Genomic DNA, 72,089 nt, shown 5'->3' on the forward strand with positions numbered 1-72,089 from the left:
ATCCATGTGGGTCTTTTAAATCGTCAATCATGGGTCTCCCATCGGTGGGGTTCCGATGTTCTCTGAGGTCTTCAATCTCACTCATTTGTGTCCGGGCTTGCAGGGCCTTTGCTTGGATCATTTTAGCGCCTTGATCAGCGTGCTGTAGCCTGTGAAGTATCAATTCACTTTCAGTGGACCCCGCTTCACCACTCCCCTTCCTCAACTTTTTTAATAGTTGTTTTCGTAGTCCTTTTTGGGGGGGTGGTGTTACTGTGGGTGCCATCAGATCCAGCATATTATTCCTTGGAGTAGTGGTCCATGCACTCCTTTTTGCCTTTGCGTCCAGGGTTCGGCATTTCCATTTAACCTGTCCTATCGTCTTGCCGAGCTCCGCCGCTATACATTTAGCCCTTTCCTCTTTAGCTTTTCCCTTGTATAGAGCTCTTAATCTTAGGAGTTCTTCTAGCTCCTTATCGCTCCATATCCGGCCTTCCGCCTTTGTCTTCTCCCGTTCTGGGGCTTGGGCCTTCTCTCTGTTCCATTCCACTAAGTGTTTATGTCTCCGGTGTTGTGAGACTCCGACTCGCGTTGCAAATGTGTTTCCACATGTTCCACATGAGAACGCTTGATTTGCCCCTTCGATCCTGTGCACCTTAGCCCCCTCACATCTGGGGACATGACATGCGATCGAGTGATATTTGTCGCCTGCATCCTCGACACCCAAATTTCAACAACACTTTATTATGCAAGGCCTTATAGTGTTTCACCATCCTACCTATGGTGTATGGCCCTGCTTTACATGCTTCGCACCAGTATTGGCTTCCCGGTAGCCACAGAAGGAGGGGCCCTGAAGGGACTCTTGCTCTACCTTCCCCGACATTGTCTTCCACCATGTTTGTCGCTTGGATGTCAGCAGTTGTCCTAGATTCTGCTCTGGGTGTCTTGGAAGCTATTCCTCTTAGCCTCCTATCCCTGTGTGTGGACCCCCATATCCCCCTCCAACTCCGGAGGAGGAGTAGCCTATGTGTTGGGGGGGTCCTCACGCTCTTCACCCCTCTCTGAAGGGGGGCAGAAGGCTTAGATTTGGATCCACGTCCGTGGGTGGATGGTTGTTCTTCTATGGGTCTTCGGCGAGTCGCCACCTTTCCGTGGGAAACCTTTGCTTTCGTCCTGGCACACCAGTTTCCAGGGTGGCCAGTTCCGGGGAATTCACTACCGCACCCAGGCTCTCCGGTCAGCCGGGTGGGGGTCGCTTTTGAGTCAGAGCGACCTAACTGGTGGGGTCGGGTAGTCGAAACCATCTTCCTCCCCCAGACTTAACGGGGGCTCCATCTTAGCGGGTTCCGACATTTGCAACAAAACTTTACTCATGGGGGTCTCCATATCCTGAACCTACAGACCCTTCTCCACCGGATTGCAACCTGTCCTTAACCAGGGGTTTAGGACTAGCCCGTTCCCTGTGATCAGACAATGCACACCTCGATTTACTAGATCCATAATCGGATCATCAACCAGGCCCTTGATTCTCTAACCGATTTGTCGATTTTCGATACCGGCAGACAACAGCCGAGTCCCGGAGGAGGCCAAAGACGTCCTTTGTTTCAAACACTTCCTTAGCTGATAGGGGCCTTATAACGTTCACCAACCTGTCTTTGGTGTATAGTTCAGCTTTTGCCTTTCCCACCAGAATGAATTCCTGGTACCCATCAACATTTTAGCCCGAAGAAACTCCCGCTCTACCTCCTCTCTCCTTGTTGGTGTTGGTGGTGTGAGGAGCCTCTGTGGAGGTGGGCGGAACTAGTGTTGAAGTGTCTTCTCAAATTGTCCTCCTTTGAGACAGCGATTGACTCGTTACACAGCAAGCATATTTGTTTTCTATTATCGTTTGTAGTAATCTCAGTAAATAGATATTTCTCTGTCCATTCCTTACTGAACTGGCGATTTTCGTTGTCAATCTTCCTCTTTTTCAGAGTAGACAGCGACATTTTCAACTAATACGAGGTCTGTCTTCTAGCTAGTTCACGTAGCGTAGGGAATCTTTATTTATTTATTAATAAAGCCTCTTACTGTATATATAATAATGAGGTTTCTGAAATGAGTCTCGTCAACATTTGTATTGATGCGTATAAGGGCAACACCCACAAGAAACTGGTGTCAAGAATTATACAGAAGAGTATACAGTCCACCAAGAATCACTCCACCTTATTTAGGGATAAGTGGGAGAAGGAAGCAAACATAGTCCTAACTGAGGAAGAATGGTTGAACATATGTAAAATACAATCCACCACCTCTAGCTCTGGACAATGGAGAGAATTTTCATGGAAGAACATTATTAGGTTTTTTATTACCCCAAGAAGAAAATACTTACAGAATGGTACACTGGGAATTGCTGGAGAGAGTGCAACAATTAAATGGCTCATTTCTATCACATTTTTGGGGAATGCAGGGGTGCAAACTGGTGATGGCCCAAAAAGGTGACAAAATTATTTTCACTGAAAACGACGGAAATTATCATTGCGTGGCGCCCAGGCACCTTCCTATGATGCATGCTATAATTTTTCTATACAAGCTCTATTCAAGGGACACATATAAAGCCTGTCAGTGTTATTCAGACCTATGAAGCAGCGGTAACAATAATGAAAACGCATCTATTAGAATTAGAAGAAAGATGTATTTATTTTGGTCTGATTTGTGTATAATTTGTTATTATACTGTACAATTCTATAGAATAGAATATAATAAGAATATTATTGACATTATTGTCCTTGTACAGTTGCCTATACATATGTATATAGTTCATTTGCCATGTTTTGTATATATTTAGTAGATTTGTATGTAGTCCATGTTTTGTATATATACATGTTTTGTATGTATTGTACATTTGTATATAGTTCATTTGTTCTTTAAATAATAACTCACAAGACCACACCTCAACTGAATTAGTTGCTCATGTCTGAGCAACCGGCCCTTAAAGTGATAGCCCTTGTTTTGGTTGAAAGTCCTTCTGAGTTGTTAAATTTAAATTAAATTAAAATTAATTAATTAAAAATTAGTTGTCATTTCTAGTAGTCATGATGACAGTTTTTTCCTTTTTAAAAAACATTTCTTGCAGATATTCCACCAGACCACACAGCTCTAGGGTATGGAGGACTGCTGTGCAGCTTGAGGAGGACACTGCACGCCACTTGTTACCAGCAGTCGGATGTTTTTAAAACCTACAGTCACACTTACTGTTTCAACCCCCTTGATTCCTCCCTTCTTGAAGTAGAGGAGGAAGAGGAGGAGAATGACAGCTCCCCAGACATGAGTGATGATGAATGTGAGGTGTTGGATTAGCTCCTTGAAATAAAGACAAAGTCAGCATCGGCAACCTGTTCATGTGTTTTTTTTCTCTGTGAGGTTCTTATGGGGGAAACCCTTGCGAACGCAGGGTGTCATGGCACCAGGTCTTCCCCTGTAGAATTCTCTGCCTAAACGTTTTAAATGAAGGCTCCAGGCCTTTATCACTAACTGGCTTCATTTGTCAATAATACTGCAATCTACCAACACCTGAAAGGACGACTGTACAGTACTATAGAGAAAAGAACAAAAGCAGATATTGCAAACTATTATATGCAATTTATTTAATGTGCACTATGCAAAAATAATCAAATACACAAAATAACACATTTGTACTGCATACATAAAAACTGTGTTTTTCCCCAAAACAGCATAAGATAGTGTAAAGGTGAGACTGGGTCCAGAGCACTGGGAGATATGTATGTCATGCAATATCTCATTCTCAGCAGCAGCTACAGAAGTTTATATTGTATGAAAACCAGACTTAAATAAAAAACTGGATTATTCCCCCCCCAAAAAAAGAAGTAGTAATTGAATAGCAAGGTGATTGACCAGGGGTACAGAAGAGCACCGGACGACCCCTGATGGAGGTGAAACGTGAGCAAAAAAAACGGGGGCATATCCTACGACTAGTCAAGATGAGATCAAATAGCCTTAGTATTAGGGTAAATGGGGAATGCTCTGTACCTGTAGACAGGTGATGTCATCACCAGACATCTAGTGTAGAAGTTGGTGGAGGCACGGATACCTGGGAGCATGGGCAAGGAGGATACAGGTCATACAGAAAAACAACAGATGATAGCCTACTTCAAGATTGTAACCTAGTACCATTTTTGTTGTTGCTAGCCAGTTAGCTACCTTGTCACTGATAATAAACATATAATGTCAAATACTGGACGTTTCTCATTCATTTAATGAAAATAATCGCAAGGGGAAATCATGGTTGATCTGGAAAGGCATCATTCGCAATGCTTTATGGGATGGGTAGTTCCTTCTTTCTTAAGATAATTATGTACACAGTCTTGTTACAAATGGTAAGACTTAAATCTCTTAACACTAGACTTGTTGTATTGTTCTGCTGTATTAAGATATTCACTCTGATAATAATCTCTCAGGGATCACCTTGTTTTGTGATTGTCACCTGGTCGCTTGTTTTTCGAGGAGATCGGGGGAGGGGAAGACTTCTATGTGAGGTCAGAGAGTGGCAGTGAGAGCGACTGAGTACTTCAACCAGAACCCCCATCAGTCTGCCCTGAAATATCGCCTTGGAACCCTCAGAGGACTGTGTTTCCCCCAACCTTTATCCAGCTCTCTCTTTACTGTTCAGCTTGCCAAACTCCTTTAGCCTTGGAGGCCAACGACGCAAGAGATCCTAAATAGTTTAAGTCTGGTTCAGATATACAGTAAAAGACTAACTGGACATTTTCAGAATGTTAAAACACTCTTCTTCTCCTCACATATCATAAAGAGAGAGGAATACAGACACATTTTTAAGACTTAAGCATTTGAATTGGTTAAGACCCAAGACCCAATAGAATGATGAATAAAACATTGATTTTGGCAAGCCTAAGGATTTGGCTGTGTCTGATTTGCCTTGACTTTCATTGTCACCTCTTTGGTCCTCATGTTGACAGACACCAGTAGCAGACTCCAAAGGCAAATGCAAAGTCTAGAATCACTTGTGACTTACCAGAAACACCTTTCAAGCCAATTGTACTTTCGGTGCCCGAGGGTTAGGTATAAATAAACTGTATAGAAAAGGTCTTGTCATTTCTAAATGTTGACATGGTCTGGTGAAAAGGGACGCATGTCGGCAATTCTCAAGTCGCGCAAATGAGAAAATCTTTTCTCTTTTTGCATATTACGAAACTTGAGGAGCAAGTAACAAACAACAGTTTTAGGATCACTAAATACTTATAATTTGTGAATTGGATTCACTGTATCTGCTGGAGGCTACTGGGTAAGTGATAGCCTACATGTCTTGTAAACAACAAATGTAAGTTTTAGGACGTGTTCCAAAGCAAGGACTGTGTGATCATATTTCTTATCACTGATGCCACGTGTTTGACAGAATGATCAGAGTTATGAGCAAGATTAGTGTTATGAGCTAATTACATCTCAAGTAAGCAAGATCAATCTGTTTAAAACTTGATGGAATATAAACATACATTTTAGCTCAAAACTTGGGTGTATTATACTTTCTTGTTCCATGGTACAGCTTTCACTCTGTAGAACTTGGTGCCCAGAGGAAATTTGAAGCGGTTTTGAGCCTAGAACACAACACCAGCCCTGTTAACTATGAGCTGAATCACACATACAACACAATCATTTCAACAATCAACTCTTGTACTATAAACATGAAGTTGCCATATTTTGAACTCTATTATCGATAGATCTTGACCAATAGTGATTATTTTACATTTATCAATGACACATCTATCTTAAAAAGGGCCACTTCACCACTTTTTAACCTCATTAATGATCCTCTCCAACACCGCAGATATGTCTAGCCATCTGAAAACAGACCACTTTTGCTAGTCAATATGGTGATTGAGGATTGCCAGCCCTTCACCATTGTGGAGGACAAAGGGTTCAGAAAGCTTGTTAAAGCTTTCAACATGTTCTCCCCACAAGGCAGGTGTGTATGTGAGCACATGAAGCATTTTTCCCCATATATGCCATTCCAAGAGTGTTCCCTTCTTTCCTTTAGGCTTTGAAAGCTATGGTGGAGGACAGATATCAGGAGTCCAAGGAGAAAGCCAAAGCCATTGTGTTGAAGGCATCTGCAGTTAGCTTGACAGCAGATATGTGGACCTCCATCAAACCTGTAGCAATTTGTGTAGCCCCTCCCCCCTCGTTTCCTATATATGGGTGTCTTCTTGTCATTCGGTTAATTCCTCTGAAGGCACGTTGTGACGAAACTGTTAGGAGCTCTATTGTATTGTTTTAACCTTTTGACAACTTTTTACATTCCAATTTTAAGGTCTGAGTTGACCTAAATCCACATGCTGTGATTGTTTTTAAATCAATTTTGGTTCTTCAGATCTCCAGCTTCAATATTAGTCTGGTATCTCTCAACACTTCTTCGGCGTATGCCCGGTGTACCACCCACCCAACGGGATGCATGGTCTGTCTGTCGGTATTAGATGACGAGACGATGACGTGGCTTCTGGAGGGGTGTCCAGAAATATAGCCCGGGTGAGCCCCTCAACCAGGTCTCGGGGTGGTAAAAGGGTAGCCCCTCGGCCCCGAGCCTGGTGGAGTGGAGAGGAAAACAACTACCCATACGACGAAGAACACTGATGCATATCTTGCTGTGACCTGCCATTTTATAGATGCAAGCACCTCTTTGCACTATGTTGTTTTAGGGGTGCTGCATTTCCCTGATGCACATACTGCTGAGAATTTGGCCAACGTCAAAGCAGCACTTATGGCCCATTGGGGTATTACCAACAAAGTGACTTGCGGATGGCGCAGCAAATATGGGTGCTTGTGCCAGGGAGTTGCACTTGTCACACAAATTGTGTGGCGCACTGTGGGGAGCATGGCACGTTCGACCTGCAGGGGGAGCCACAGGACGGTTGGTGAAGGGGATGGGGGCGTAATTGGCACCGGCTGATGCCAATTAGGTCCTCATCAAAGCGCCCTCTTAACGTGTTGCTTTGTTTCCCCTGGGAGGTCAGTAGGTGGAGGATAGAGAGAGCGAAGGAGAACGGAAAGGAGAACGAGAACGGGCGAGAGAGAGTCTGGGAGAGAGAGTGGCGAAAAGCACTGCGAACCAGCCGCGACCGAAAGGGTCGGGCGAGAGAAGCAAGTGCGCGGAGAAGAACTCCCCTGAGCGAGGCTTCCGAATGTGCTACTGTGACCCGTGCGCTCCTAGTCAAGGGATTACGGTAGTTGTAACCAGGGAGTAGCTAAAAGGACTGTAGAATTTAGGAAGGGCTGGTTATCTAACTAACTCTGAGCTAAATAGGCAGTGTAGGAGGATAGAGGTAGGGGGCGCCAGCAAACCTTTAGACTAGCATTACCATCGTTAGCATTAGCATTGGAATTAGCATTAGCATTAGCATTGGAATTAGCATTAGCCTTAGCATACAAACAACTAAACACACGGTAACGGTATCCCATATGAACAAACACATTTATTTACACAACTGATGTATACATCCCAAATACACTCCCTCCCCGCCGGCCACACACACACTCACTCACTCATAGTATCTGGCCTGAACAGGCTTAGAGTCCCGGACTGTGGTGCGCGTTGAGGCCTGGTTGGATGGCATGTGCGTCGAGGAAGGTAGCAGACAAAAGGGGGGGGGTGACGTAGCAACGCGAAGGGAAAGGGGCTTCTTCGTGGTCCACGACGAGGTGAAGGGCTCAGGTCCGGTGGTCCACGTCGGTCGCAATCCACTCGTGGAGGCGACGAATCTGTCCAGCTTGATCTTGTCCGTCAGGTCCAACGTTCGCAGCCGGCTGCTGGCAAGGCTGGCTAACGGGAACACAGCTAAACGGGCTATCACAGTTGTAAACTCGATAATCACTAAACGGGTCTTCAGCTTCAGCACGGTGTGCGTGTTACTGACTCCGCCATCTTAGATCGACTTCGTGTTCTCTCTGCTTATTCTCACTCTCGTTGCTCTCATCACTCGGATTCTCATCACACACTGACTCACAGAGCACTTCCGTCCCTATATATACACCACCGAACCTAGCATCCGGGTCACGGACACACCCCGGATATACCACGTCATTAAACATATACATAAACATTACAATAACAATACATACACCTTCATAAACGTACAGGAATAGTATAGAAAATAATAAAGTAAATAACAGGGGCAAAATAGGGCTGGTTTGGGGAAACTAAACTGGCTCTAAACTGTGGGCCTTCACAACAGCCGCCCCATGAAACCCTCGGTTTCAGTTAACTAGGGAAGGCACACTGGCTAGGCTGCTCTAGCAGCGTGAGGTAGGAGGTGATAGTGTCCTTCGTAATTTGAGGGAGCTCAATCAGGCGTGCCACAGGTCGGGTGTAAGTGCGACCACCAACGTCCACGATGGCCGTCCGCACCCTTCCATCCGGACCCGGCAGGACCTTGGTCACTCTGCCTGTCTGCCAGGCGGCGCGTGGAAGGGACTGGTCGATCACCAGTACCACGGCACCTTCGGACAAGTTGTCTCTCTCCCTCAGCAGAGTCTTCTGCTTCTCCTCCTTCTCCAGGGCGCGGATGTGCTCCTCGAAGCAGATCAGAGCGTCTTCCTTGTCCATGTTCTGCAGCTCCTCGTACTCAGCGAAGGTGGGGTTGTCCAGCAGGTACTGCTGGGCCTCGGACCAGGTGGTGCGGTAGGTGACGTTGGCCATGTTGTCCAGAATGTTCTTCAGCGCCTCCCAGTTCCTCTTCCTGAGCTGCTTGGCTTGTTCCTTCTCCTTCTTAGCCTTGTAGGCCTTAAACGCTTGCTTCTTCTCACTCAGCTTGGGCAGGGCGCTGTAGCGTGGGTCGTTGATGATCATTCTCATGGCTTGCTCCCATGACGCGTTGGATGAAACACCATTCTCCTTCAGAAGCTCTTTGAAGGCCTGCTTGGCCTCCTCTTTTGGGTTCCACTTGTACGTTTTCTTCGCCAACTCCGGCCTTTCCTCCTTGGGGGCGTCCACAATACTGGCTGAGACTTCCATGGCTGACGTGTACTCGACGGAGTTGACGGGTGCGTCAATGCTGACCTCGGCCACGTGAGGGTGCATGGCCACCTGCAGGTGTTCCTCGGCAACAGCTGTTGCCGCCATGGCCTCCATGTCCATCATGGTCGCCATGGTAGCAGCAGGATCAACCTGAAGAGTGGGGACGGGGGCGGTGCCAGGAGCTGCAGCTTCTACCGTCCCATTCTCCTCCGCTTTGATCATCGCTTCAAGATCTTCCAGCTCTTTGGGCTTGGTCCACCGGGACTCCTTAGTCTGGGAGTTGTAGTAGTAAGGCTTTCCCGTGTCAGACTTGTACTCCTTCCACGGGCACTTAGACAACATTTGCTCAGCAGGAGATTTCAGGTCGTCTGGTTTCTCCCCTGAGGACTGTTTAGTCTCTGTGTTATAGAAGTAGGTCTTCCCATCCAGAGACTTATGCTCTGTCCACAGAGACTTCTTCTTTGGTTGGTCATCCTGTGGTGAACCATTTGTGGTACTAACTGTTCCAGGTGCACTGGCAGCAATAGATTCCACTCCAGGCGGTCCGGTTGGTTGGTTTGCTTCTTCGGTTCGGACATGGAGGGATGACGTAGCTCTCCCGTCTCTATCTCTCCCCTCGGTAGCGCCTTGGAGGGCCCACCCAAGCGCAGTCTTAACAGCCATCGGGCAGCCTCGTGGTCCTCTCAGCGGAGGACGGAGCGACACGATCAGTTCAGCGTTGTCCGAGCCGATGAGAAGGGTTGGCTCCGCTCCTTCTATCGGATGTAGGTCTACTCGCCGTAGGTGGGAATATCTTGCGCGTAATCTCTCCAGGGGGTAGTCGTAGCGGGAGAGCGCTAGCTGGTCTGCGGTGAAGACATTCCGAAGCCGATATCTGTCCGACGGCCGCCCCGCCGGGGAGATAGAGAAGTTGATTCTCGCCCCGGTGACCTCTTTAAGGTCGCGACGTATCGTGCGCAGAGTCAGCTTCTCCGCAGTCCCTTGGAGCCCCAACTGGCGCACTGCCCCCTGGAGAAGGATGGTCCGTTCCGACCCGTCGTCTAGAACGGCGTACGTGTCGCACACAGCGTTGTTGTGGTGAAGTCGGACCTTCACCACCTTCAGTAGGACCTTGGAGCCGCTGCTCCGGGCTGGGTCTAGGTAGTAGACAGGTGTTGCCTCTTCCGGTGCGCTACCGGACCTAGGGCTTCTGGTGCCCTCCGTGGACCTGGCGAGGGAGACCTCGTGTAAGATGTTGAGGTGGACCTCCTCACAGCGGTTGCACTTTCTCCTCAAGGTGCAGTTCTTAGCCAGATGGTCGCGCCCACAGTTCCAGCACCTCTTGTTCTCCTCGAGCCACCTCTGCTTGGCCTCGGTACTCAGGTTGTTGAAGTCACTGCACTCATTGAACCAGTGCTCGCTGGTGCAGTACGGACATGGCGGTGGACCTCTCCGTCCCTTTTGATGGGGTTGAGAGGAATCCTTTCCCTCAGGTCGGGCTTTCCTCTCTCTCCGAGGCTCCTCCTCCGTGTGCAGCACTCCTACTGGGCGTCCTCTGTTCGAGCTCGGCCCGTCCCAGCGGTCTCCCTTCTCCCTCTCCTTCTTCGGCTCAGCGTAACCCATGGCGTCTACGTTGGTGTCATGCACTTCCTCCAGTAGGAACTCCGCGAAGGCAGCCATGCTCAGACCCAACTTCCCGGGGTTACAAACGCGCTGCTGTCGCCGGAACCTCTCCTGCCGGAAGCGTGGGATCTTGCGGAGCAGCCGCTCTACGTTGGAGGTGCTGTTGATCTCGCTGGCGCCAGCTGGGCCCTGCGTCTTCAGCATTCCAACCAAGGTGTGCACGCGGAGCGCGAAGTCATCCAGCGCCCGGTCATCCTTGATGGGGGCCTGCTGTTCGAGGGCTTGCAGTTCAGCAAGGGCGTGGTTCCAGGGACGACCGTAGCGGGCATCCAAGTCGGCGAGCGCTCTGGTGTAAGGTGTCGGTGCGGAGGCATGGGCCAGAACCATGTTGTGGGCTCTGGGGTTCCTCACATGCTGAAGGAGAATCGCATATTTGTAGGACTCTGAGCAGGAGTCGTCCAAGAGCGTGTCTAGGCAGATGCGTAGTTCCACATACTGGCTCCTGTCCTCGTCCTTGAAGAAGGGGAACTTGGGTCCCTCCACCTGGGGAAACATCCTGTAGTGGATGATCGGGGCTGGAGTGACGGTCTGGGTGTCCGGCCTGCATGCATTTTGGTGCACTGGAGGACCTAGGGGTGTGCTACGCTCTTGGGGGATGGCTCCCCTCCCGGGCAGCGACGCTGGCTCCCTCTGGGCCGCGTAGCGGTCGGGTCCCTGGTCCTCTTCCTTCCAGGTGGTCAGCTGGGCCTGTAGTTGGACAGTCATGGCGGGGGTCATGGAGCCATCGGCGGGGGGTTCAGGAGATGGCACTCGAGAGGGCCGTGCGGAGGATGCTCTGGAGCTACGGGCCAACGGAGCTCTGCTGATGCACACGTCGCGCATGGTCTGCAGCATTTCCTCCATCTTCTCCGCGTGCAGTTGCTCTCTCTCCATCTTCTCCGCGTACAGTTGCTCTCTCGCCATCTGCCTCTCCGCCGCGCGTTCCGCCCCCTCCATCTGGAGGCGCTCGCGCTCGAACTGGATGCGTTCCCTCTCTAACGCCTCCTGGCGCTGTCTCTCCGCCGCACGTTCCGCTCCGTTCATCTGGAGGCGTTCGCGTTCTAGCGCCTCCTGGCGCTGCCTCTCCGCCGCGCGTTCCGCTCCGTCCATCTGGAGGCGTTCGCGTTCTAGCGCCTCCTGGCGCTGGAGGCGTTCACGCTCGAACTGGAGGCGTTCCCGCTCGAACGCCATCTCGGCCTGTTGGCGCATATATTCTGACAGCGCGGCACTACTCCCTCTGGAGTGTATGCTATCCGCCCCAGAGGCAGAACTGCCCACGGAAACCCTGGACCGGGAGGAAGCCACTGAACGGCAGGAGCTAGGTCTCGAGCGCGCCGTACTGGGAGGCAGATCGTTAAGGCTGAGGCCCTCCCTCTTCCGCCCGCAGGCGCTGTCGGACCGGGCCTCTCCTTCCTGCTCTTCCGTTTCTACGGCAAAACCCTGCTGTTCTGCCATCTCATCCTCAGGCTGGTGCTCGTTGATGGCTGTCTCGGTGCTAGCCACCCGCGCGCCGGCGGACACCTCGGCCTCTCCGACCACTGTATCCCGTGGAGTGCGCTCCTCACTACCACTCAGTGAGCTTTCGAGCTCAAGCTCATACTCCTGTAACCTCGGAGGCAACCGCGGGACTCTCTGTGGTCGTGGCTCTGGCTCAGGGGGCGGAGAAGGGGGGGTAACTGTCTGGTCTGGTTGGCTGCGCTCAGCCATGCTATCACTACACTACCTATCCGGCTCGAAGGACCAATTGTAACCAGGGAGTAGCTAAAAGGACTGTAGAATTTAGGAAGGGCTGGTTATCTAACTAACTCTGAGCTAAATAGGCAGTGTAGGAGGATAGAGGTAGGGGGCGCCAGCAAACCTTTAGACTAGCATTACCATCGTTAGCATTAGCATTGGAATTAGCATTAGCATTAGCATTGGAATTAGCATTAGCCTTAGCATACAAACAACTAAACACACGGTAACGGTATCCCATATGAACAAACACATTTATTTACACAACTGATGTATACATCCCAAATACACTCCCTCCCCGCCGGCCACACACACACTCACTCACTCATAGTATCTGGCCTGAACAGGCTTAGAGTCCCGGACTGTGGTGCGCGTTGAGGCCTGGTTGGATGGCATGTGCGTCGAGGAAGGTAGCAGACAAAAGGGGGGGGGTGACGTAGCAACGCGAAGGGAAAGGGGCTTCTTCGTGGTCCACGACGAGGTGAAGGGCTCAGGTCCGGTGGTCCACGTCGGTCGCAATCCACTCGTGGAGGCGACGAATCTGTCCAGCTTGATCTTGTCCGTCAGGTCCAACGTTCGCAGCCGGCTGCTGGCAAGGCTGGCTAACGGGAACACAGCTAAACGGGCTATCACAGTTGTAAACTCGATAATCACTAAACGGGTCTTCAGCTTCAGCACGGTGTGCGTGTTACTGACTCCGCCATCTTAGATCGACTTCGTGTTCTCTCTGCTTATTCTCACTCTCGTTGCTCTCATCACTCGGATTCTCATCACACACTGACTCACAGAGCACTTCCGTCCCTATATATACACCACCGAACCTAGCATCCGGGTCACGGACACACCCCGGATATACCACGTCATTAAACATATACATAAACATTACAATAACAATACATACACCTTCATAAACGTACAGGAATAGTATAGAAAATAATAAAGTAAATAACAGGGGCAAAATAGGGCTGGTTTGGGGAAACTAAACTGGCTCTAAACTGTGGGCCTTCACAACAGTAGTGATGGCGAGATGAAGCCGACGCTTCGGAGCGTGTATCGAGTAACAGAGGCAGATTTTTGTGAAGCGCGTACCGAGGCGTGTGTTGATGACGTACGATTCGGGAAGTGGCTCGGATTTGGCTCCTCCTCCTCCTCCTCGTCATCACAACCCCCCATATCAGAAGTTTCGCAGCTTGTGACTCAAGGTAATGTATACTGGATACATTCTAATTGTCTTATTGTATATATTCACTGACACTGACAGCCTGTTTGTCTGTTTTAGGTAACAAACTGTGGCGTCGTTTAGACACCACAGTCCTGCAGGCGAGGACCCAAAATGTAACTGCAGACGCAACAGTGGAGGTCCATACCGACCTGGCTGAACCAAACATCGAAAGGATGCAGAACCCCCTACAGTATTGGGAAGAACACAAACATGTGTATCCTAATTTGTATAAACTTGCCGTTAATTATCTATGTACCCCAGCTTCATCTGTGCCCTGTGAAAGGATATTTTCAAAAGCAGGTGAAATCGTCTAAAAAAAAAAGAAACCGCCTGAAGCCCAGCACTGTGGAGAAATTGTTATTTTTAAATAAAAATGAATAAATGAATAAAATGTTGTTGTTCCTAGTAACACAAGCACATTTATTCAATTCAAAGCTTCACACACCAAATCCACGGTGTCATTATCACTATGCCTGCTATACATTTATTGTCCACTTGATGGCGCAGTAGAGCAAATGAAGCAACACGAAGCTTCGGTCCAAGTGTGACGCAATTTGATGGAAAGCTTCAACAGTTCAAGAAGCTTCATCTCGCCATCACTAGATTACGGTAAACAGGAGGCCGGGGGTTAAAAGGAGGAAGTGCAGCGCCAGTTTTAGAATTTTCAGAAATTCCAGAGCCACTTCTCTCCTAGACCAGAGTTGTTAATTGAACCCATTTCGTTGGTTTACGCACAGAAGATTGACCTGCAATTGTTACTCTCTTATTATGGTTTTGTACTACTTTTGAAACTGACCTCAGTGTGGTTTATAAAAAGCATGTGTGACAATGTGAACAGTCCAGGTTTATAAACTGTGTTCCAGGTGAGGATCTACACCAACACACAGGATGAGGACGAACAGCTGGAGGACATCTACTCTCGTTACAGACAGCTCATCACCTCAGAGCTCAACTACTCTGCCATATTAGTCCAGTCAATCTAACTCAAAAAAAGGCCCAACCCAGGAGAAATTGCCGTCCAGGAGGCCGGCGTCCATCTCATGTTTGAACTCGTTGGAGATGCAGAAGGTCTGGGAGAGGAGGAAGAGGAAGTCATCATCATCAGCCTCCATCGACAAGCTAAGGCCAGAACCCTGAGGACACGCAGCTGAGATCTAGAACTCTGAGGACACGCAGCTGAGATCTAGAACCCTGAGGACACGCAGCTGAGATCTAGAACCCTGAGGACACGCAGCTGAGATCTAGAACCCTGAGGACATTCCAGAACCCTGAGGACACGGGAGGAGAGGAGGCAGAGGTACAGGAAGTCCAGGATAACACAGAGAAGAACAAGAACAAGAAGAAGAAGAGAAGAGATGTAAAGTGTGTTATACTATAATATTATAATTATAATCCACTTTTATTCTGTTATAATCCACTTTTAGTCTGTTATAATCCATGTGTGAATTGATCTTATCAACAAAATAAATCTGTATAAAATAATAAGTCTGTAGCACTTTTACATTTGAGTTGGGGTTCTGAAGTGAACGTCTCTTGTGTGAATGTTTTGAGAACATTTCAAGGACTCCTTCTTCATTCTCCACACAATCTACAGTCTACATTATAATCTCAATACACATTACAGCTGCAGTCCCGTGTCAGGGTCTATGGAGTCATCTCTAAGTAAAGAATGATCTATTGTGCCCCGCGGTGGTGTAGCGGTCGAAGCACTGGCCACTAGTGCAAGTTGCCCACCGGGGACTGGGATCGTATCCCAGCTCGCCAGATCCGGATATGGCTGGGGCACACACGGGGAGCGACATATTGGGCGGCCGCTCCCGAGGGCGGTATAGGAGTAGTTCCGGACAAGGATCCGTCGCGCAACACCGCCCCCGTCTGGTGCTGGAGTAACGGTACTGGGCTCGAGGAGCCAGTCAGAATGGTCTATTATTTGATATTATTAGAGATATGTATTAATCTATGAATCAAATTAACTCGGGGTGGTGTGTAGCCTGTCGGTCTGTTCTTGTTGCCGTTTGTGTATGGATATGTCCGCACAGTCACACACACAGTGTCATTCTGAACAATTGGGCGGCGCGCTGTAGCTGATAGCTGTCCAGGCCAACCATACGGCCTATCCATGCTGTAGTAGGGTTAGGGTTAACTAACGGTCTATGCTGTAGGCTATATGCAGCCTTAAAATAAATGTACCGCAACATCCGTTTGAGTTAACCTCCGTTGCGAAAGGGCCCCCGCCGGCACCTTGCGGGTGGGCCTCGGGATTTTGCGGTACGCCACTGATCTCGCCATCACTACTCAATCCTCAATCAAGGGTGGAGGGAGGATAAAAGCCTGGGAGAGACACTCAGTTGGTGCCAGTGGGCCAGACAACAACTTTATAGTTGTTTTGTGTTGGTTTCTTTTGTTAGTTACAGCTGTACTTTGTGTTTATTAATCTTAGGTTCATAGTCGTTTAGTCTTAGTTGTATTTGATTGGTTACTTAGATTAGATTGCCACAAGGCCTGTTAATTTACTTTATTCTTTATTATTAATAGTGTAGATTCATTCAATCTCCTTTTTTATAGAATAGTTTTCAGTTAAGAGTTTCACAGAAAACCTGTTTGTGTTACCTTTGTACAATAAATCTTGTTTATTTTATTTCCCTTCTCCTCTGATTCTTGTCCCCCCGGTTTTATTTAATTGTTACACCCTGTATCCACTAGAACACATATGGGGTTGATAGGTTAATAGTGTGGCACTAATACTAGCCACTCACTCACAGTTCACGCCAAGAGAACATCACCAACAGTCCATTTAGTAAGGGCATTTTACCAGATATTTGACCAATCTGCGAAGTAAATCGTTACCAAGAAATTTCTTCACCAATGTGTTTCTAAAGGTGTGTAATAACATGTCCTAAAAGGTTGAAATTCAACTCCTGTGGGAAACCTCATAAAAAAACTGCTCAAAGTTGGGTACCGATAACCGATTTTCGAAAATTCGAAAATGCTTAAATTGGACTTGAGTAACTTTTGAGGGGTCAAACTAGGCATTTTTCATGATTCTGAGTTGATTGCAAGCATGTATTTGTCACCAAGAGCACATCCTGGATGGGGGGTGTTTTGACAAGGCAATCCGTGCCCACCTCCTCATTGATGCAGCCATCTATCAGCACATCATGAAACATGCCTTCACTGAGGAGGAGCTTGGTGAAATGAGGACCTTAATGGAGAAGGTGGCTGATGGTAAGATGGGAGCCCGACACACAGATCCAGTAGTGGCACTGTTTGAACATAGGTTTGAAGAAAACTTCAAAAGACTCGCTGAAGGAGGAAGAACGCCTACACTCTGGGTGCAGTACCACCACATGGTAGATGTGATCAAGACCTTCATCCAAAGTGAGCGGCTTGCAGACCACAAGGGGCACCTGTCCTGCATTGCTACCAGGATGCTGGACATCTTTGCAGCTGCGGGCCATCATCAATATGCCAAAGGTGCACGGCTGTACTGTCAACTTATGAAGGAACTTGAAACGTTGCCTGCTTACAAAGAGACCATAGAAAGTTTCACTGCCCATGGAAACCATGTTGTCCGTTACTCCAGCCATGATTGGTCTGGCACCTGGTGTGACATCTGTATTGAGCAGACATTAATGAAGGCAGCCAAATCAGAAGGTGGACTGAGCAGAGGGAGGATGAGAAACAGTGATTCTGGCCACAAGTGCTGGGTGCTCACCCTCAGTCACTTCTCCAATGTCAACCAGTGCATGGAGGAAGATGTCAAGGAACATGCTCCACCCCACAGAGACCTTGCCAAAACACAGATGAAGCGAGATGCTGAAGCAGTTGAACTTGCCCTCCAATGGTTTGAGGAGAACAACCCATTCGACCATGATCGAGACAAGGAGATGTTTGTATCTTTCTCTACAGGATTCACAAGCACAGGAGATGACCCAGTCAATGCTGAGAGAGCAGCTGAAGTAGGGAGAGAGATGCAGATTAAGCTGGATGGACAGTCAGTGACATCGACCATGGAGGTGAAGTCAAAGGTACAAGCCCTGTCATCACTCAGAAAGATTCCCAAGATCAACGAGAAGAAGATTCACCTTGACTCACTCAAGTTGTTCAACCGACTGATCATTTTTGCCCAACGGGATATGACAGTTGAGACAAGCTTGGAGTATGAGCTGACTCCCGTCCCATTGTCCCTTTTCAGTAACAAAGATCAGAAAATGAACAAGGCGAACAAGGCAGGCTTTTCCAAGACTAGCCTGAAGGAGTTAACTGATCCACTTGAACTCACTAACCAACCCTGCTCCACTTTGGTGGTTGATGGCGGATGGCTTCTCTACATGGTGAGTGACGTGGGAACAAGGTCCGACTCGGCAGGAGATTGGCAACAGTTACCTAAGCTACGTGCAGTGTCTTGGCCGTAACTCTCAAAGGATCATTGTGGTCTTTGATGGCTATAACAGATCGCCAAAAGATCATGACCACATCCGACGTACCAAGAAGTCATGCTGTGACCTCCAGATTCGACCGGATATGATACACTGGACACCAAGAGCGAAGTTCTTGGACAACACTCATAACAAGAGTGAGCTCATTCACCTCCTCTCTTCAACATTCAGAAAAATTCACATCACCGTGGAGCAGAGTGACAATGATGCTGACACTTCGATTGTGAGAGAGGCATTGGCTGCTGCTACAGATGGCTTTGTTGAGGTCAGTAACATTTGTGTAGGTATTTTACTTGCATTAGCTATGACTACTTTAAAAGAAGAGTTTTTACTATTTTTATATATTTTCACATAGTTGAACATGCATTGCATATCTTCTTCTATTTTCAGTTGCGGGCAGAAGACGCAGACGTGCTGGCAATGCTGGTGCACCATAGCTCAAGCACCAACCACCCACTCTTCTTAACCACATCGAAGGGCTCTTATGATGTCAAGAGGATCCGAGAAGCTCTCTCAGATAGAAAGAGACGCTACCTGTTCTTTTGTCACGCCTTCACTGGGTGTGATACGGTTTCTGCTATCGCTGGCCATGGGAAAACAACTCTGTTTGACAGGTAATAATAATAATATTATATCATAATGAAATATTTGTATATTGAAATATCTGAAACAAACCTTGAAGTGCATTCTTTTACAGGTTTTGTGCAGGGGACATCGACGAACATATGGACATCTTCCTTGACATACACGCTACCAAGGATGCAGTGATTCAGGCTGGTACTAGGATCTTCCAGTACATTCACCATGGGCCAGGTACTACTCTGGGTGCAATTCGATGCAACATGTTCTCGGGAAAGGCAGCGGCTGGGCTGATCAAACCAGAAACTCTACCTCCAACAGAGGGTGCAGCTGCACAGCATTCTCTCCGTGCCTACCTACAGACCCGGGACTGGATCCTTCTACAGAGCATGTCTCTGGACCCCAGTGACTATGGATGGACATTAGGTGTTCATGGTTATGAGCCAGTTCCAACCTTAGACCCCATGGCTCCCGACGAGCTACTCCAGTTCACAAGCTGCAATTGTAATGGAGATTGCAGCAACCGGCGATGCAGCTGCAAGAAAAATGCTGTCAAGTGCATCTCAGCATGTGGAGTTTGTAAAGGCATTACATGCAAGAATGGTATTCATGATGTTGTTGAAGAAGACTCAGACATTGACTCCTGAAGCATTTGACCTATGGTGGATCAGTATTTGCTCTGAGTATTATGCAGCTAATTTAAATAAATGTATATGTAAATGGTAAGGGGCGTGGCAGTTTCTCTACCAGGAAGTGGTCTTGGTGACAATTAAATGCTTGCAATCAACTCAGAATCATGAACAATGCCTAGTTTGACCCCTCAAAAGCTACTCAAGTCCAATTTAAGCATTTTCGAATTTTCGAAAATCGGTTATCGGTACCCCAACTTTGAGCAGTTTTTTTATGAGGTTTCCCACAGGAGTTGAATTTCAACCTTTTAGTACATGTTATTACACACCTTTAGAAACACATTGGTGAAGAAAATTTTTGGTAACGATTTACTTCGCAGATTTTCATATGTTTCCCTTACTAATTCACATCAACACACGTAATCCTTTCCCCCCCTCTCCTCTCACTCTCTCACCTAAACCCAGTTTTTTTAAAAGGGTACAACAGCCAATCCCATGACTAGTTCGCTCATCAGCTAACCCACTTCAGCTGTGTCTAATCAACATGCCTGCGAACTTCCCATCCTATTATTAGGTCCCGTTTGGTCTCGTGACATTTAGATCAAAAGTTAGATCAGGTTTAAATATGTGTACTACAAACCGACCCAGATATTCTTGTTTCGAGTGAATCATGGCTCAAAAGAATCAGTATATCTTGTTTGTTCTCCATCTGCTGGAAAGGATTCTGTTGAAGCACTTGGGGATCTACTTGCCCAATATACAGGCGATGAGCTTATTATAACTGGTGATTTTAACTTAAATTAGTTTAATTCAATCTCAGATGTTCGTGGGAACCTAAACCGAACCTCAATTGTTAGTTGAGACCCACTAGGCCTGATTTCAAGGACAGCTCAAAGTGTTGATTGATTGATCTGATTTTCATCAATAAAGTTGACAAAATTGTAGCCAGTGGAGTATTTGAATTAGGTTTATTTCGTATTTGAATTAGGTAGGTATCAGAAGCATTCGCTTAGAAAATAACAAATCTCATGTGGCCTTGAGAAGAAATCTCAAACATTTTAATGAGCCATCTTTCTTGGCAGGTTTTACTCAGAAGTAGAATTGATGTCATGTTACTATAAGTTCAATGATGCTCAACTGGCATTGGACTTCTTCACTGAATCAACTCAGTTGTTGTAGGAGTCTCTAGGTACAGAGGAACGGCTGTAAATATGTTTTTAATTGGCGTACAGCACGGCTCAGCAACGTCACTGACGTGCTGAGCGAGTCTTTTCTAAATAATAAAGAATAAAGAACAAGTACAGCTCTCTCTGTCTCTCTCCAACACCTCAGCAGGTTTTCCCATCTCCTTCACTGTCCCGGGGGAACAAACACACACAGGTTAAATAGACCAGCAGGATAACGAGTCTGATCACTGACACCTGTCCGTAATCAGCCCGTCATCACTGACACCTGTCCGTAATCAGCCCGTCATCACTGACACCTGTCCGCAATCAGCCCGTCATCCATCCCCCACCGACAGTCTGGCTCCCTCTGCAATTTTCCCTTTTTCCGTTCGGTTTATATAGGTAATGTATCAATGTGCACACACACACTTGGTCGCCATTCATCGAACTGCTTTATTGGTCACGTTGTACATTCAACATGCAGTAGCTGGTATAGCGCCCCTACAGGCCACTATCGGTACATCTCCCTTTTTCTAAGGATTAAGATGAAGTTGATCTCAGAGAATAACAGTTCACAGATATTACAAGTCTATATCTATAGCTTAGCATACGTACTAGAATTCTCAAGATGTACTCTCCAGCTTGTACAAATAAACAATGTAACGGTACTCTAAACAGTACAATTATTACACTTCTCTTAACTCTTTCCTTTTCTTTTTTTTTCCATTGAAAACAAACTGTAATGGAACCATACAGCATCAATTCACAAATAACCTGAGTCCAGAAACAAACAGTAATGACCCTGAGAACAGAACTCCAAGTCCGCAATAAAAAATTAAATAAAAATAATAAACCCACCCTTTCTGTGCGTGTTATTAGCACTCCTCTACAAGTCTCCTAGGTTTGACAATGGACCTACTCAGCCTTTGAACCCGCTCCACCCCAGGGGAGGGTGACTCGACAGGAGGGCTGTCCGTGTCTGATTGAGTATGCCCCCCTTCTATTTGCTCTCCCGGAGTCTCCCTGTCATTGCCATTCTCTGCAGGCTGTGGTTCTGGGCGTGGAATCTTCAACAGGTGTCTCCGGTTCCTGCGGATTGTATTGCCATTCTCGGTAAGTACCTTGTATGATCTTGGAGCAGTCTCTTTAAGGACCTGTGCGACCGGTCCCCATCTTCCTTCGCATCTGACTCTCACTAGGTCCTCTCGTTCAAGAGGTCCCAAGGGCCGTGCTCTTTTGTCATAGGCACGTTTGGACCGGTCCTCTCTCTGTGTGGACCGGTGCTCTCTCTGTGTGCGGTGGTCAGCGCGCTGGAGCAGGTGCTCTGCTGACGGCAGCTTTATCTTGAGCCTCCTGTTCATCAGCAACTCTGCTGGTGAGCGGCCACCTTCCAGCGGTGATGCTCTGTAGTTGAGGACTGCCAGGTACGGGTCCTCACCCGCTTCCGCTGCTTTCCTTAGCAGTCGTTTCACGATTTGCACTCCCTTTTCCGCTAGACCATTTGACTGCGGGTACAGTGGGCTTGAGGTTACATGCTTGAATCCATACTGTTTTCCGAACTCTGCAAACTCCTGGCAGCTAAACTGCGGCCCATTATCACTTACTAAAGTCACTGGAATACCGTGCCTTGCGAAAATAGACTTAGAATGAGCGATCACTTGCTTTGCTGTGGTATCAGACAACAGCGCATACTCTGGATAGTTTGAATGGTAGTCCACTATGATTAAATAGTCTCTCCCTTTCAGCTGAAATAAGTCTGCACCTACTTTTTCCCATGGCTCGGTTGGTTTGCTATGAGGCAGATATATATCTATGCTGTTGGCAAATCCCACATCGCTGTACTACAGTCTCAATATCTCTGTTCATGTATGGCCAAAACAGTACCTCACGAGCCCGCCTCTTGCTTTTCTCTATTCCCAAATGGCCCTCATGTGCTAACTTAGCCATCTCTGGTCTCATGGAGCCGGGAACTACTATTTTGTTACCTTTAAGGAGTACCCCGTCGATCACTGTCAGTTCATCTCTAGTGTGACGATACGGACTTGGCAGTATCCTGGCCTCATCTCCTGGTGAGAGGATGGCCGCTATGACCTCCTGCAACTCTCTGTCGCTTGCTGTTTCCTGTGCGAACTGGGCCCATTTCTCATTTGATGCAGGCAGCTGGGCCTTCACACAGTCCACATGGATTTGCACCTCCTGCTCGGTGCTGCTCGGGCCCGTGTCACTCAAACTCGCTCTGCTGAGAGCGTCTGCCACTATTAAGTACTTTCCTGGAGCATGAACTCGAGCGTCATGTGGTACTTCTGTAGCCGTAACATGAGACGCTGGATGCGTGGCGGTGCATCTCCAAGTGGCTTTCTGGAAATGGCAATAAGCGGCTTGTGATCAGTCTCTAGTATTATTTCCCTGCCGTAGATATATTCATGGACTTTTCACATCCGAAAACCGCGCCTAATGTCTCTTTCTCAATATGCGCATAGTTGCGCTCTGCAGATGACATCGTTCGGGATGCGTAAGCGACGGGAAACCATTCTGTGCCGTGTCGTTGGAGCAGCACCGCTCCGAGACCCTCTTTGGATGCATCAGTAGAGACTTTGACCGGTTTGTCAACATCATAGTACTTTAACACCGGCTCTCTGATCAGGTTGGCCTTTAACACCTCCCACTCATTTGCATGTTCGTGTTCCCACTGCCATTCGTTTTGCTTTTCCAGTAGACTACGGAGGGCCTTTGAGCTTGCAGACAGATTTGGTATGAACTTCCCATGTAGTTGACTAACCCTAATGCTCTTTGCAGGTCTGTTTTATCTTTTGGCGCTGGCATCTCTACTATTGCCCTTATTTTCTCTGGATCAGGCTGTATCCCTTCCGCGGACAACTTGTCACCTAGGTAAGTAACCTCTGTCACCCCAAACTCACATTTCGACTTGTTCAGTTTAAGCCCTGCTTTACGTGCTTGTTCTAGCACCCCGCGTAGCCTCTCGTCGTGTTCTTCTTTTGTTGTGCCCCAGACCACTATGTCATCAATAAACACACCCACACCCTCCATACCATCAAACAGCTGCTGCACTGTTTTGTGGAACACCTCTGGAGCTGAGCATATCCCAAACGGTAAGCGGAGAAAGCAATGCCTTCCAAATGGTGTGTTAAAGGTACACAGTTTGGAGCTGTCTTCGTCTAGAACGATCTGATAGAACCCTGATGATGCGTCTAACTTAGAAAAGAAACGCGCGCCTGCCATAGCATTAGTTATGTCTGAGTTAGTTGGTAGTTTGTAGTGTTCTCTTTTGATCCACTTATTCAGGTCTTTTGGGTCTATACAGAGCCTCAAGTCACCATTCTTTTTCTCAACTATCACCAGAGAACTGACCCACTCAGTCGGTTCCTCTACTTTCCTCACTATGCCCTTCTCTATAAGGGCTTGTAGTTCTGCTTTCAGCCTAGCTTTAAGGGTCACCGGCACCTTCCTTGCCGGGTGGATGACAGGTTCCGCATTTGCTTTTAACTGGATTCTGTACTGCCCAGGTAGGCATCCTATACCACCGAATACGTCTCTATATTGCTTCCTTATTTTTTCTGTGTCAGCTACAGTCTCATGCTGTTCCTCAGCTGCACCACTAGGTGTCACTACAGACCTGTCAATTACATGCACTCTTTTGATGAGGCCCAATCTCTCACAGGATTTCAGACCTAATATGGGCTGTCTATCACCCTCAACCAACACAAACATAGCATTAACAGAGTGCCCTTTCCTTGACAGTGTGACCCTACATACCCCTTTTGTAGGAATCGGTTCATCATTGTACGTTCTCAGATTAACCTTTTTCACATGCACTTTTGGCTTCTTGTACAGTTTATTAAAGTCTTTCATGTATGTTCATCTGAGCCCCCGTGTCCAATTTCAGATGAATTGTCGTTCCATTGATTTCCAGATTGGCTATCCACTCCTCCTTATTGTCCTCGTTCTCCACAGTTCCCACGAACCACTTCTCGTCATCCTCGTCTGTGTCGGTCGTGTCGCTGCCTTGTTGCACCACCTGTACTTTCTTTGACAGGCAGCATCGGGCGTAGTGATTCTTCCTACCGCATTTGCGACAGTCCACACCGTAAGCCGGGCAGTTATTCGCTGCATGTCTGCCCCCGCATCTGTCACAGTCTGTGTCCTTTGTGGGCCTGGGCTCTCTCTTAATCAACGACTTGATTAGCTCCTATGAACTAGATTTCTTATTTATCACTGAGACCTGGTTAGATAAAGATAACAAGACACCAATTCTTATTGAGTCAGCACCCCCCAATTTTAGAACCTTAGATGTCGTTAGATCCCACAAAAAAGGTGGTGGAATCGCCTCTTTCTTCCGAGACAGTTTTAACTGCAAACAGAAATCCTTTGGGGAATTTTTATCATTTGAATATCTTTCAGTTGTTTTTAAATGTTCCACTCGAATTCTTTTTATAATTTTATACAGACCACCCCAATACTCTACTAGCTTCTTTAATGAACTTACAGAGCTTCTCTCAGAATGTTACTGTTGCTGGGCTGAAGTAAAAGTCTGCACACCCACGTGGTTCGACAGGATACCGTTTCCTGTTCACCAATTTTGACTTGTTAGAGTCTCCGTAGAAACCCAAGCACATGCCAAACATACTGCAATATCCTTCCGCGGCTAGGCAATAGTAGTTAAGATATGAGTTGCCTGATCAAAGATTGCGATTTTAAACACAATAATACTTTACATTTAATATATTAGCAATTAGTTATGCTGTTATGTTGAGAATATACTGCTGAATACATCGAGTTGTGTTGCTTACTCACTGAAAATAGTCCGTGCCAGTATAAAGGCTCGTGTCTGCGTCATCATCGGTCTTTTCATTCCAGCCTCGTGCCTGACGGGCTGATTACGGACAGGTGTCAGTGATCAGACTCGTTATCCTGCTGGTCTATTTAACCTGTGTTTGTTTGTTCCCCCGGGAGAGTGAAGGAGACGGGGAAACCTGCTGAGGTGTTGGAGAGAGACAGAGAGAGCTGTACTTGTTCTTTATTCTTTAGAAAAGACTGGCTCAACACGTCAGTGACGTTGCTGAGCCGTGCTGTACGCCAATTAAAAACATATTTACAGCCGTTCCTCTGTACCTAGAGACTCCTACAACAACTGAGTTGATTCAGTGAAGAAGTCCAATGCCAGTTGAGCATCATTGAACTTATAGTAACATGACATCAATTCTACTTCTGAGTAAAACCTGCCAAGGAAGATGGCTCATTAAAATGTTTGAGATTTCTTCTCAAGGCCACATGAGATTTGTTATTTTCTAAGCGAATGCTTCTGATACCTACCTAATTCAAATACGAAATAAACCTAATTCAAATACTCCACTGGCTACAATTTTGTCAACTTTATTGATGAAAATCAGATCAATCAATCAACACTTTGAGCTGTCCTTGAAATCAGGCCTAGTGGGTCTCAACTAACAATTGAGGTTCGGTTTAGGTTCCCACGAACATCTGAGATTGAATTAAACTAATTTAAGTTAAAATCACCAGTTATAATAAGCTCATCGCCTGTATATTGGGCAAGTACATCCCCAAGTGCTTCAACAGAATCCTTTCCAGCAGATGGAGAACAAACAAAATAGCCTGATAAGGCAATATCAGTGTCAGATATACTGATTCTTTTGAGCCATGATTCACTCGAAACAAGAATATCTGGGTCGGTTTGTAGTACACATATTTAAACCTGATCTAACTTTTGATATAAATGTCACGAGATGAAACGGGACCTAATAATAGGATGGGAAGTGCGCAGGCATGTTGATTAGACACAGCTGAAGTGGGTTAGCTGATGAGCGAACTAGTCATGGGATTGGCTGTTGTACCCTTTAAAAAAAAAACTGGGTTTAGGTGAGAGAGTGAGAGGAGAGACAGGGGGAAAGGATTACGTGTGTTGATGTGAATGGACTGTTGGTGATGTTCTCTTGGCGTGAACTGTGAGTGAGTGGCTAGTATTAGTGCCACACTATTAACCAGTGTTACGACCCCATATGTGTTCTAGTGGATACGGGGTGTAACAATTAAATAAAACCGGGGGGACAAGAATCAGAGGAGAAGGGAAATAAAATAAACAAGATTTATTGTACAAAGGTAACACAAACAGGTTTTCTGTGAAACTCTTAACTGAAAACTACTCTATAAAAAAGGAGATTGAATGAATCTACACTATTAATAATAAAGAATAAAGTAAATTAAGACTTTACTCCAGGCCTATTCTGGTGTGGTCATTTGGTTAACCACAACATTCTCCAATGGGTCACTGTCAGAATTGGAATTTGACAGAGAAAGATTAGACAAACAAATTACAAACATAAGGCGTTATATTGTGCTTTATTCTCGACTAGGAGGGAGACCAGAGTCACAGTGGTCCATAGAAACAAGGACAGGGTCAAAGTGCGCCCTGGTGGATGTAGTAGCAGCTACAGGCAGGGCCCTTGCCGATCACACAGGTGGCCACGTTCCCCGCCTGGTCCACAGCCACCAGCTCTACCACCTGCAAACAGCAGGAGGAACTGTAGAGCGCCAGGGTCACATTCTCAATCTAAACTGATACTACACACAGCATACGACACACAGCATACGACACACTGCATACGACACACTGCACACTCCACACAGGGGAGAGGGAACATCATTTACACAGGGTCACTGAAGAGCCGTAAAAAAGTCTAAACCCTGGGTAGAGGGCCTCAGTGAATGTGGAGTGGACTGTGTGCAGGAGGGTCAGTGTGTCTGAGGAGACATTGTAGAAAGACAGAGTGCCGGCCGGCCAGTCCAGATACACTCCTACTCTGTGGGAGCCAGAGGAGGGGACAGGTATGTCAGTACTCATACTATTGTGCCAGAGAGTGTACTTTTCAACAGAACAGTACAGACACCAGGACTTGTCATTGAGTCCGAACCCACAGTCTTTACTCCATCCCCTCCTTCTGCTGATTCCTTTATATGTCACTCCTATATTAGCTACTTCCCCACTCCACTCCACCTCCCAGTAACAGCGCCCAGTCAGGCCCTCTCTACCCAGCACCTGTGGACAGTCCTCAAATCTCCCAAATATCTCTGGGTGATCAGGGTTAGACTCCTCCTCCCACAAGCTACACATCACCCTTCTGTTGTCCTTAGACAGAGAGAGGTTTCTGTGTGCTGTGTTTGGGTCCAGTGTGAGCTCACAGGCATCTGATTGAGAGGGCAAAAATAATAAGCAAATCAATACAAACAATGTGATCTTGTCATGATGACATTCTTTTTTTTCTTCATTTTTTTTTTTTTTTTTTTTTACAAAATATGTAATAATTTAAATGTTTAAATGTTTAAAATGTTTACAAAGGATACAACTAATTCACATGTACTAATATTTTAGCTTTACATATGAATACAATTCTGGTGCTTTGTTTGAACTCTGCTGTACCCTGATCTTGAGTAATATCACAGTCCTATTCTCTACAGCATTGGTGACTTACATTTGATCAACCCTGGTTGGAGCCTGCATTCTCCACCATGGTCCACACTATATCAACCATAGAAGAACACACAGTGGTTGGGTGACACACTCACAATCATGTGAAAAATAGATACTGTGCATTAATCCCATCGTCCAGCCACATATTCAGCCTTTACCTGAGTGTCTGTAGTTTACAGAGTGGATCTTTCTGGACAGCAGAGAGCAGCGCCAGTCCTGAGTCTCTTGGGTGATTGTAGCTGAGGTCCAGCTCTCTCAGGTGGGAGGGGTTAGACCTCAGAGCTGAAGCCAGAGAAGCACAGCCTTCCTCTGGGACTCCACAGCCTGACAACCTGGGGAAATAGTTTCACTCCATCTGATATCAAGAATCTGATTATTCCTCTCTAATGTACTGCTTTAAATCCTCTTAATTCAGCAGTTGAAAAGGCTAGACACTATTATTATATATGGAAAGAACATTCAAACTAGTGCCCTTGATACTCAAGCTTCTACACACCAAAATACCTCACCTCAGTGTCTGTAGTTTGCAGTGTGGACTCCCCAGGCCAGCAGAGAGCAGCTTCACCCCCCCTTCACATAGATCATTATTACTGAGGTCCAGCTCTCTCAGGTGGGAGGAGTCTGAGCTGAGAGCTGAGGCCAACGCTTCACAGCATCTCTCTGAGAGGTCACATCCATTCAGCCTGAATGAGGAATACAAATAAATGAATAAAGACAAAGTCTGTATGTTTTAGTTAGTGTGCTGTTTTGCTAGCCATTTGTTAGTGCAACATTGTCACAACAGAATTTCCATGATCTGATCTAAGGCCAGCCACACACACACACACACACACACACACACACACACCATATCTGAGATAGGTAAGACGTTATCCTTCATCGCTTTAAAAAAATAAAAATACTACTCATATTCTGAACTTATTTATTTATATTTTTGGAGAGGAAGTAGTCCTAGGTTACGGGTGCATGCATGGGATGCCGTTTCAAGGTCAAAACAAATAAAGGCTTCCTAAAGGTTGTGCATGCATGGGATGCCAGTCTGGGAGCTGACAGAAGAAAAATGTCAAAACAAAGTGGTCGACCTAGTGTAGTCACAGCAAAGAGTATAGGAATTGATTGGAAGATCATGTAAATGTTCTGTCTCCATCATTGAGCTTTGCAGGGCAAGTATCATTGATAAAGTAACAGACACTTAGAAAGTATGTGTCTGGCAACAAGAATAGTCTAAGACCTCACCTCAGTGTCTCTAGTTTACAGTGTGGACTCCCCAGTCCAGCAGAGAGCAGCTTCACCCCCCCTTCACATAGATCATTATTACAGAGGTCCAGCTCTCTCAGGTGGGAGGAGTCTGAGCTGAGAGCTGAGGCCAACGCTTCACAGCATCTCTCTGAGAGGTCACATCCATTCAGCCTGAATGAGGAATACAAATAAATACATCAATAATGACAAGCAGCCTAGCAAGAATTCATGAGTGAGTTATAGTTGCTCTCAACAGGGGGGCAAGCAACCATGGATAGGTTTGTATGTTTTAGTGTGTTGTATTTACTAGCCATTTGTTAGTGCAGCATTGTCACAAAAGAATTGCCATGATCTGATCTAAGGCCACACACACACACACATACACACACACACACACACACACACACACACACACACACACTTGGAATGACTGAATGTCTGGCAACAAGAATAGTCCCAAGACCTCACCTCAGTGTCTCTAGTTTACAGTGTGGACTCCCCAGTCCAGCAGAGAGCAGCTTCACCCCTCCATCACGTAGATCATTATTACTGAGGTCCAGCTCTCTCAGGTGGGAGGAGTCTGAGCTGAGAGCAGAGGCCAACGCTTCACAGCATCTCTCTGAGAGGTCACATCCACTAAGCCTGAAGGAGGAATAAATACAAGCATTAGGTCATTTTGACTCAGAGAATCATTTTCAGTTGCACGTCTCCGCACCTAATTAGCATATACAAAAATAAGTAGTGGATTTCCCCAAAGCCATTTTCAGTAAACCTTTTCTCGCTCTTTATTGGAAGTTGAGATACACATTTAGCATGGTTAGAAAGCTGAGAGTCTCAACGGTCTACAGTATGCAATCAATTAATTAACATTACTTTTGACCATGTGCTCAATAATGATATTTCTTTCCATTTAATCCTTAAATCATAATAAGTGATCACATACTCCATTTATCGCCCAAGTATCTATATTAGTAGTAGTATTGTGTATCTACCGGTACTTACAGTGCTGTCTTAGAGGCTTTGACCACTGGCAACAGTCTCAGAAGACCCTCCTCTGATCTGGAGTATTTCTTCAGGTCAAACACATCCAGCTCCCCTTCTGAAGTCAGCAACACAAAGACCAGAGCTGACCAGTGTGCAGGTGAGAGTTGGACTTCTGTGAGACTTCCTGAGCTCAGGTAGCTTTGGATCTCCTCCACTAGAGAATGATCATTCAGCTCATTCAGACAGTGGAACAGATTGATGCACCTCTCTGGACAGGGATTCTCCCTGATCTTCTTCTTGATGTACTTGACTGTTTCCTCATTGGTCTGTGAGCTGCTTCCTGTCTGTTTCAGAAGGCCTCGTAAGAGATTCTGATTGGACTCCAGTGAGAGGCCCAGGAGGAAACGGAGGAAGAGGTCCAGGTGACCATTCACACTCTGTAAGGCCATGTCTACTGCAATCTTGTGTAAGCCAACTAGAGGTTTGCGTTTGCGTTTGCGTTGCGAACGTTCCCTGGATGAGGATTTCTGTTTGACCAGTGGATTCTTATTGCTGTTGTTGAATGTGAGGAACACAAATAAAGCAGCTAGAAACTCCTGGATGCTCAGATGCACAAAGCTGAACACTTTGTGCAGCCCACTCTCCTCTCTGAAGATCTGAGTGCACACTCCTGAGTACACCAAGGCTTCTCTGACATCAATGCCACACTCTCTCAGGTCTTCCTCATAGAAGATCAGATTGCCCTTTTCCAGCTGTTTGAAGGCCAGTCTTCCCAGTTTTCGAATTAGCTCATCCCAATGTGGATCTCTGTCATGGTCTCCAGGGTACTTCACATTCCTCTGTTTGGTCTGAAAAACCAGGAAGTGTGTGTACATCTGTGTCAGAGTGTTGGGCATCTCTCCTTTCTCTGCTTCACCCAACAGTCTCTCGAGAACACCGGCTGAGAGCCAACAGAACACTGGCATGTGGCACATGATGTAGAGGCTCCTTGATGACTTCATGTGTGTGTTGATTCTTCTGGCCAGGTTCTCATCACTGATTCTCTTCTTGAAGTACTCCTCCTTCTGTGGGTTGTTGAACCCTCGTACCTCTGTCACCTGGTCAACACACTCGGGAGGGATCAGATTGGCTGCTGCTGGTCGGGAGGTTATCCAGAGGAGAGCAGAGGGAAGCAGATTCCCCTTGATGAGGTTTGTCAGCAGCACGTCCACTGAGTGTGGCTCTGTGACATCACAACATGTCTCGTTGTTCTGGAAGTCTAGAGGAAGTCGACACTCATCCAGACCATCAAGGATGAACAGAACTTTGTACTTGTCAAAGTTGGAGATTCCTGATTCTTTTATTTCAATGAATAAATGATCAAGAAGTCCTTTCAAACTGTGTTTCTCCTCTTTCATTAAATTCAGCTCCCTGAAAGGGAGTGGAAATATGAACTGGACATCCTGATTGGCTTTTCCTTCAGCCCAGTCCGTAATGAACTTCTGAGTAGCGACTGTTTTTCCAATGCCAGCGACTCCCCTTGTCAGCCTAGTTCTGATTGATTTGTCTTGTCCAGGTAAAGGCTTCAAGATGTCGATGCATTTGATTGGTGTCTCCTGTGTTGCTGGTCTCCTGGATGCTGTCTCAATCTGTCTGATCTCATGTTCATTATTGACCTCTCCACTTCCACCCTCTGTGATGTGGACCTCTGTGTAGACCTTATCGAGAAGTATTGGGTTGCCTTGCTTAGCTATTCCCTCAAACACACGCTGGAACTTTTTCTTCAGGGCGGACTTGAGTTCATGTCGGGACACCACAACACGCTCATCTGAATGACGAAACAATTAGCTAAATATTAGGGGCTTACTTTACATTAAGTCGATCCAATACCTTTAGTTACTGTAAGTTCATGTTATATTACTACGTTGTTACATAATAATGAATTAAATAGTATGTAGTGTAGTTGAATGATATATTACTACACATAGGAAAGAACAGTCTTTATTCCACTTGTGTTATAGGAAATTATCCAACCCTGGTTACTATGCAATTATATATAGAGGCAATTACAATATAGTGGCAACTTAATATAAAGAGTGACCAAATAGGGATACTCATAGTAATTACATTAGTGATGTTTACATGTCCAATCATATTTTTGCCCAACACTAACACTTTTGTCATCTCTTACTTTTTTCCAATGCGTCAGCGAGCTTTTTCTGGTTCATGTTCTTTAAGACGTTCAGTGTGATCTTCAGAGCCCCCTCTCTGGCACTGCTCTCCTGCTTCTCTTCTTCATCATTCACCTCTTCCTCTTCCTCTCCCTGACTTTCAAAGCACTCTGCATAATCTTGAGAAATAAGCCTCTTGAATCTCTTCAGCTCATTTCTTACTAAAGTGATGACATTGTCTTCAAGCAACTGAAACAAACAAATAAATAGACGTTATTAAGACTGTTTATTGTGTTAAGGCACACACTAGAAGGAATACATTCACACATTTAGTTTGAAAGTATGTTTTCATGAGATTCAAATTATACTGACTGAAGTCAATTGAAATTGTGTTTTTTAGGCCATGGTAACTAAGTTATTAAAGTTAAACATGGCTCCTATCTTGGATGAATATTACAACATATTTTAAAAAACGGAGACCTTTTTGGACGCTTTCCCCTGAAAATGGTTAGTCAATCTATAATTGGTACATACATTTTTTTACTTTTATATTTTATAATAATATAGAAAATTATAATTAAAGAATATATCCTATACATGCTTCAGCGGTCTTACCCTAATAGAATCCAACTATAAGCTTGTTTTTCACCATTGTAAACTATGCAATTGTAAAACAACACTGTATAGCTTCAAAACATGATCAAAACAATACATTTGTTAATAATCTCCTGGATGGTCAGTCATTGATTCTATAGATTTGTCTATGAAATTGATGGTGGTAACATTTCCCCATCCCTCAGCTGTTTCCCAACAAAGTGACATGGAGTCCGCTTTGTTGTTGTTTGAATTACATATCGCACCTTTAATGCAGTAAGAATGTAGGTGTCAATCAAAGGTGTTGTCCATTTCATACTAGCAAATTAGCTCAAGCTCACCCTGAATATGGAGGCCAGGTCACTTTGACTCTGGACAGACTGACCACTGGGAATCTCTGACTCTGGTCTCTCCACCTGTTCACTGGGGATTCTGGAACAAGCAATAAGCAGATGTCTTAATCCAGAGAAGTGTGAATGAATCACAGTTCCTCCAATATAAAAATACTCCAAAGTTCATACCCTTGTTCACTGTTAAAGACTCCATCCCTAAATGTTAGAGGTGGTCTCATAGACCAGTCACTCTTCATGGACACGCAGCTGGGTACAGATGAGGCTAGTTTCTCCTGCGGGATTGGGCTTTCCTGTCTTGATTCAAACACATGATCACATGACAATGGAATTGTAAAATGGGATCTTTTAGGGGTGAATTCAAAAAGTCTCAAAATATGCATAAATTTAAAAAGATGTCTTAATCCAGAGAAGTGTGAATGAATCACAGTTCCTCCAATATACAAATACTCCAAAGTTCATACCCTTGTTCACTGTTAAAGACTAGAGGTGGTCTCATAGACCCGTCACTCCTCATGGACACACAGCTGGGTACAGGTGAGGCTGGTCTCTCTTGCTGGACCCTGTCAAAAACAAAGACACAAACATTCTCACAAGCTTAACAGTAGATAGTGGACATCACATGTTCATGAGTCTGTATCTGTGTCTCATCAGGACATTGACTACAAGGAATAAATATCAAACTAACCTTTGACCAGAATGAGGTGGTCTTTCTCCAAATTCTATTGGACATCGCCTAGAGTGGTCAGTCTTCATGGACACGCAGCTGGGTACAGCTGAGGCTAGTTTCTCCTGCGGGATTGGGCTTTCATGTCTTGATTCAAACACATGATCACATGACAATGGAATTGTAAAATGGGATCTTTTAGGGGTGAATTCAAAAAGTCTCAAAATATGCATAAAAAAACAAACAATCTTTATTCTCACCTCTTAAATCTATTTTCCACACAAGGGTTCATTTTAGAGGCGGTGGTCCCCTCCTCTCTCTCCCCAGAGAGACTTGTTTTAGAGGCGGTGGTCCCCTCCTCTCTCTCCCCAGAGAGACTCATTTTAGAGGCGGTGGTCCCCTCCTCTCTCTCCCCAGAGAGACTCATTTTAGAGGCGGTGGTCCCCTCCTCTCTCTCCCCAGAGAGACTCATTTTAGAGGCAGCAGGTCACGCCTACAGATAACAGAGACCAGTACTTCAACCACAGATCAACCACAGATCGGTGCATCACTGCCTGGCATGGCAACTGCACTGCCCTCAATAGCAGAGCGCTACAGAGGGTGGTGCGGACAGCCAAGCGCATCACTGGATGTGAGCTTCCCTCCATCCAGGATACATACGGCAAACGGTGTGTCAGCAAAGCCTGGAGGACCATCAAAGATCAACCACAGCCTGTTTGAACCGATGCCGTCTAAACGGCGAGGCCTCTTCCAGAGCCTCAGGGCCAAAACTCAGAGGCTAACCAACAGCTACTTCCCCCTGGTGATCAGGCTCATGAACAAGCCCACTGTAGACAATTGATTATCATCCCCAAGCACACCCCATGTATACAGACTACGGAAACCTTAAGCTCACAGCCACTTTACTACTGAATTATCTATTATCACTACTACTGTATCCTGTCTTACCTGTACTATTGTCACCTTGATCTTGTATTATGCCTATTCTTTTTTGTCAATTATGTCCTGTATTACTGTGACTTTTTAAATGTTTTATCTTGAATTATGCCTATTGCCTTATGTATTGTACTGCAATGCAACGTCAGGAACCGAAGCCTAAGAATCTGACTCTCACACTTGTGTAATGTGACGTAATAAACAATAAACTTGAAAGTTGAGATCTCATCTCAACGGTAACTACGAGGAAGGTCAATTCAAATGTACTGGACCATCACTGTCATATGATACATCATAGTCCCCTTCCTGGTTAATTATCAACAAGAACCATTTTATACAGTTAGACAACTTTTACTGCTCAGCATCATAGCTCACACTACACAGCACAACACAACACAAGTACACATTTCCAGCAGAGCACACTCTTCCTGGGTAATTATCAACAGGAACCATAAACAGTCATATGACATTTAAAGCTCAGTATCAACACAACACTCCCAGTGAACATTTCCATCAGAGTTCAATCTTTTTTCATTACATTTTTTTAAATTAACATTTTCACTTTAGGACCAAGAAATCACAAATGTCTTTACAAAAAGGGAACATACTTAACACAATAGAACGCAAATCAGAAACACACAACCAATGAGGTCATGGGTTCAAATTAAATAAAAAAAGAATGTGTCTAATTTAATATACATTGTTACATATTGTACATACAATAGTCATGAGGAATCAGATACAGAGTTCAATCTTGTTAATTAAGTATGTATGAAGTATCAACAAGAGAGTTTACTTACATTCCTCTTCAGCTCATCCCTTTGCTGTGACACAGGAGAGTGTCTCTCCTCCCTGATTCCCAGTCACCCCTTAGATACTTGACTCCTTAGTCTCCAAGACCAGCCATCGTCTCCAGAGTAAAGAGAAAACAGAGCTTTGCTGCCTAACTGATCATTCTGGTAGTTTAAGATTGGTCGACTGTACTTCTCCACTCCGTCTGTCAGTCAGGAGGACCAAAGACAGTCTGATGACTGCTGTCTGACTGGGAGGTTGGTCTGAGACTGAAACTCTGTTCTGGTTGTCACGGGAGACAGATCAGGTGAGTTACCTGTTAAGGTGTGACCATGGGAGGGGTGGGGCAAAATACTTCTTATCCAATGAAATTATATTGTGTCTGAATAATTCTGAGGAGGTGTCAGGTTGAAGAAGGCAGTATAGCTTTATTCTCTTATGTGATCAAGATGTAGCCACACCCACCTCCACTACTTCCTCATTTTAGAGGCGGTGGTCCCCTCCTCTCTCTCCCCAGACTCAGAGAGACTCATTTTAGAGGCAGCAGGTTACGCCTACAGTTAACAGAGACCAGTACTTCAACCACAGATCAACCACAGATCGGTGCATCACAGGGTGGTGCGGACAGCCAAGCGTATCACTGGATGTGAGCTTCCCTCCATCTCCAGGATACATACGGCAAAAGGTGTGTCAGCAAAGCCTGGAGGACCATCAAAGATCAACCACAGCCTGTTTGAACCGATGCCGTCTAAACGGCGAGGCCTCTTCCAGAGCCTCAGGGCCAAAACTCAGAGGCTAACCAACAGCTACTTCCCCCTGGTGATCAGGCTCATGAACAAGCCCACTGTAGACAATTGATTATCCTCTTGTATTATGCCTATTCTTTTTTGTCACTTATGTCCTGTATTACTGTCACTTTTTAAAAAAAATCTTGAATTATGCCTATTGCCTTATGTATTGTACTGCAATGCAACGTCAGGATCCAAAGCCTAAGAATCTGACTCTCACACTTGTGTAATGTGACGTAATAAACAATAAACTTGAAACTTGAGATTTCATCTCAACGGTAACTACGAGGAAGGTCAATTCAAATGTACTGGACCATCACTGTCATAGGATACATCATAGTCCCCTTCCTGGTTAATTATCAACAAGAACCATTTTATACAGTTAGACAACTTTTACTGCTCAGTATCATAGCTCACACGACACAGCACAACACAACACAAGTACACATTTCCAGCAGAGCACACTCTTCCTGGGTAATTATCAACAGGAACCATAAACAGTCATATGACATTTAAAGCTCAGTATCAACACAACACTCCCAGTGAACATTTCCATCAGAGTTCAATCTTTTTTCATTACATTTTTTTTTATTAACATTTTCACTTTAGGACCAAGAAATCACAAATGTCTTTACAAAAAGGGAACATACTTGTTACATATTGTACATACAATAGTCATGAGGAATCAGATACAGAGTTCAATCTTGTTAATTAAGTATGTATGAAGTATCAACAAGAGAGTTTACTTACATTCCTCTTCAGCTCATCCCTTAGCTGTGACACAGGAGAGTGTCTCTCCTCCCTGATTCCCAGTCACCCCTTAGATACTTGACTCCTTAGTCTCCAAGACCAGCCATCGTCTCCAGAGTAAAGAGAAAACAGAGCTTTGCTGCCTAACTGATCATTCTGGTAGTTTAAGATTGGTCGACTGTACTTCTCCACTCCGTCTGTCAGTCAGGAGGACCAAAGACAGTCTGATGACTGCTGTCTGACTGGGAGGTTGGTCTGAGACTGAAACTCTGTTCTGGTTGTCACGGGAGACAGATCAGGTGAGTTACCTGTTAAGGTGTGACCATGGGAGGGGTGGGGCAAAATACTTCTTATCCAATGAAATTATATTGTGTCTGAATAATTCTGAGGAGGTGTCAGGTTGAAGAAGGCAGTATAGCTTTATTCTCTTATGTGATCAAGATGTAGCCACACCCACCTCCACTACTTCCTCATTTTAGAGGCGGTGGTCCCCTCCTCTCTCTCCCCAGACCCAGAGAGACTCATTTTAGAGGCAGCAGGTTACGCCTACAGTTAACAGAGACCAGTACTTCAACCACAGATCAACCACAGATCGGTGCATCACAGGGTGGTGCGGACAGCCAAGCGTATCACTGGATGTGAGCTTCCCTCCATCTCCAGGATACATATGGCAAAAGGTGTGTCAGCAAAGCCTGGAGGACCATCAAAGATCAACCACAGCCTGTTTGAACCGATGCCGTCCAAACGGCGAGGCCTCTTCCAGAGCCTCAGGGCCAAAACTCAGAGGCTAACCAACAGCTACTTCCCCCAGGCCATCAGGCTCATGAACAAGCCCACTGTAGACAATTGATTATCATCTTGTATTATGCCTATTCTTTTTTGTCACTTATGTCCTGTATTACTGTCACTTTTTTTAAAAAAATCTTGAATTATGCCTATTGCCTTATGTATTGTACTGCAATGCAACGTCAGGATCCAAAGCCTAAGAATCTGACTCTCACACTTGTGTAATGTGACGTAATAAACAATAAACTTGAAACTTGAGATTTCATCTCAACGGTAACTACGAGGAAGGTCAATTCAAATGTACTGGACCATCACTGTCATATGATACATCATAGTCCCCTTCCTGGTTAATTATCAACAAGAACCATTTTATACAGTTAGACAACTTTTACTGCTCAGCATCATAGCTCACACTACACAGCACAACACAACACAAGTACACATTTCCAGCAGAGCACACTCTTCCTGGGTAATTATCAACAGGAACCATAAACAGTCATATGACATTTAAAGCTCAGTATCAACACAACACTCCCAGTGAACATTTCCATCAGAGTTCAATCTTTTTTCATTACATTTTTTTTTATTAACATTTTCACTTTAGGACCAAGAAATCACAAATGTCTTTACAAAAAGGGAACATACTTAACACAATAGAACGCAAATCAGAAACACACAACCAATGAGGTCATGGGTTCAAATTAAATAAAAAAAGAATGTGTCTAATTTAATATACATTGTTACATATTGTACATACAATAGTCATGAGGAATCAGATACAGAGTTCAATCTTGTTAATTAAGTATGTATGAAGTATCAACAAGAGAGTTTACTTACATTCCTCTTCAGCTCATCCCTTAGCTGTGACACAGGAGAGTGTCTCTCCTCCCTGATTCCCAGTCACCCCTTAGATACTTGACTCCTTAGTCTCCAAGACCAGCCATCGTCTCCAGAGTAAAGAGAAAACAGAGCTTTGCTGCCTAACTGATCATTCTGGTAGTTTAAGATTGGTCGACTGTACTTCTCCACTCCGTCTGTCAGTCAGGAGGACCAAAGACAGTCTGATGACTGCTGTCTGACTGGGAGGTTGGTCTGAGACTGAAACTCTGTTCTGGTTGTCACGGGAGACAGATCAGGTGAGTTACCTGTTAAGGTGTGACCATGGGAGGGGTGGGGCAAAATACTTCTTATCCAATGAAATTATATTGTGTCTGAATAATTCTGAGGAGGTGTCAGGTTGAAGAAGGCAGTATAGCTTTATTCTCTTATGTGATCAAGATGTAGCCACACCCACCTCCACTACTTCCTCATTTTAGAGGCGGTGGTCCCCTCCTCTCTCTCCCCAGACCCAGAGAGACTCATTTTAGAGGCAGCAGGTTACGCCTACAGTTAACAGAGACCAGTACTTCAACCACAGATCAACCACAGATCGGTGCATCACAGGGTGGTGCGGACAGCCAAGCGTATCACTGGATGTGAGCTTCCCTCCATCTCCAGGATACATACGGCAAAAGGTGTGTCAGCAAAGCCTGGAGGACCATCAAAGATCAACCACAGCCTGTTTGAACCGATGCCGTCCAAACGGCGAGGCCTCTTCCAGAGCCTCAGGGCCAAAACTCAGAGGCTAACCAACAGCTACTTCCCCCTGGTGATCAGGCTCATGAACAAGCCCACTGTAGACAATTGATTATCATCTTGTATTATGCCTATTCTTTTTTGTCACTTATGTCCTGTATTACTGTCACTTTTTAAAAAAAATCTTGAATTATGCCTATTGCCTTATGTATTGTACTGCAATGCAACGTCAGGATCCGAAGCCTAAGAATCTGACTCTCACACTTGTGTAATGTGACGTAATAAACAATAAACTTGAAACTTGAGATTTCATCTCAACGGTAACTACGAGGAAGGTCAATTCAAATGTACTGGACCATCACTGTCATAGGATACATCATAGTCCCCTTCCTGGTTAATTATCAACAAGAACCATTTTATACAGTTAGACAACTTTTACTGCTCAGTATCATAGCTCACACTACACAGCACAACACAACACAAGTACACATTTCCAGCAGAGCACACTCTTCCTGGGTAATTATCAACAGGAACCATAAACAGTCATATGACATTTAAAGCTCAGTATCAACACAACACTCCCAGTGAACATTTCCATCAGAGTTCAATCTTTTTTCATTTTACATTTTTATTATTAACATTTTCACTTTAGGACCAAGAACTCACAAATTTCTTCACAAAAAGGGAACATACTTAACACAATAGAACTCAAATCAGAAACACACAACCAATGAGGTCATGGGTTCATCAAATTAAATAAAAAAAAGAATGTGTCTAATTGAATATACATTGTTACATATTGTACATACAATAGTCATGAGGAATCAGATACAGAGTTCAATCTTGTTAAGTATGTATGAAGTATCAACAAGAGAGTTTACTCACATTTCTCTTCAGCTCATCCCTTAGCTGTGACACAGGAGAGTGTCTCTCCTCCCTGATTCCCAGTCACCCCTTAGATACTTGACTCCTTAATTGTGCCCAAAGTGTCAATATTTTGTGTGACCACCATTGTTATCCAGCACTGCTTTAACCCACCTGGGCATGGAATTCACCAGAGCTGCACAGGTTGCTTCTGGAATCTTCTTCCACTCCTCCATGACGACATCACGGAGCCCACGGATGTTGGACACCTTGCACTCCTCCACCTTCCTCTTGAGGATGCCCCACATGTGCTCAATTGGGTTTAGGTCTGGAGACATACTTGGCCAGTCCATCACCTTAACCTTCAGCTTCTTCAGCAAGGCCGTTGTCATCTTGGAGGTGTGTTTAGGGTCATTATCATGTTGGAAAACTGCCCTACAGCCCAGTTTCCGAAGAGAGGGGATCATGCTCTGCTGCAGGATGTCACAGTATATATTGGAATTCATGTGTCCCTCAATGAAATGCAGCTCCCCAGTGCCGGCAGCACTCATGCAGCCCCAGACCATGATGCTGCCACCACCATGCTTGACTGTAGGCAAAACACATTTGTCTTGGTACTCCTCACCAGGGTGCCGCCACACACGCCGGACACCATCTGACCCAAACAGGTTTATTTTGGTCTCATCAGACCACAGGACATGGTTCCAGTAACTCATGTTCTTGGATTCATTGTCTTCAGCAAACTGTTTGCGGGCTTTTTTATGCATCGGTTTCAGAAGAGGCTTCTGTCTGGGGCGACGGCCATACAAACCGATTTGATGCAGTGTGCGGCGTATGGTCTGGGCACTGACAGGCTGACATCCCACTTCTGCAACCTCTGCAGCAATGCTGGAAGCACTCGCACGTCTATTTTTGGAAACCAACCTCTGGTTATGACGCTGAGCACGTGGACTCAACTTCTTTGGTCGACCCTGGCGAGGCCTGTTCCGAGTGGAACCTGTCCTGGAAAACCGCTGTATGATCTTAGCCACTGTGCTGCAACTCATTTTCAGGGTGTTGGCAATCTTCTTATAGCCAAGGCCATCTTTGTGAAGCGCAATAATCCATTTTTTCAGCCGCTCAGAGAGTTCCTTGCCATGAGGTGCCATGTTGTCCAGCATTCAGAGAGAATTGTGCCCAAAACACCAAATTTAACAGCCCTGCTTATCATTTACACCTGAATCCTTGTAACACTAACGAGTCACATGACACCAGGGCGGGAAAACAACATCATTGGGCACAATTAGGACATGTTCACTATGGGGTGTACTCACTTTTGTTGCCAGCTGTTTAGACATTAACAGCTGTGTACTGAGTAATTTTCAAAGGACAATAAATCTATACTGTTATTCAAGCAGCACACTGACTACTTTAAGTTATATCAAAGTTTCAGTAGGATAATGTTATCCCCTGAAAGGATATAACAGAATATTTGCAAAAATCTAAAGGGTGTACTCACTTTTGAGATATACTGTATATTCAATTTGAGTCCTTTTTTAATTCCACCCCTCATATCGGGATCTGATGTAATGATCTGACTTTTCTGTGTTGTTGAAAATCAATGACACATCACTAGTCAACTAACAGCTTGTTTTGTGAGTCTGCTAACAATGTAAAGTAGTGTTATAGTTAACTAGGTATCAGTGGGGTTACTCACCGAATTCGTTGCAGTATTTTTGACTTGACTAGCGAGTTTGTGTTGTGATTCTCAACAATGTTGAAACGTAGTTCCGTGTTTCAAAAGAAAAGTGAACATTTTGATTGATTGCCGATATGCGGACCAAAAGACTGAGATGTAAAGTGTTATAGTAAACTAGGTAGTAGTGTGGATTACTCACTGAATCCATTGCATTGCAATGTTTTGGCTTGACTGGCGAGTGTGTCATTGATTTTCAATAACGTTGACATTTATTTACATTTTTCAGAATAAGTCTGAACATGGTTGGTTGGCGTTCCTGGTTTCACCAGCTGCTGTCACATATTATGCTGAATGTTTGTCTTCCGAGTCAACAAAAACAAACCAGAGATGGTATATAAATACTTCACAGTATGTTCTGTCTGACACACATTAGAGAGCTCACTTCCCTAAACCAACTGATTACATCAGGAGTGCAACAACTGACAGTATCAAGTACCATACATACACCCACAAAGCTGGTTTACTGCCACCTGCTGTGCTAGTTTTGCCTAGAGCTATTCATGTACACCAGTAGGGGGCACTGTGTGCCTGGAAGATCTGCAGGTAAAACCATTGAATGTGACCATGGCCCTTTTTGAGGCTCCTCCCCTTAGATGTTCTCATCCAATGCTTTTTGAGAAGGAAACAAGTGGGGGAATCTAACTGAGAGAGGGCCCATGTGCCAATCTCTCACCAACCAATAGCAAGTCCCACCCAAATAACTAAAATGGAGCCTACCAGTCATAATGAGCACCCACCCACCCACCAGCTTTTAACTGCAGTTCTGTTTTTAACTTATTGGATATACTATAAAAGCACATGGCAGTTCAACCAAGACCCCAGAAAGCTCAGCTAGAAGAATCGCCCACAGAGCAAAGGGCAGGAGGAGGAAACACATTGGGCTGGGTTGGGTTCAGGAGGTAGGTTGCCGTCACAGTAATGGTCAGTTGATCGAGCAGTTGGGGTAAAAGGGTGGCATGACGGATGATTATCTAGAAAATAAACAAAGGATTAGTTGTAACATCAAATGTTAAATGAACTTGGAACAAACTTAGACATGGCTGAAGCCTACTAACTATTTACATACAAAATGTTTAGCTAACGATGAACCACATGGCAAACAATAGCCTTGAAAGGAAAGTCTTCAAATCAAAGGTATGAATTAAACTTCCCAAAATGCCATGTCCCAATTAAGGAAATTAAAGTCAGGTGTGTTGGTTATAAGTTAAACTGAGATGCCATGTCAGTTTGTCATTCTCCAATGCTTCAGAGCTATCCTGAATGAATAATATCGATGAAAGTCAACCATTCCTCCTGCTGAAATTATGGTAATTGTATTCCTGCTATATTATTAAATAGTTGGTATATTATCTCACCCCATTAGTCTATCCAGATTTTTTGGAAGGTCTAATTTCATCCTTGTAGCTACAGTATCAGTGTACCAGGTGGCAGGTTGCCGGTTATGATGTGGTCCACATGAGGGCGCTGGTGATCCCACTGCTTTTCCATTATGTAGTGGAATTTTACTGTGCTGTTGGTCAGCTGGTTAAACTTGTCAACATAGGAGGCCTTTTGTATACATTTCTCACAAACACCAAAAGCTAAAAATAAACTGCAACACCGTGATTGAAGACTTTTCTTGTGTTTGGAAGTTATCTTATGTATTCCTAATACAAAATGAAACCGTAAAAGCAGCCAAATGGCTAAACAGCTGACCGAACTAAAAGGTTTACTTTAAGTTAAAATGTTATACAAAAGGTGCTTAATTATACTTGCAGTAGTGATTAAATGAGGGTAGGGCAACTGACTAGAGGGATGCTACCACCACAGCAGTCTCGGGACAGGCACACCATGAATCTGAATGGACACACAGCAGACACACGGCAGACACACAGCAAGCCCACGGCGAACACGGCAGACAGTGAGGGGATCATGCTCTGCTGCAGGATGTCACAGTATATATTGGAATGATTAACTAGATCTTATCCACCTCATTTTTCTGGTTTTCTGCTCGAAATGACATGCCCACAGTGAATATAGAATATCTCCACAATCACAAGGGCCTTCATAATGATATTGTTATCAAATGAAAGCTAACACCTGTGGGTGGCTGTAGAAGTGTCAGAATCAAAATCTATGTTACTGTGTCAGAGCAAATAGAGCTAGAACATTATAAAACATCTCAAATTCAGTCTCCGCCTAAAAAAACAACAGCTTTTACAGTGAATATCACCTTGGAAACCTGATAACGAAGCCCAAATCATCTAGGAATCAGTACTCCAGGGTCTTATTAGTACTTGTGCCAAAGTCGATGCTAGTAATGTGAGCAAATGCAACTTTGTACCTGTTTTAGTACAGGTATGTTTAGGCGGACACCTATATGTTTAGGCCATTTGGAGATATTTTGGCACCACCTTTGACCTTTCTCATGTATCAGATTCTGTAAAAAAAAATTTGGGGGGGGGATTTTTTTGGGTTGGCCGACCAATGGTATGAAAATTTGGCGTTGAAACCGGACATGACACATTCTCCAGTTGGAGAAAACTGGATGTGACTTAGGCCGTGTTTACCGTCTCGGGAAAAAAATCGTGGCATCGTATAGCATGCAAAGTTGTGAAAAAAATGTGATATCGATGAAGAGAATTGATCGAGGTAAACTCTTTATATCACATCGGATCCCGATGGGGGTCCGTTGGCTCCTATGAGGTTTTGGGTCTTGATTTTCCCAAAACTGATTTATCAACTTTTAATACTTTTCAAGACACCGCGGATACCCTGTAGTAAGGTCATCAGTCAGTGGCATCAGTCTTGTAAGGGAGGCAGAAGAACCTGGAGAAGGCCAAGGCGACGCGCTTCAGGAGGGCTCTCTTGGGCTTCTCCTTTGTGCTGTTGGCTGTATCAGCAGTCTCCGTGTCTGCAGAGATTACAGACAACAGGATGTGACGTCATGTATCCGCTTCTCCATCCCATAATGCTAGCATTGTGTGTGATATGGAGAACGTGGCAGGAAAGATCATAGGGATTGACATTTCTACTGATACTGTAAACGGGTATCTTACCATCAGGGCCAGGGGGGACTGGAATATTGTTGTGTGGTTTCTGTGAATAAAACAAAGAAAGGTGATGATAATAATAATAATAATAACTTGGATTTGTATAGTGCCTTTCATAAAACCCAAGGACGCTTTACAATTGTAGAGGAAATGGTCAAAACAGAAACAAACAAAACAAAACAGGAACAGTGAGGCCTTGGTGAACAGATGGGTTTTAAGTGCTGATTTGAAGAAGGAGTCCAGGGTGGGGGCGTTGCGGATCACTATGGGGAGAGAGTTCCAGAGGGTAGGTGCAGCCACGCTGAAGGCTAAAGGTCCGTAGGTTGGTGCGGGGGGGTGATATTTGTCCTACAGCCTACAGTAGGCTACATACAGTACTGTATATGCTGCTGTAAGACAAGCTCCCCCGATCAAGTGCTTTAACCCAGATGTGACTTCATCCTCCTTTTATTATTATAATAATAATAAAAAAAGCCTTTTACCTTGTTTTTCTTTGTTCTCTTTTTCGGATTTCTTTCTCCCTTTCCTTTCTCCTCTTTCACAGAGTTGTCCATCCCATTCTTCTGTGGGCACTGCAGGATTATATTCAGAGAGATACAGATATGAGGCAGACAGGCAGTGCATCACAATCACATGCTGTGCCATAATGAGGCCAGACACATTTCCACAATGTGTACACAGTATTCAACTGTGAACACATTGCCCCACCAACGGAACCCCCCGCCTCCCCAAGAAAGATAAATTATTACGGACGTAGACACCAAACATCTGACAAGTAGGTTAAAATGTCCAATCCGAATCTGGCGAGTGGTAAGCCCATGGGCTCGTTGGTAACGTCCGCTAGTTGGTATCGTCCACTAGTAGGTAACGTCCGCTAGTAAGTAGCGTCCGCTAGTAAGTAACGTCCGCTAGTAGGTAACGTCCGCTAGTAGGTAACGTCCGCTAGTCTCGCATAGCCAGAAAAGATTTTGCGCGAGTGTGTGAGTGTGACGCGAGAGAGTTTTTGCCGGGTGAGATGTCTGCAGATGGAAAGTAAGAAAGTCGAAACGTTAGCAAATATAATTGCTGAGTGTTCTGACAGAGAAAGTTGGTTAAAATTGGTCGTTATTATTGTTACTAGAAAGTGTGTGACATGGTGTAAAATGAAATAGTGTCAAAGAACTAGCAAGCTAGGTATTCTATTCTATTATTATCAATGTATGCATCAATATGTATGTTATATTGACTAAAATATATAATATGTAGCAATATATATACAGTTACGTGTATTGCATTCTATAAAGTTAGACTGCCATACACTTACAAAGCCAGATCAACAATCTGGCCCCCTCCTACCTTGCCGACCTCGTCCCCCTCCACACCCCCTCCCGTTGTCTCAGGTCTGGCGACCAAACCACCCTCAAGACCACCAGGACCAAACTGCGGACCTGGGGTGATCGGGCCTTGTCAGCCGCAGCCTTGTCCCTCTGGAACGCCCTCCCCAGCCACATCAGACAGGCCAACACCCTCCCAACATTTAAACAGGCCCTCAAAACCCACCTCGTCAAGCTCGCCTTCACCAGTTAACCCTCCCCCCTCCCCTTCCCATGGGTCCCCAGCACTACCTTAATTAGGCCCCTATACTTTCTTTTATTTATTTTTTGTTTCTTTTTATTATTACTACTCGATCTTTTCAGTTTGTAAAACGTCTTTGAGTGTCTAGAAAAGTCTAATGTATTATTATTACTATTATTATTATAATCATCCATATCTATCTATTCTCTTCTTACCTGTGAGGAGGTACCTACCAACTGGCACGCCAGTTTTACAGAGCTCCCTCTGAGGTGACATTCACCCTCCAGGCTGGAGGTCAGACTCAGGCTCCTCTGGGACGTCTCAGAGGACCCTGTGTCAAAGCTAAAGTCCTCCATACCGACGGCGATGTCATTCCAAGCACACTCTTGGCGGTCACTCCAAGCATACTCTTCATTCATGTCACTGTCGTCGTCATAGGCTTCCTCACCGCTGTCCTCCTCGTCACCATAATATTTGTCCTGGCAGACGTCACTCATGGAGGAAGACCTGGTCAAACACAGGGTGTCCTCCTCTTCACTGTCTTTGTCCTGGCAGATGGTGGAAGAGTTGGTCAAAGACAGGGTGTCCTCCTTTTCACTATCTTTGTCCTGGCACACGTCACTCATGGTGGAAGTGTTGATCAAAGACAGGGTGTCCTTCTCTTCACTATCTTTCTCCTGGTAGACTTCTGTCATGGGGGAAGTGTTGGTCAAAGACAGGGTGTCCTCCTCTTCACTATCTTTGTCCTGGTAGACTTCTGTCATGGGGGAAGTGTTGATCAAAGACAGGGTGTCCTCCTCTTCACTATCTTTGTCCTGGTAGACTTCTGTCATGGGGGAAGTGTTGGTCAAAGACAGGGTGTCCTCCTCTTCACTATATTTCTCCTGGCAGACTTCTGTCATGGTGGAAGTGTTGATCAAAGACAGGGTGTCCTCCTCTTCACTATCTTTGTCCTGGCACACGTCACTCATAGTGGAAGTGTTGAACAAAGACAGGGTGTCCTCCTCTTCACTATCTTTGTCCTGGCACACGTCACTCATGGTGGAAGTGTTGATCAAAGACAGGGTGTCCTCCTCTTCACTATCTTTGTCCTGGCACACGTCACTCATGGTGGAAGTGTTGATCAAAGACAGGGTGTCCTCCTCTTCACTATCTTTGTCCTGGCACACGTCACTCATGGTGGAAGTGTTGATCAAAGACAGGGTGTCCTCCTCTTCACTATCTTTGACCGCCATTGAACGTGATCCTAACAAAACAAAGTTGACATGACATTTGGCCAACAACATGAATTCTCTTTGGGACAAGCACTCAGACTTAATATAAACATATAAACTAATAATGGCATGCCCTAAAATTAGGTACTGACACTTTTACATGAAGATGACCTTATGCATATGCAGTAACATTGTAATTAATTAATGTAATTCATCAAGTGAAAACAGTAAACTGAAGGATATATATTTTTCTCTGACCTGGAACATATTTCAGGTCTGAGGGAGACTGATACATAGTGTTACATATGTTACTGTGTAATAAGCTCATGAAGGTAGTGGTACCTTTCATTAAAATAGCCCAGGGCATGTCAGGGTTCTTGCAAGTCTCGTGGAGAAGGTCTCCCACCCTGGTGGTCAAAGCCTCACAAGTGGCGTCTAGCACCGCCCTCTGGTGCTGGCTGATGGTGTTGGGCACGGCCATTTCTTTATAAGTGAGAAGTGACTAATTGTTGTGCGAAATTATACAGCAGCTCATTCAAGCTCTGGTACAGTTTTCCCATGTAGTCGATGGGCTTGGACTTCCCCTGTCTAGCAGAGAACACCAAGCCAATTCTGTCCATGAGCAGCTGGTAGACCTTGGGGATCACGTCCTCCTCATCCACATCAGTGTACAGCATCCTCAGTATAGCAGCCGACATGCATCGGTAAGAGATGGGAGGCTGAGTCTCCTCCTCCTGCTGCTCCTCGATAGCACTGGTGTAATCCACTATCCTGCTCAGAATCATTCTCAAGCCTGAGTGACTTGACTCAGAGAGAACAAACAGTGGTCGGCCATGTTGTCCTTCGTCGCGGTCCTGTTCGAACATGGTGTAGAGGACCATGGCGGGGAGGACAACGTCAACGCAGGCAACGACCACCGAGGTGATGACCCCCAGTTCCCACCCCTGCAGGTCATCTATGGTCACCTTCTCAGAGAGAGAGACAGGTACTGTATAAGTGACAACATTTCTAATTGGGTTCATGATACTGTAGAAAGCAAGGCTAGTTTTGCAAGAATTAGATATTTTGAAGAAGTTCATCACTGAATTACCGTCTGTTTCAGGAGCTGCCTGATTAGACTCTGCTGACTGGAAAACAAATGAACACAATATTTCACTGGTTAACATTATTGACAAGTAATACTGGTGTGTACAAGGATACTGTGTTTTTGTCCTACTGGACATAAGGAGGTTCACAGTAGGACTCACGTGTGAGACATCAGGAGCTCCTCCATTGTTAACACCTCCCTTACGCCCACCGCTGATAATGGACCAGGCTTGGCCTCCAGAGAGGTGGCATCTCTGAGCACCTCTGGGGTAAGGCGGTGAACCGGAGATGGAGCGGAACTCTTCCCACCCTCCGGTGTCAGCCGCTGGACTAGTGGTGCTGACAGAGAGATACACAATCAGATATCACACCACCCTGTAAGCATGTAACCATGGCAACAACGCTATGGCCTCATATCTGGCGTACGACTAGGGTCACCAAAACACCCACATGTAGTCTCCTTTCTGGGGGCTGAAATCCGTGTTTTGATAGGTGGCAGAACTCCTAGTCGTCCTACAGGGAGAGGAAAGTCAAGTTGTGATTGGTGGATTCTTCCAGGGGATAGATAGGGAGAATTCTATCAATGAAAGTCACACTGGGTATCTTGGCTAATCATACTCACGGTAACCACCGTCAGAAGAGGACCAGGGCTCCTTCAATGCAGCAATGTCCTGGGATGGAGAGTCACTTTTACTGAATACACTAACCACACAATACTACAGAGTCGTTAAATACACTTACTGAGAAACAATGGTGTTACTCAACAAAACAGGCGATGGCAGAGTGGGGGTGGGAGGAGTGTGTGTGTGTGTGTGTGTGTGTGTATAGGGGAGGGTTGGGGGTTTACTTACTACTGTGCTTGGTCCACTAATGTGCCTGGTCCGACTACCTCTGGCTGCCTTGGGCCTTGCCTTGCGGCAGACATGGAGGCCACGCAGAGGTGGGAGGCCACACGGAGGCGTCGGAACCCGGCCCTGAGACAACACATGATCATCACATGAAAGTGGGCTGGACTTGAGAGGTCTATGGAAGTCAATCAATTCTATAACAAGTCAATGGCTGACACCAAATCATAACGTTGTCTATAGCCACAGAACCGATCAGAATGGATGGGGAAAATTCAATACCTTACACCTACACCATCATTTTATAGCCTACATACTTTTTTAGATGAGATTTTAGATTAGATTCAGACAACGAAATGCAGTAAAAAGTGTGTCTGAAGAGGGATTTGAACCATCGTCTTAAAATGATGATTTAATACTATAGCAGCGGTCAATACCACTATGTCATCGTGACAATATGACTATATGTAGCCTGCTACTGATATCACCACAGTAGTAAATATTCATTCATTAAAATATGAACATTTAACAATAACTGGGGCTAGTATGACCTACGCATTTAATCGGTCACCAATTTCTTGCCAAACCATTTCCCATGGTGCAGTGGCGTGTCCAGACCTTTTTCACTGGGGTGGCCCAGGTGGGGCACCTTGTTATGCATGGGTGGCACAATTTTGAGAATTTAACACTTAATTCCCTGCATTCTGGTGAATTTGTACACACCATTTTGTGCTTTTTATTACCATTTCTGTCTCCACTCCCCATTGTATACTTTAATTGGGCTACTAAGGTCATGTTCTTACATGAAAATCTGAATCATGACCCAGAGCAAGCGGATAAGTTTGCAACATTGTTGCATAAATTATTTCTGATTTGCGTTCTCACAGCCCTTTATGTAAACAAAGTAACATAGGCAATTGAAGCAACAGATGTGGTAGTTGATTCGTCAGGAAAATAGAAAACTGCCCGTTCGTCCCGCTCTTATCCAGATCAACACGCATGCACTGTTGTTTTCCTATGGACAGCCTCGATGCGTCGTTTCTAACCGGAGCGAAACCACCCTTTTCAAGCGCCGGAGCATGTGTTGGTTGTTTGCTCCGGGAGTGACTTCGAATGCGCGTTCTCACAGCTCCAAACAACGCAGAGCAAAGCGAATTTCATCCTAAACTCTGATTCCAAGTGAAGCAAATGTTCTAGTGAGAACACACCCTAAAATAACAATCCCTAATAACAATCCCTAATAACAATCACAAGTCCCAGTGCTACCAATCACAACACAACAGAGTGGCTCCATACAAATGTAATATTAAACTCAGATGTTTTTTATTCTTTAAACAAACCAGCATATGTTGTACACTATAACATGCAGGCACTCCAATTGTAACACAAAACAAAACAAAAAACACTGTACACTGTACAGGTACAAGGAAAAACAATAATTCTTAAACATATGTTACATTAACATAAAAAACTAGCTGCCTCTCCTTTCTTTTTCTTACAATTTTTTCTAATTGCTTCTCTTAACTGTAAAGTTTCAAGTTTCCTGTACAATTTACTCAAGTCAACAGAAGGTGACTGGAGTAAGTCAGAAAGGAGCTTTGTGTTTCCAAACAGTTTTCTGAAGGTTGCAAGGAGGCCAATGAAGGTCAGGTCAATCTGTGCAAGCAAACCTCGAGCATCAATGGATCTGTCTCTGATTTTCTGTGCATATATCTTGAAGAACACGCAACACGGCTGGTAACCTATCCATCAAGTTCCTGCAAGCCAATGCTCTACATGCCCATCGTGTGTCACTTAGTTTTACCAACTCCCTGGCCTGGCCACCATACATCTCTTTTTGAACACCAAGCCATTTCTGGTGCACATAAGATCCAGACATGTACACATAGATCTTCTCAAGACGCGAGAAGAAGCAATCAGCCTCTGGGACTGACTTTACAGTGTCAACTAAGACCAGGTTCAGACAGTGCGCATTACAGTGTACATAAAACGCATGCTTGGCCTCTGCCTTAATTCTGGCTGCCACACCCGAGTGTTTGCCACTCATCACTGAGGCCCCATCATAGCCTTGCCCAACCAGATTAGACTTGTAGTCGAGGCCATAGTTTTCTAAAGACTGGATGATCATGTCACTAAGCCCCTTAGCATCTAGATGTTGGGCATGTCTGAAATCCAGAAAACTTTCATGGACAGCCCCGTTGTAATAATATCGAACAACCAATGAGAGCTGCTCCTTCTTTTGCAGATCTTTGGTTTCATCAGCAATCACAGAAAAAAACTCACTCTTCTTCACTTCTGCCACAATAGAATCACGCACCATACCAGCTAGGCACTGCAGAATTTCATTCTGGATGGTATTGCTGGTGTATTTTGCATTACCTTGTGCCTTCATTTTGTTGGCTACCAAAGGATTGTGTTTAGCAATCATTTCAAGAATTTCTAAGAAATTCCCTTTGTGCTCTTCAGAGTCACTGTGACCTCTTTGGGCTATATTCTGAGTTGCAGTCAAACGCAATACATCTGCAACTGTTTTTATGTAGCTGCGATTCTCTTGCACTTTTTTTCTGTATTCTTTGTTAATCAGGTCTACTATGGAAGCATCTGTAAGTGCTGCCCTCTTGTACTCATTCAAAGCAAACATGGCATTAGTGTGACACTCAGATTTCTCATGCTGCTTGAAGCCACCATCTTTGAACATTGCTTTCTTCCAATTAGAAAAACCTGATTCTGACGTGAAAACAGACTGTGGTGCACTAGGCAGGGAAAAGTGTCTGCAAGGATAACAGTAGGCTGAATCTCGGCTTGGTGAGTATTCAAGCCATGAATGCAGCTGATACCATGGCGGATTGAACGACCTCCTCTTCTCACCTTGGACAGTCTTGGGAAAAATCTTTAGCCGAGGTTGAGTGGGACCTTCTGCTCTTGACTGTGAAATATCTGTGACAAAAGCCTGAGAATCAGATCCTGCCTTCAAGTCTCTGAGACAGAAGTACTCATTGGTGCATTAATACATAGATTAAAGAATTGAAGTAGTACAATATATTAAGCGGGCTACAGTATATTTAATATGAACAATTACATATTAAGGCTTACCAGGAGGTCCACGTGGGGCAGCAAGGCCTGCCACATCACTGTCCCCACAGGAAAATGCAGGGCCTGCAGGTACTGATGGCTGGTCCTCGTTGTCAGTATCATAGTCTGAGACTGAGAGTGGCTGACTAGACACACCTAAAGCAATGCAGGAATTGTAATAGTTGTATCAATTTAATAGTAGTAGTAATAGTAATAGTAGTAATAGTTGTATTCATAACAACCTGAAAGCAGAGAAGTAGATGGCTTATATTGTATGTATTGTATACTGTACAACATACCCTGATGTGCAGGTGAAGCTGATGTGCAGCCTTCATCATCAGTATCCTTGTTTGACTCTACAAAATCACAGAAATGGTCATCATAATGACAAAATCAGCCTTTTTTGTAAGTAGGCCGATGTTAGCTACCAAACTCAAATGAATACAATATGAATACCCCTACAGGCTTAATCGACAAGATTCGGCTTTAGTTTAAATGTATAGCAATTAATCACAATGTTACATTATCACGGTTATCAAATAAGTGCTTACTAAAAATACATCTGGAGCTATCAGAATGTTACATACATACCCATGTGTACAGCAGAAGCTGGAGGCACTGTGGGCTAACTGGGTCTACATCCTCCAGCTGGCTCTCATCCTCTGACTGACTAACATTAGCTCTGGCTTCTCTGTCCTGCTGCTCTGTCCTTTTGGGGTTTTTTCTTTGGAAGAAACCCTGAATGCTCTGATTTCTTTTCATACTGTAACATTAACCATCACATAACACATGTCACTTTATAACTTGCACAATACACAAACAAAACATACTCAAGCATTCAAATGTATATAGCTGACGTTACCTAGCCTATAGCCTAACGTTAGCATTAGCTAGCATTTCGACGACAGGTTTACTAGCAAGCTGAGATCGGATGATGAGAGACCAGAGTAGCCTACTACAAAATATAATGTTACAGCTAAAACGTTTTAACCACTATCACAACACCGTAGCCTATATGTAGCTATGCAAAAGTCTAACCATTAATGGTACTCACATTTCTTCAGGAGCGCCAAGACCAGCACACCTCACCGCTGATCAAAAAGGTGTTCTGTTCGAAAAGTTTGTCTCGTGGTGCGAAGTGGCCTCTGCTCTGAGTGACTAGGCAGATAGCCAATCAATCAGGGTGGCACCTAGGGTGGCCAATCAGATTTCAGGGGTGGCACGGGCCACCCCTGGCCCCCCCCTGGACACGCCCCTGCCATGGTGGAGACCATTGTTAATTGCGGCAGTATTGCACTATTTTACATCTTATTTTTCGTCTTCATAAAGATCAATAAGTAGGAGTGCTGCTCAATAAGTAGGACCGCTGCGGAGTGTAGTATCGTCATTTCGACAGTTCAACTCTTCGGGGCTCCTTATGTCTGCGTGCACGGGCCCATATCGAGGATTTCTAAACCGGTGTTCTGTGAACACTGATGACATAAGCCTGATCCTCGTTCGAGGAATCACCTGAGGCTTGAATCCCATTCACGAGTTGCCTGAACGCTGCTTTTATTTTAATCGCTGATATACTAATCAACGTACCTGGAATACCCCCCTGCATTGTTTACTAAGCTGTGTGTATGTACACGTTTGTATGTTTATTGCCGACACACCGACAGTGAGTTACATGGCATAGCCAAATGTGTTAGTTTGTTAACTATGTAGTAGGTTACATTCCATAGCCAAACATGTTAGTTTGTTAACTATGTAATCACATTCCATAGCCAAACGTGTTAGTTTGTTAACTAGTGTACTGAGTTATGCAGGGATCCAAGTGAGGACTGGCAGGAAGTGGAGGGCAGAGGAAGCTGTTCAAGAGGCAGAGGCGAGGCTGCGTCACAGGAGCTTGGTGGGAGTGGTCACACGAGGTCGAGCTGGGCTTGGATCGATTGATTGATTGAAAACCTTTATTGTCCCCAATGGGGAAATTTTGTTGTCAAACAGCTCAGTTAGGGCAGAAAACATTCAATACAGAAAACAGAAAACATTCAATAAAATACATAAAACAGTGCAGGCTCAATAAGTAAAAAGTTCCAAAAGTTCCAGCTCCAGGTCTCCCCCACCCTGCAGGGCCTGGTTGTAGAGTCGGAGTGCAGCTGGAACAAAGGACTGTCCAAATCTTTTTGTACTTTGACGGGGGAGAACAAATCTGTGGCTGAACTTGCTCCTCATCCCCGCCAGCTCGCAGTACATCGGGTGGGAGGGATTGGCCAGCATGGCCGCCAGTTTTTTCCCCATCCTCTGTTCTGCCACCACCTCTAGGCTGTCCAGCCCGGTCCCCACCACAGAGCTGGCCTTCTTCACCAGTTTGTTTAGCTTCGCAGCATCCCTGGCACAGATGTTTCCACCCCAGCAGGCCACGGCGAAGAACAGAACGCTGGCAACCACCGACTGATAAAACATTTGCAGCAGCTTGTTGCAGACACCGAAAGACCTCAGCCTTCTCAGGAAAAACAGTCTGCTCTGCCCTTTCCTGAGAAGAGCCTCGGTGTTGTCAGTCCAGTCCAGTTTGTTATTAATTTGTACTCCCAGGTACCTGTAGGAGTCCACCCTCTCGACTTCCACCCCCTTGATGGTGATGGGGGCTGGGGTCCTTCTCTTCCTCCTAAAATCCACCACCAACTCCTTTGTTTTGCTGGTGTTAAGCAAAAGGTAGTTGGTGTCGCACCACTGCACAAAGCTCTCCACCAGGGCCCTGTACTCCTCATCCTTTCCAACTCCCCAAGTGAACACCAGGGGGAAGGAAAAGCGCCGCCTTGTTCAGGAGGAGGTGAGAGCAGCAGTGGAGGAGACAAGAACCTGCAAGGCAGTGGGAATGAAGCAACAGGGAGCTTGGACGAGATGGGAGAATGCGATTGAGAGGAAGGTGACCTGGGCTGAGCTTTGGAAAGCCGAGCCTCACCGCATCAAATTCCTCATCCAGGCAGTCTATGATGTGCTTCCAAGCCCGTCAAATCTGCACACATGGGGCATAGCAGAGACACCAGCATGCCAACTGTGTTCCAAGCGAGGAACCCTGGAACACATCCTCAGCTGCTGTACAAGGGCCCTTGGAGATGGACGGTACAGGTGGAGGCATGACCAAGTCCTGAAGGCCATTGCTGAAGCCATCAGCGCAGGACTTGTGTGGGCAAAGCAGTTCCGACCCTCCAAGAAAACCATCGCCTTTGTCAGAGCTGGGGAGCAGCCAACCCCTGCCAGGAAAACATCTGCAGGCATCTTGACCTCTGCAAGAGACTGGCAGCTGTTGGTTGACCTTGAACATCAGCTGAAGTTCCCCAGCCACATTGTAGTCACCACCCTGCGACCAGACATTGTTCTCTTGTCTGAGTCCACCAGGCAAGCAGTGCTGCTGGAACTGACAGTCCCATGGGAAGACCGCTTGGAAGAAGCCTTTGAGAGGAAGCTCTCCAAGTACGCGGGACTGGTCAGTGACTGCCAGCAGGCTGGGTGGAGAGTGAGGTGTTTCCCAGTAGAGGTTGGTTGCAGAGGATTTGCAGCCCGTTCCTTGGCTAGAGCCTTCAGCAGTTTGGGCATCGATGGAGAGAGAAAGAGGAGAGCCATCCGCAGTACCACCAATGCGGCAGAGAGAGCCTCTAGATGGCTGTGGCTCAAAAGAGGAGAGCCATGGAGTCATGGTAGCTAGTTAGCCATCTGGACACAAGCTGGGGTTTAGCTATCGTGTGGGCTGGTCTACTGTGGCACTTATGGGGCCAGTTTCACAGACAAGGCTTAAGCCTAATCCTGGACTAAAAAGCATCTTCAATGGAGATTTTACATTGAAAGTGTGATTTAGTCCAGGACTAGGCTTAAGCCTTGTCTGTGAAACCGGCCCATGGTGTCCACAGTATCCAGGGCTATATGGGATTGTCTTGTAGCTGAGTTCATGCCTGTGCCCAAGGAACAAGACTGGAGAGCCACTGCTAAGGAGTTCGAGGACAAATGGAACTTCCCCAACTGTGTTGGTTCCATTGATGGGAAGCACGTGGTTGTCCAGGCGCCCCCAAACTCCGGGTCTGAGTTTTATAACTACAAGGGGACCTATTCCCTTGTCCTGCTGGCAGTCGTCGATGCCAACTACAACTTCCTGGTCGTTGATGTCGGGGCTTATGGCAAGGCGAGTGACAGGGGTACGCTCAGGGAGTCTGCCTTTGGTAGAAGACTCCAGGATGGCACCAGCGGCATCCCACCAGCTGCAGCACTCCCAGGGGCAGCCCAACTTGGTCCGGTACCTTATGTGTTTGTTGGAGACGAGGCTTTCCCTCTCAAGCCCAACCTGATGAGGCCCTATGCAGGGAGGCATGATCCAGGCACTCCAACCCGGATCTTCAACTACCGACTGTCCCGGGCCAGGTTGGTGGTTGAGTGCACGTTTGGTGCCCTCTCTGCCGCTGGCGGATGTACAGGCGTGTCATCCCTCTGATGCCAGAGAATGTGGAGGCCTGTGTGAAAGCGACCTGCGTGCTCCACAACTACATACAGAAGACGAGGAGTGACCGGTCCCATTGCCAAACCCCATCGGAGGCGGGTGTCCAAAGAGATGGCCTACAGGACCTCACTCGCACAGGGAACAACAACTCCACTACAGAAGCGAAGAGAGTGAGGGAGACCCTGACATCCTACTTCTCCTCTCCAGCAGGTGCTATCACATGGCAGAACAACATCATCTAGAGCAGCCTCTACAACCAGTGCTATGCACCCTCAATCAAATATTAATATCAAATCTTTACTGATATATATATATCAAAATTGGGTGTATACCAATTATTTGTGTCTTGGGAACAGGGAGTGTTTTGCCCTTTTGTGAATGCTGACTGTTTTACCCCAGTTTTAATCTTCAGATATATTTGTATGTTTGAAGAAAGTAACTCTCTCTGCTCTTCTCTTTTGCAATGTTGGCCCATTGGGGGGGGGGTTAAGCCTTAAGACGAGGGAGCCTCATATACGGTCCTGTATAAATGTTACTGTGCTTCAAACACACTTTGTGGGGGGGGGATAATAATAAAAGAAATATTTGATGCACACAATAATGCATCTAACGTTTTGTTATGAACGGCTGACGGCGCAAGATAATAAGACTGTAGTAGCAACAACACCTGCTGTTGAGGGTCTGTGAGGGAGTGTGACCTGACAACAGGGACCATAACTGCCCCCCCCCAACCCCACCCCACCCCACCCCCTGTGTGTGGAACAGAGACTGTTATTAGTGTGTGTGTGTGTGTGTGTGTGTGTGTAGAACAGAGACTGTTATTAGTGTGTGTGTGTGTGTGTGTGTGTGTGTGTGTGTGTGTGTAGAACAGAGACTGTTATTAGTGTGTGTGTGTGTGTGTGTGTGTGTGTGTGTGTGTGTGTGTGTGTGTGTGTGTAGAACAGAGACTGTTATTAGTGTGTGTGTGTGTGTGTGTGTGTGTGTGTGTGTGTGTGTAGAACAGAGACTGTTATTAGTGTGTGTGTAGAACAGAGACTGTTATTAGTGTGTGTGTGGAACAATACAATCTGAATGCATATCATTAATATCAAATCCATTCTAAACTTGTGTTTTTCTTTCTCATGGATAAATTCTACCAACGTGAGCAACTGGCATAATTTGAATAAGGATAGTTTAAATAATGACCCTTCATAAAAATGATTAACAAATAACAAAGCTTTTAATAAGCAAACATGGGGAAACAGTGGAGGATGTGGGTACAATAGTACCATACTTTTAGTGCCACAGTGCCACCATGTGGAGTAACCAAGCACTAAGCAACATAATAAATAACAATAATATGGGTTTACATTACAATAAATAAACAGCAACACTGCTTGTAACAAAGTTCACAGTTCTGGCCTGGACTGATGCTCCAAATTCCAAACTCCAAATTCCAAATTCCAAATCTGCCCCTACCACCGAGCCACTCTAGTACATCTGACAGGATCTGATGTTCATTTTAAGCAATATGATAATCGCTCCATTTTGCTTTCAGATCTACCAGGGGGGTAGATCAAAGTCGCTAAAGGGAAATCCAGACTTATTTTTATTATTCTCACGAGATTTATCAAAATAAGCCTAGATTTTCCTTTAGCGACGTTGATGGAATACCCCCCAGGTGGAGTTTTTTTTTGCATATTGTTTACACCAATCCGATCCTTAGATCTACAGGCGTGGACGGGGTGTAGAGGCTAGGGAGCTTATTTAGAAGTCAACATGAGAGCAGTGGAGACAGTGGAGCAGGCGTGGCCAATCAAGAACCGATTAATTGATCTTAGCAAATATATAATGTAAACAGGGCGTTCCAATAAATTCACAGTGGATAGTGTTTATCACAGGCAGGTTATTTATCACAGGCAGGCAGGCAGGCAGGCACACACACACACACACACACACTCTCTCTCTTTCACTCACTCTAACTTGCTCCCTACACACACACACACACACACACACACACACACACACACACACACACACACACACACACACACACACACACACACACACACACTCTCTCGCTCTCTCTCTCTCTTTCTCTCAGTCGGAGAGGTACACCCATGACGGCCTTTCAACAGCGTGTGGCTTATTCTGTAATGAAAGACAAAAACAACATCCAAAGGGTTAAAAACATACATCCACATCAGATTCTCCACTGATAAGGGGATGATTAAACAGAATGTAAAAAACGTACGTGGGAATTGTGCATTATAGAATAACTGATGAATCTGAAGCTTCAACGCTTCCTTGGTTGGCAGTGGAAGCTTCCGCAGATTGAGGACAACCGTTTGACCAAAGAGGTCGTCTACGTCGGGTGGTGTGGGTGGTGTTTGCACTGTCTGGTTTGCCCTCATCTGGTCATCGTCCAGCGCAGCGACCACACGCTGTTGAAATGCTGTCATGGGTGTACCTGTTGAGGTACCCGGAGCACGGTTCCTCCTCCTTTTAGGGCAGGGAGCTTGGGGGGTGTCTGGAGGTGCTCCTGCTGATGAAGCTGTTGAGGTAGAGATAACAGAAAGGTTATGGCAGCTCCTGTTGTATTCTTACTTTGGAACAACCCCCATCCCCTTGAGTCTTGGTTATTAAACAAGATACCGCTACGACTGCAGTATCAGTAAATCAGTAAAAACAAAGTAGTGGCATATGTGTGAGTGCGTGTACACACATTATTGAATGCGCTTGTCACCAGCTTTTACCAGATTGAACAGTGAAGCGTTGTACATGTGTCTCAGTGACGTCAGTAAACCCCAGTATGGCACTCACAGAGCTTAAATGGGCTACAGTATGTTAGTTTTTTTTCACCCTAGAACAGTGGTTCTCAACCCTCTCCTCAGGGACCCCCAGCCACTCCACATATTTGATCTGTTCCACCACCAGCTCACCTGATTCAACTAACTAAAGTACAAATCATTATTGCTTTATACTTGATTAGTTAAATCAGGTGTGCTGGTGGTGGAACAGATCAAATATGTGGAGTGACTGGGGGTCCCTGAGGAGAGGGTTGAGAACCACTGCCCTAGAAGATACCGCTACATAATACCTGCTTCTGATGCTCCCTCCAACAACTCCTCTTCCAAGCTCGCCTGTCCCTCCATCTCATCCTCTGCTTCCTGTCTCCATTCCTCATCTATCTCTCTTTCTGATACACTGACCATGTTCTGCTCTCTCTCCTGCTCATCCATGACGACCATGACGTTGCTGCTCGTCGGGCACGGCCGCATAAACGGCTCAAGGAAATTTTAAATGTTAAAAAACCGCCATGGTCGGCTGTTTGTGGCAGCCGAACCACTCTTTTTTTTCTCGCATCTCTCCTTTCTATATTGGTCTCTGAGGCTTCGCCACCTCTTCCTACATCTTTCTTCTGAAAAGAACAACAATACATAAATTAATTGTACTGTCATTCTAATCTACACTGTCACTAACTGAACACACACACACAGACACACACACACACACACACACACACACACACACAGACACACACACTTTACTTCATAGATTGAACACTTGACACATACTCCTGAAACAGTCACATACACATGTAACACATCTCCCACTGCAGATCGGTTCATTTACACCCAACACAGACCCTCCATGGAGCTACACACACACACACACACACACACACACACACACACACACACACACACACACACACACACACACACTTCAGTTTAGTAGTAGAGTAGTACCTCAATAGCTGGCTACAGTACATGATTGAAAGTCGAATTTGAACTAGATGGCCACACACATAGCATAGCTAACGTTAGTTAATCAAGGAAAAAAAGAATTACCAGGATTTATAACATAACCAGGCATTTGTTAATTTTATTTCGACACAACACAGACGGCTTGCTAAACATTAGCTAACGAGTTAGCTAGCTAGCTAGCAGCCTCGACATTTAAGATTTTTAATAGTTTAAGCTTTTTAATAGTTTATTCACAAACCTGGTAGACGAAGCTTGGCTGCCACCTTCGCCCAAGCAGCATTCTTCCTGTTCGTGTCTCTGTAGTTTTCCGATGTTGTATCGTAGATCGCAGGTTGGCCAGAGACGGCAATGATCAGTTGCTCCTCCATTGTTCAAACTTTTTTTTTTGTTCAAACTTCCCCCGCTGTGTTATTGCGTCTGCATCGCACGTTGACGTACGTCAAGCCCATCCCACCAGGTTGCGCCAGAACGGTGGGTCACGGTCCCTGGTGTGCACGCAGCGTTAGACATCTTACTTATTTTGCACTCTGCATCTTATTTACATTTTTGCACTCTGCAGCTTCTTACTTATTTTGCACTCTGCATCTCCTTGCTTATTTTGCACTCTACTTATGTTTGCTGTTTGCTATTTGCTGAACCCTACTCTGAACCTGCTCTATACTCTGAACCCTGACATACAGTAACCTTTTAGAATTGCTGTTTCGTGCCTTGGCTGCAGCAAATGCTGCCACCAGATCTTCCAGGTCCAAAGATCTTCTAACCTCCTGTTCTATCGAGATTTGTGCCAGCCCTGAAAGCCTTTCCTGGCTCATGGTGGACCTCAGGTAAGTCTTTATAAGCTTCAGGCTCGAGAAGCTTCTCTCGCCAGATGCGACAGTGACCGGAAGTGTTAACAGGAGCCGCAGGGCAATACTGAGATTCCCATAGAGATCTAGAAGTTCCTCCTTGTATATGTAGTCCAACATCTGTCTTGGAGAGACACACACATCATCAGGGAATGTGTGGATAGCAGCCCTGACCTCCATCACCATCTCCTCTCCATCGATGTCATCCATAGTTTTTTTCGAGATTTAGGCACTGCTTCTGAAGCCTTCCAGACGTATTTGCCTTTGTCATTTCTTCTTTGGAGAACATAAAACCATACAGGCTGTAAATATCCTCCATCTTTGAGAACCTGCTAGTGATACTGGTGAGGGCGGCGTCCACCATTGGAAGAAAAAACTCCTGATTGAAGAGGTCATCTGGTGTAGACAATGTTTGTTCTCTGCCCTCATATAGAAACTGCCTTTTTGTTCTTTTTGTTCTCTTTTCAGGAAGCCTCATGTCAATCTCTAGAATCTCGGCAATTTCTCTTGCTTCTGCCTGGCAGGAAGCAAGCCCACGGTCCCTGAAGTCTGTAAGGTAGTTCTTGACTCCTCCAAGTTCCGTTCTCAGCGTTTGGATGGAAACTGTGGGGCTTTGTAATATTTTGCTAGCATGATTGATCTGGTATAAGACATTGTACCAGACCACCATGCATAGCAGAAACTGCCAGGTCATCAGCTCACCCCGTATGCCCCCGGCTGAGGACATTGTCTCGGAGTCCTTCTTTTCTACAGCAAATTCCCTCAGTGCAGACAGTGCTTGTACCATCTCTGGCATCTGGTACCTAAGAGCCTTCACACTCTGGATCCTTGCCTCCCATCTTGTCACTGATAAAGATTTCAGAGTGAGGTCCTTGACATGTTGTTGCAAGATTGCCCAGCGTGACACAGATGAACTAAAAAGGGTGTACAGTCTCTGCAAAATACCAAAGAGGGACATAGACAGCACAGAGGATTTTGCTGCATCTGCTACTACGAGATTCAGAGTGTGACTGCTGCAGGGAACACATGATGCCTTGTTGTTCACCTGCAGTAATCTTGCCTGAACCCCCTGTTTGTGGCCCATCATGTTGCTCCCATTGTCGTAGGATTGGCCACGACAGTCTGCAATATTTAGGTTGTGCTTTTTCAGCTTGAGAAGGGTCTTCATGTAGAGTCTCCGGATCCCAAAGGAAACACCAAGGATAGCTGGCACAATGATGAAGACCAACAGCTGGGTAAACCACACAGTTAGGGAGATGCCAAGGACCATGCACAGTAGGTTATCAACGGGGAAGACGAACCAGTCCATGTTGGCACAGTTGGGGGGTTAAGTGCAGCAGGGTAGTGAAGGTTGGAGGATAATTAGACCACGTGTTGCATTATAGCCTCAGCTTTTGAAGCCTGTTAGGGGCTCATATAGGTGACATCAAGACAAGAAGCAAGAGCGTCACCAATCCCGATAAGACATATCATTAAGGTACAATCACCTGTGTCAGCAGCACATGAGCAATGGTAGGTTTGACCCCCAACATGATTGAGGGGTTCACGCAATATGAACGCTGTAAAATAATAATAATAATAATATATTTACAAAATAAATACATCTTTCTTCTAATTCTAATAGATGCGTTTTCATTATTGTTACCGCTGCTTCATAGGTCTGAATAACACTGACAGGCTTTATATGTGTCCCTTGAACAGAGCTTGTATAGAAAAAGTATAGCATGCATCATAGGAAGGTGCCTTGTCACCTTTTTGGGCCAGCACCCCTGCATTCCCAAAAAATGTGATAGAAATGAGCCATTGAATTGTTGCACTCTCTCCAGCAATTCCCAGTTCCCGGTGTACCATTCTGTAAGTATTTTCTTCTTGGGGTAATAAAAAACCTACGGAACCCCTAAAGGGACGTGTGAAAAAAAAAAAAAAATAATGTTTCTCGTGCTCACGAGATACTTTCTCGTGCTCACGAGATGTTTTCTCGTGCTCACGAGATAGTTTTCTCGTGCTCACGAGATAGTTTTCGAAAACAAGTAGTCGTCAGATGTGCTAGACTTGGACACATCCAGAAGATGGCAGTAGTGCAACCCTAAGGATGCAAGCTGCCGTTAAACCCAACAGAAGAAGAAGAAGAAGAAGAAGTGAGATGTGCTAACCATGGCGGAAGATATATACTTGTACATGAAGTCAAGAGATATACCTGACCGGGTAATAAACCAACTAAAAGCAGATAAGGTGAGAATGAATGTTAATTTATAATATAAAGTAAGCAATACACTATAGAGTATTATTTCTAGCTTTCTGGTGCAAGCACCTTCCGTTCAATAGATTTTTATACGTTTGCCTTTCAGATCGACATCGACGTCATAGATGTGATGACTGATGAGCAGCTAAAAGAGTATATAGAACAATATGGTGACCGACTTGCAATCCGTGCATTTTGTCGCCAAAAAACTGTGAAGTCAGGAGGAGTGGAGACAGTTAAGTCTTCTCTCATGCAGAACGTAAGAGAAAGGCTTGGGGAAAACCATAGGAAAACTCCTGCCAACCCAACTCCTGCCAACCAACATGCCGTCAAAGACACCCGGCGGGTTGAAATGGGATGGCTCCACTCTGAGGACGGCACTTTTCACCAAGTAAAAACCAGAAAGGGAGGTGGAACACGGCACCTTTCGGTCCAGAAATCAACACCGATGAGGGAACTGCTGGAGACAGGCAAAGGCTTGTTTTTTCCAAATGGACATTCGTCCAAAGGGCTGATGGCAAATTTCGAATTTGATATTCGTGATTATAGTCACAACGCATTATCCCCTGAAGTCACAGTGGCCCAGCTGTACGAGCAGACCAAACTAAGGATGTTGCGCGTTTACACAACCACACTGGCTAAAGACGTGACACCGGTATCTGTCTCTGATGTTTCATCATCGGACTTCGAGCCCCCAGAGGAGAGTCAAATGAAGGTAATGTATATTCTGCCACGTATCAATACTATATTGTATTTATATTGATAGGCTATTAATTGTGAAATATTGGGCGGGAGGTGGTTATCAAGTGGTAGCCTATTGTGGACAAACATTAGACTGGGTAAACCCAGCCCGATCTGCCAGCGATTTTATTTCGCCCTGCAGCTTAAATAAGATTGAGCTTGGTTTGGTGATAGCCAGGCTAGACAAACATGTATTTCAGATTCTAAAATGAAAATAACGGAGTAATTACTGAATAGTAATGGGCCACAGAATTTGACTAAAGACTCGTGTATGCGTGTATAAGTCAAGATGCGCAGCCAGAGAGGCGCTTAGTTCCGAAAGATTTTCTTTGAACAGTTGGACAATATGTGGCTGTATAATCTTATAATGTGCTGATCATCTGAATTATTTATAGACTAGGAAAAGGCTGAGACGATCCTTGAGGAACACAACTAGGAGAAGTCATCACTCGAGGACTACAATTGATTATCAAGTGGATCATCCAGAGAGCTCCGCTGATTTAGGTGCAGCACCCAGTGGTTCAATGGAGGAAAACCATGAAAACGTAAGCCCCATTTCGTAGACCCAGTCTGTGATAGAACTTGTGTTGTATAGAGATTAATTTGTGCAGTAATGTTCAAACATTACTTTTTAAGATTCAAACAAAAAATAATTTATTAAAAGTTATAGTTTCCTGTAGTGGCATTTAGGTTACATCTGCATGACACAGCAGCTATGTTTAGAATAAATCACAGGTGAAGTCTATGAGGACAGAGAGATGGAGAGATCATGATTTCGTTGCAAACAACAAATGTAATTCGATCTTACATTTTGACTGCAGCTAATGGAAATGGGCCAATGGTTTTGAATTCAACGCCACATTAACTCAATGCATATACCAAAAAAAAACCTGCTCAGGTGCAAGGTGTTTTAACCACATGCATGTGATAGTACACATGACTGCTTGGATCAGATGATGCAAAATCAAAGATAAGGTAATAATTGCATGTTTGTTTGTATGTTTTTTAATTGGATTATCAACAGACAGGAGAACCAATCAGCCAATCAAGACAATCAACTCCTGTGATGAGTAACACAGAGGTTCTGCATCCACCATCTGCCGATACTTGCCAATCAACAAGCAGCCATGGATCTGAAGATGAATGTTTAATGGCTGAGTCAAATCAAGATGCAAACCAGTCGTTAAATGATGAGGCAGATCTTGCCCTTGCCACCCAAGCATCTGTTGAGGAATTCGAAGTACACTTTGGACCCGTTATTGGTGATGATTGGGATAATGAAGACTCCACCCTTCCCTGGAATCCACATGACTTTAACAGTATGCAGGTATAGTGTAGAACTAACCTCTAACATTACTGCCATGGATGACTGCCATTATTGATCCATTTGAAGAGTTTTTCTTAGTAATTACAATGTATATACATTTTACAAAATACAGTGACAAATTGCCAATGTCTTCAGATTGATTTTTCATCCAAATATTCAAAATTAAAAGATATTCTATTTATTGTGATGTAAAAAAGAAAAGCAGCACATCTATATAATTCATAATATCTACTGTACCTAATCACACCTTTTCATGCTAATTAATATATTGATTGTCAAGATGTTTATTCATTTTATACTTGCTAATTGATGAATCAATCTATAATCACACCTAACTGCCTTTTTTAAAATCTTGTAGCACTCTACACTGAATGACGGACCTGAATCATCAAGCAGTCTTCCAGCTGCACCAGACCCATTTGAAAAATAATTTGTCCTTGTGAAAATAAGACGAGTAAACATAGTTGATGATGTCCTTAATGTCTTCATGGAACCAAAAGTACTGAAAGCTAATCTAAAAATTGAGTTTACAAATGAGAAAGCTGTGGATAGTGATGGTGTGTCAAGAGAGGCATACTCCGCGTTCTGGGAAAATTTCTTGGAACAGTGTGAGGGGGAAGAAGAACGAGTGCCCAGACTACAACCAGACTATCCCGAGAAGAAATGGCAAGCTCTTGGAAGAGTGTGGTTGAAAGGATACCTGGACCACAATTTCATGCCAATCAGACTGTCACCAGCTTTTGTTCTAGCCTGTTGTCAAGGAGTTAGTTCGGTGGATGAAGAATTCTTGATGATGTCATTTGCCAGATTTCTTTCAGGGAATGAGCGTGCATCGCTTGAAAAAGCACTACAGGGCAACATTGATGAAACTGTTGAAGAGGACTTACTTGAGATCTTCTCAAGAATGGGCTCACACTGCCTGCCCTCTAAAGATAACTTACGAGCTGCCATCTTAACAATGGCGCACAAAGCTCTGATTCAAGAGCCTAAATTCATAATTGACTGTTTCCACTCCTGTATTCACAATGCTGTGCCAGCACTCATAACCAAAGAGAGCATAATGGAGCTTTACGAATCTAAGAGGCCAACTAACAAGAAAGTGGCCCAGATGATAAAGCCATCAACTGATAGTCTAAATCCACAAGAGCAGACAGCTCTTAACCACCTGCTACGGTATGTTAGAAGCATCGACCAAAAAAATTTGGAGATCTTCTTACGCTTCTGCACAGGATCCACTGTGTTGTGCAAAGACACAATCGAAGTAACTTTTAATAGATTGTGTGGTTTAAGTCGCAGGCCTGTAGCACACACATGTGGAGCGGTTCTTGAGTTACCATGCACCTACAGCTCATACCCTGAGTTTCGTAAAGAGTTTGACAATATCCTGTCTGGTGACTGCTTTACAATGGATATTGTGTAGTGAATGTAAGGGAACTTACACATGTCAATCTTCCACTGATATTGTTATGACATTTGTCGGTAACACTTTATTTTATGGGGTCCCAAATACAACTGTGTAACAATATGTAATGTCATGTATCTATGGAAGCATATAGTGGACTTAATTAGCATTAACATTTGAATTAAGTCCACTATATGCTTCCATATGTATCATGTATGTAACCACTGACCCTTACCCTATGTACACTGTACACCATTTGGGTAACACTTTATTTTAAGGGGTCCCTGATACAATGTATCTACACCATTAAGTACAGTGTGACAACCTATGTACTAATATGTAATACCACACATTTACATTGTACATACATTATGGAAGGTTAGGGGTTAGGTACAATTTAAATACATGATATTAGTACATAGGTTGTCACACTGTACTTAATGATGTAGATACATTGTATCAGGGGACCCCTTAAAATAAAGTGTTAGCCCCATTTGAACAATTTCTACAGATTTACATTTATTTACATTCAAAACACTTCTTTTGTTCATTCATGTATTACACAACCAAGTATTTGCATGTTGGTACTGTTCTGTCAAGAGCATAATTGTTCAATTTTGTTCAATAAAGATTCCTTGTTCTTGTTTTCTTCTTTTCTTTATTGTGGTTTTGTTTGTTTCCTGTTCATTACTGATTTAAAGTCAAAGTAAAACATCAATGACAATGCTACTGTCCTATACCACAACAAATGTAGTTCCATCTAAAATTAGAGAGCAGATCTTATCTCATTCTTCAAATGCAGGTACAAATCCACTGCTTGATAAGCATCAGCTGAAAGATGCAGCTGTGACTCAACCATCAGAACGTTGCAGATGTTGTAGATGTCTGTGTCACATGGCACTGCTGGTCGAAATGTGCAGTTACTCTGACATAACTGTACATCAGCTCTGTCCACTGGGGAAAGGCAGTCTTCACTTCGGTAGAGTTCTGGGAACATGTACATGATTCGGGGTCGACCACTGGGTACCCCGTTATTCTTCGATGGTCTGATGACATGTGAATCCCACACTTTGATGGTCTCATCTAATTCGTCCTAGAAAAATACAATTCGTTATTCTCATGGGCCTTACATACATTATGAAATTATTTGAAACTAATCATGTTAAATGTTAAAGTTGTTGATGAAGTTAATTATTGGTAATAAACAAAACATCGAAAATCAGAGTTGGTCGCGCTGCATTTGCCATGTCAGCACCATGGACAGGTTCGTAGCTCAGCTGACGTGGAAAAGCACCGCAGACCATGCAAAAAAAACGCTATTAGAGCCATCTTCGCTTTTCATTATGAATTATTGGAATTATTACTGTAGGACACCACATGGATGAGACACTTGAGTGCCATACAGTAGGCCATTTTCACCACCATGCAGTGCCTGCTCATTGGAAAGTTTCAGATGATAGAATGTTTAACACAATAGCCTATGGCACATTTGTAGCTCACCTGAATGATACCCATGAAGCAGAACTGAATTAGACTTCTGTCCAAATAAGTACCATCGAACAAACCACGGTCCTTCAGATCAGTGAACAGAGAAATGTAGAATTCCATTGATTCCCTTCTGAGGAAGCCCCACCAACTCTCTATTCGCTGATTTGCGGTGCTTGCCCCTTCGATGTAGCTGTCAATACCAGAGCCGTCGTGAATGTTGCGACGGAGAAAACGCTGAAAGTCTCTGACTTTAACATTCTCTGTGCCCCGGTCGGCTCTGGCAATCCTTGGACAGCCACCTGATCTCTTGACTGCTTCCATGTAGTAGCCTCCAATGATTTTTGGGTCACTGCTGGTAGTGAATGCATTCATCCAGATAATTTTACGGGAAAACCCGTCAATGCAGCCGTTTATACAGATACCGAATGGCTTCAGTTTGTCATAGGAGTCGAAGTGCCAAATATAATTGGGCCCTTTTGCAAAATACCTTCGGCGATGGAGACGTCTTAGTCCTCTGAGTTCAACACCCCTTGGGTCAAGTTCTTTCAGAATTAATCGGATCTCTTCTTTCTTGACGTGCAATCCATTCTCCATGCATTTTCTGTACATCCACCTATACCCACAGAGCTGGCCAGATGTTTTTAACTGTTCCTCAATGAACTCAACTACGCGATCCAAAGTGGTGTAGTTCTTGCGCCGAGAAAGACCACACGACTTCAGAATTCGTTTTAAATGTCTTTGAGACACAACATAATGGTGACGACTTGCAAGTAAAGTAACTATGTCTTTATAATGAAGTCCCAGGTCAAAATACAGCTTAACTACATCTTGAACAGTCATATCTTCCGCCATGGTTAGCACATCTGACGACTACTTGTTTTCGAAATACTATCGCGTGAGCACGAGAAAGTATCTCGTGAGCACGAGAAAACTATCTCGTGAGCACGAGAAAGTATCTCGTGAGCACGAGAAAACTATCTCGTGAGCACGAGAAAGTATCGCGTGAGCACGCGAAAGTATCTCGTGAGCACGAGAAACATTATTTTTTTTTTTTTTTTCACACGTCCCTTTAGGGGTTCCGTAAAAACCTAATAATGTTCTTCCATGAAAATTCTCTCCATTGTCTAGAGCTAGAGGTGGTGGTTTGTATTTTACATATGTTCAACCATTCTTCCTCAGTTAGGACTATGTTTGCTTCCTTCTCCCACTTATCCCTAACATATAAGGTGGAGTGATTCTTGGTGGACTGTATACTCTTCTGTATAATTCTTGACACCAGTTTCTTGTGGGTGTTGCCCTTATACGCATCAATACAAATGTTGACGAGACTAATTTCAGAAACCTCATTATTCTTTATATTCTTATAGAAGTAATGCCTCAGTTGTAAATACCTGTAGAAATCTTGTTTCTCTAGGTTGTGATGATCAATAAGATATTGAAAGGCCTGTATTGGATGAAATTAGGTAGGGATGTCCCGATCCCATTTTTTCACTACCGATACCTGGGCTTCAGGTATCTGCGATACCGATATCAATCCGATATTTGTATTTATTGTTTTACTCCTGAATAATAACAAATACTTCCCCAGTATAGTCCACAACATTTGGCTATTAAAGACTGCCAGCCTTTATTCAAGCAACAAAAACAGTACTCACTGTTACTCACTACTCAGTGACCAACTGGTTTCAAGTTAAAACAATTTAAACAGCAGCATTCAGCATTGTAGGAAAAAAAATGAGTTACTGTCTGATTTCTAGTTGTAGTGCCTTCAGTTCTCTTTCATAGTATTCGTTTGGTATCTCACTATGGGAACGCCCCCTGCGTGACCTCATCAGAAACTGAATTACACTGCGCCAGCCCATTGGCTGGCCCAGGCGACGCTTGTGTCACGAGGGACGGGACCCTCCGCCTATATAACACGTACACGCGGCATCTGTCGTCCTTTGGTCGCTTCTCACTGGTGCTGACAACTACTGTGCGGGTGGCTAAACAGAGAGCTAAACAGTCCACAGATACGAGCGACCACAACACACACACTGTATGGAAAGTTTGAGCGGCAGTGACGGCCGCGCGCTGCACTTAGTATTTATTCTTTATTATTTTGAACGTCTCGCTCAGCCCGTCTGTGACGGTGCGATGTGTGTGTGTTAGCCCGTCAGTGACGGTGCAGTGTGTGTGTGTTAGCCCGTCAGTGACGGTGCTGAGCCGTGCTGTACGTTAACAAACACGTTTGTACAGCCGTTCCTTTGTGTCGACCTCCCTCTGTGCCTAGAGACTCTTACACTAACGTTACCACCAGGTGCTAACCAGCTACGTTAGCTAACGTTACCACCAGGTGCTAACCAGCTACGGTAGCTAACGTTACCACCAGGTGCTAGCCAGCTACGGTAGCTAACGTTACCACCAGGTGCTAGCTAGCTACGGTAGCTAACGTTACCACATGGTGCTAGCTAACTAAGGTAGCTAATGTTACCACCAGGTGCTAGCCAGCTACGGTAGCTAACGTTACCACCAGGTGCTAGCTAGCTACGGTAGCTAACGTTACCACCAGGTGCTAGCTAGCTAAGGTAGCTAATGTTACCACCAGGTGCTAGCTAGCTAAGGTAGCTAACGTTACCACCAGGTGCTAGCTAGCTACGGTAGCTAACGACCGTGGTAAAGTTGTTTTTATATTCGACATTCAACAGACATTCACATTCGGCATTTTAGGGACCGTGGTAAAAGTAGTGAAAAACCCAATGGAGATATGGCTGTCCTGATCAATAACTCTGCCAATATTGGGTCAAAACACCTCAAACCAATTGTAGATTGTTCTGGGAGTGCCCCTCCAAAAATGGCAACCTTTGTTTAACTCAAAAACCCTATGGAGATATGGCTGTCCTGATCAATA

The 72,089-nt window shown here is 44.9% G+C and overlaps 1 protein-coding gene across 1 annotated transcript; it reads right to left on the minus strand.

The window, feature by feature from the left end:
• Positions 1 to 27,090: 27,090 nt before the first annotated feature.
• LOC308162620 (NACHT, LRR and PYD domains-containing protein 3-like) lies at positions 27,091 to 43,619 on the minus strand (the record flags this gene model as incomplete). Its single annotated transcript, XM_080536765.1, has 11 exons — positions 27,091 to 27,635; positions 27,920 to 27,966; positions 28,077 to 28,250; positions 28,428 to 28,601; positions 29,155 to 29,328; positions 29,626 to 29,799; positions 30,160 to 31,948; positions 32,312 to 32,540; positions 33,227 to 33,317; positions 33,771 to 33,798; positions 43,553 to 43,619. 11 exons carry the CDS (start codon positions 43,617 to 43,619, stop codon positions 27,091 to 27,093), a joined length of 3,492 nt encoding a protein of 1,163 aa, XP_080392891.1.
• Positions 43,620 to 72,089: the final 28,470 nt, after the last annotated feature.

This window comes from Nansenia antarctica (assembly GCF_963989245.1).
Source record: "Nansenia antarctica genome assembly, chromosome: 7".
NCBI lineage: Eukaryota > Metazoa > Chordata > Actinopteri > Argentiniformes > Microstomatidae > Nansenia > Nansenia antarctica.